Raw genomic sequence first — 62,900 nt, forward strand, 5'->3', positions numbered from 1 at the left:
AGGGATGGCCCAGGGAGTCCATACAGAGGGCATCCCCTGGCCAGGCCAGGACAAGGGCCTGGAGAGACCATCTGTTCTGCCCTCGACGGCTACGTGCCAGGGCCGAAGGCTCGGCACATCTGGGCCTGGATTCCTGTCACAGTGGGGATGCCTCCCTAATCCGTGAGGCTGGGATTCCGCAGTGGCCTGATGGGGCCCCACAGATGTGCCGGGGAGGTTATCAGGTACCCTCAGCCCAGACCCGCCTGCCCGCAGAAAGGGAAGAAGGGTGTGACTTCGGCGTATTCAGAAGTCTCGGTGGCTCCCCAGAAAAGCCAGAACGAGGGCCAGGCCTCTGGCAGTGCGCCCGACCTGTCGCTGGGAACCCGGGCTGCAGATCAGAGGAGCAGAGAGCACAGCCCAGCCTGGTGAGTGAGCAGTCGGAGACCCTGGGCCGGCCCCTCCCCCTTGGCCTCAGTTTCCCCCTGTGCACTGAGCCCGAGCAGGCAGCTCCTTCAAAACCCTAGACTTCTTGGCCCCAGGAAGGAAGGGGGCGATTCTTTGTGGGATGTCTTGGGGTAGGGGCGGCTGGTTCCTCCTCTCTCTGGCGGGCCCACCATTGGCCCTGGCACAAGGGGCATCCTGGGCTGAGGTGGGGGATTTAGAGCCAGAACTCTTGGGGCTGTGACCTGGCCACATGTCCAGCACCAGAGGTCTGTCCACCTCTCTGTCTGCTATTGAGTCACTACCCGATTTAGATGTTCCTGTCATCCTGGCTTTCCAAGTGTGTCAGGCCTCACCCAGTCCCCCAGACCAGGTCCTAATCTGGCATTGGTTGGTTCTTGGGGCCGCCTACAGGTCTGGCCTGGCTGGGGCTGGACTGACTTGGACCCAGGCATAAAGACCAGCGTATGCATATACCTCTCTTGGCCACAGGTGTGCCAGTCTATGTGGAGGGGTTTTAGCTTCCGGGACGTTCGGGTCCTTGAGGGTGGCTGGGCCAGCCCTCGGCCTTCCCCAGGTTACAGGTGGGGAGACAGAGACCCACCTGGGGTCAGGGCCCAGCGCTTGGGACTCGCCTGGGGGACACTCAGCTGAGAAGTTGATGTCACGTGTGGCTGATGGGCTGATGCTGCCCCAGGCTGGGAGGGGGCTCCACAACCGCCTCTTTGTCCCACCTGGGCCCCAGGAGAGTCCTAGGGCAAAAGTAGTCTGGTCAGCCCCAGCCAGGGGCTGGGCTCAGGTTGGGTCATTCATAACCGACCGAGGTCGGGGTGCTCGCTGGCACACGGCCCACATCCTTGTCCTCCCAGCCCTGGGAGCCCCGCTCCACCCACGTCAGCCCCTGAGTTCCAGGGTCGAAGCCCCAGACTGCAGAGCCTGAGCACTCATCCTCATAAAGGTGGCAGCCTGTGCCTGGGGAGGGCCCTGCCCAGGGTCCTTTGGCGGTGGGAGGACACCCTCGGCCCACTGAGCGCCAGCCTGGTGTCCGGCATCTCCTGGGAGGATGTGGATCTGGGTGGGGGGCTCCTGGGTGGGTGGGGAGAGACGATGAGGAAACCTCAGGCAGGGAGAGTCTGTTGTTTCCACCCTTTCTGATCGTCGGGCCCACACAGAGGAAGTGACCTCTTAGGTTCTCCTCCAAGATATTTGAGTAGAAATCCAGCATTTAAAGTCTTCATCCCCACCCATGCCGGGCAGGCCCATGTGGTCCCATGCTTGCCAGGTGGCTCCAAAGCTGGCTTTTGGTTCTGTGTAGAGGGGAGAGTGAACCCCTGCCCTCTCGATGTTCCACCTGGCCCCGAGATCCAGCCCGGGAGGCAGGAGGGGCAGCCCAGCCGGCAGCTAGCTGGCCCTGTGCGTACGGGGACTCTGCTTCCCCTCCCTATACGTGGGGGGCTGGAGGGGTGCTCCATTGATTCATGTATTCCCACATGCTCATTATGCCCCTTTACTCAGGGGGAGACAAGCTCAGAGAGGTGAGTGCCCTGCTCAAGGTCACACAACTGGGCCTGGCCAAACCAGAGTTCACAAAGGATAAGAGCGGGTGTAAGAGCCCTGGGAGGTTCCCGGGCGCAGGGACACTTTGGCTGAACCCTGAGGAATGGATGATTTTGTAAGATCCCCCGCAATCCCAGCTGTCTGCCACTGGTGACAGCAAGTGCGTGGGCAGGCACGTGAGGCCGGCCCTGGCTCCTTCCTGACCCTAGGCTGGGCTGGATGGGTGTGTTGGGCAATGGCCGCGGTTTGTGTCACTTTCCCAGGCGGGCCTTGGTGCTGGGGTGCCTCAGATGGGGTGCCCAGAGCTTCCTTCCTGGGGGGTTGGTCATGGTGCCATGTGGACACATGTGCTGCACGGGTGTCTGTCTGCTAATGCAGGCCTCTGTGTGCATCTCTACAGATGAGTCTGTTTTGGCTGGTGTGTGTGCCTGTCTGTCTACACATGTGTCTAAGGGTCAGCATGGCCTGGTGTATACTTGTGCCTCTGTGTAGGAGGTCCAGATGTCTGACTGCATGTTCACCTGATTACATATGAATGCCAGCTGTGTGCACGGCTCCATCTCTGCACGTGTCCTGTGTGTTTGTGTGGCTGAAGTGTGCATCTGTGCTTGTATGTGCACGTGAGCATTTATGGCTCCTGTTTGTGGCTGGGGCAGTTTTTGCACGTGTGTATGTGCACGCGCATCTGCGTCTTGTTTTCCTGTTCACTCGTGTGCCAATGTGTACCCTCCTGTCTGCTTTCCTTCCCTGGACACAACCCCTCGGGCTCCCTGCTTCTTCCTAGTTTCTGAAGGCCCAGCTCGCACCGGGGCAGTGGTGGGCTGTGCTGGAGCCCTCGTCCCCACCCCTCCACCCGCTGCCACAGCCTCAGCTTCCCCTGCCTGCCACCCACCTCTCCACCCACTCTCTCTCTGTCCCTCCTCTTCTGTCTGCAGCCTGAAGCAAGGCTGGCCTTGCTTTCTGCCCACTGTTCACGAGCTCCTTGGCCTGGCCCTCTGCCATGACACATGGAGATCCACCCTGGCTCCCCAGACCTATTGCCCTCCATAGGCCAACACCCCGCTTCCCAGGCCCTGATTCAACCCAAGGTTGTCCTCCCCTGTGTTGCTGCTCCAGACATCTTGCTAGACTCCCTGCCTCAGTTTCCCTCTCATCTGGCTGCACAGTGAATTTTCCCGAGCACAATCCTAGTGTGTCTCCTCCCTCCCTGATCACCAGCCTTCAGCAGCACCCCCAGGTCTGCCCTTGGTACCTCCCAGCCAGCACCAGCTCTCCTGGCCGCCCTAGACTTACTCTCTCCCAAAGCCGAGAGCCTCCCCTCCAGGCAGCTGCCAGGCCCTGTCCTGAGGTGGCATACCCTGGCCTTTTAAGTTGAGGTTAAGCCTTCTCAAAGTCAACAAACAAGCCCTGGGACCGTGCTAGCCAGGTGCCAACATAGGGGGACTGAGGGAGAGCCTCTGACGCTCTTGCCCCCTTGCAGCAGACTGCCTTTCAGCCCTTTGTTGTGTTTCCAAGCTCTGCTGTTAAAAAAATTTTTTTTCTTTAATCGAGGTGAAAGCCACATAATATGTAATTAACCATGTTTAAGTGAATAATTGAGTGGCATTTAGCACATTGACAATGTTGTGCAATTGGCAACTCTGCTGTAGTTCCAGGACATTTTCATCACCCCAGAAAGAAGCCCCATGCCCATCAACAGTCCCTCTGCCCCACCCCCCCAGCTCCTGGCCCCCACCGCTCTGCATCCTGTCTCTGCGGATTTCCCTTTTCTGGACATTTCATATAAATGGAATCATCATATGTGACTTTTGGCATCTAGCTTCTTACACTCAGCATATTTCTGAGGTGCATCCGGATGGTAGCATGTATCAGTACTTTGTTCCTTTTCATGACTAAGTAATATTCTGTCGTGTGGACAAACTGCATTTTTGTATCCATTATCCGCTGATGGACATTTGGGTTGTTCCTACCTTTTGGCTCTTAAACTTGGCCTTCTTGACTGTGGGGTGCCCAGCATTGGCATTTAATGCCATATTGTTCTGCTTCTCTTCCCTATATGCTCATTCTGTGGACAGAGTGACTGTAGCCCCAGCTGGTCACACCCTGTCACCCATTGTATGTCCACCATTTAGCCTTGGGACAGAACAAGCTTTGATAGCTTTTTCTCCTCTTGGAGCTGCAGGAATTGTGTCTTTTTTTCATATCAAGATAAGCACCCAGGGTTTCCTTGGCATCTCCCCAGGAATGAGACGGGGAAGAAGTCCAGTCTTCCACGGCCCTTGTGCCAGGTCATTTCCTCCAGGCGTTCCTACAAGTGAGTCCCGCCTCTGGGTCCCGGGCTTCTCCCTGGGATCAGGGCTCTCATTCATAGGCAGCCCCACGGGGTCCCTGGCTGTTGCCCCCAGCTTTCCCCAGTTGCTTCTCTGTTGAGCAAAACTCTTGAGCTTTTGCTGCACCTGACACCAAGAAAAAAGGCTCCAAGCCCATCCCACTTCCGGTCTCCATCCGCTCCACCATCCTGCCCCCATCCCCCTGCTTGTGCGGGACAAGGGACTCCCCGCTGCGAGTGCCAGGAAACCAGCTCAACTAGCAGAAAAGAGACTGACATCACTGTTCTGTGCAGCAGGAGCTCACCGTCTGGTCGACCCTGCCTTCGGGTGGAGACCGGGGAAGTCTCCCTGGCTGTGCCTGTCACGTTCTGACCCACTCAGCAGGACCCCACCCCCACTCTGTGCAGGCTGGGGTAGGTGGCTTTCCACAGCCGGACAGTGACATGCTGCCTCAAACCCCAGCTACTCAAGGGAGGCCTGACTCCTGGTCCTGCTCAGGATGTAGGTGCATTGCTAGACTCCAGGTATCATGAAGGCCAGGCTGGGTGGGATCCCCACCCCCACCCCACCTGCCCCCACTGTGGCCTGGGGAGAGAGATGAGCAGCCTGACAAATGGGTGTTCCAGGCCCACCGCATCCTGGATGTTGGCATGTGTGTTTATTCACCCTTCAAAACCTGGGTATAAAAAGGCATTCATGGCAAATTCACTCACCTGTAAGGCTTGTCTTTCTTGCCAGTTTATCCACACCTCGCCTGGGGTCTAACACACACAGCGAGTTACTTAAATATAGGTCGAATGAGGGGCTGAAAAGCCACTGTAATCTGTCTGTTTTTGCAAAATGCAGGATTGTCGCCTCCAGTAAGACCAGCCCCGGCCCCTTTCTATGAAGCTGTCAGGTGCTACTTCTGTGGAATTTGTTCTGAAGTGAGTTCTTTAAAGGAAGTAGGAGAAATGCTTTGGCTGTTTCTTTTTCAGTTCATTTTCCAGGAAAGTGTTGAAATCTGCAGTGGGTGAAAGAATAGATTTTGAATTCACTTTTTATAATAATAAAGGAAAAAGTCAGCGTCTTTAAAATTGAGGCTTCCTAAAAAAGAGATCACATGCTTCAGTGTACTGTTAGTGAGATAATTCTGATCTCCCGGGGGAAGGACGACCAGGAGGGGACGTGAGAAAGGCTCCCAGGGCACCTGCTCCCAGCTGGCAGCTAGGTGCATTTCTCGAGGCCTGGCACTTGGTGTGCTAGGGGGACACATCTGGGCTTTCCATTTATCCATCCACTAAGGATTTATTGCACACCTGCTACACTCCACGGTGTGTGCTGAGCTCTGGAGAGCAATGGGGAGCCATGACCACAGTGCATGCCCTCTAGGAATATACACAGTCCGGCTGGGGAGATAACACTATGTTTGTAAAAATGTACAGCTCTGAAAGGTGCTACAAAGGATACACAGTACTTTGGGAGGGTCATGGTGGGTGAGAAGCTGCCCTGGGTGGGAGAAGGTCAGGGAGGGCTTCCTGGAGGACATGAAGCTTTTACTGGACCCTGCTGTCTGGGTGGCAGTTCAGTGGATGGAGTGTCAGGCAGCGGGAACAGCATATACAAAGGCCCTGGGGTAAGAGCTCAGCTTTCCCCTGAAGGACTGGTGAAGGCCAGAGAAGGTGGTGGGCTAGAGAGGTGTGGGGAGGCAGGCAGGGCCTGGTGGCTGTGGTAATGACCTTGGCTTATCCAAATGGCAACAGGAAGCCAGGGGAGTGTTTTAAGCAGGTTGTGTTGTAAGAGTCCCTTTGGGGGGTTGCAAAGGCAACAGAGCCACACTGGGAATGGCTCAGTTTCCCCTCCTTCCTTGCCGTGCTCCCTCTCTGTTAGACTTCCAGCCACACCTGCCATTTCTTAACTGGTCCCATGTGGTTCTGCTCCCACATTTCCCCAGGCAGTTCTCCCGACATGGAATTTGTAGCATCTCTTTTCTGCACTTCTGCCAATGAAACTGGCGTTCTTTACAGACCCGCAGAAATACCAACCTTCTCCCTCATGCTCTCCCTGGGCAGCCACCCCTGTAGGAGCGGATCTCCCGTGTCCCCGCTACGAGAGCTGTTTGACTTGCCTTGCTCCTTCCTGGCTGTGTGACCTTCCGCCAGGTACCCCACCTCTCAGGCCTCAGTTTCCCCATCTACACAACCAAGACAACAATCTGCCTCATAAGGTGGTTGTGAGGATTCAGTGAGCTAGCCCATGCGAAATGCTCAGAACTGGACCTGGCACACAGGAGCTCCAGAAGTGTGCCCGATTATTACCGTTGGGCGGACAGCATCTGTCTGGGGCACCAAAACATTTTTGGCACAAATGTGATGTTTCAAAATCGGCATCATATGTTGTCATTGTGAGAAAAGTCAGGACCCCGTGGGCCTTCCTGACCCTTGTCTGATGTTGAGGCTTGTTTTATTGACAGTGGCATCTGAGTGCTGAGGGATGCTAAGAAACCCCATGGGGCTCTGGAGGGTTGTAGGCCCTTCTGTGGTCATCGCTTCTGTCCTGTCACCTCAAGAGACAGGGCCCTGGGCTCAGAGAGGGTGCCTGGGGTGGGGGTGTTCCAGGCCAGCCAGAGAGAGAACAGCAGGGCAGCCACCTTGTGTCCTGGTCGTCCGCCTCAGAGTAGGTGCACAGGCCCCCACCTGCCTTACCCCGGACCTGGGGGTGCCCTGTGGCAGGGCCTGTACCTCTGGCTGAAGGGATGCACACAGTAAGCGGTTCCTTTTCTTGCTCTCCCTACTGCACTTCCCTGCATAGATCTTTAGGCCCCCGGGAGGGGGCTCAGTTACTCAATTTGGGAGAGTCACTGGGCACAGGGGGCATGTATCCCACACCCCCGGACATGCCAGGCTCCAGAAGAACTCTGTGGCAGTCCTGGAACCCAAGGATCCCTCAGCTGGGGGTGACCTCGCTGACCTCATGGGGGTGGGGAGGGCGCTGGTTGATCCTCGCTCACCCCAGGATTTATGTAATGCTGTCTTTCCCAACTGTCCTCAAAGCCACCCGGTGACATAAGCAGATGTGCGCCTCCATCTGCCCCAGTGACTGATGGGTAATGTTTGTTGAGCACCTGCTATGAGGTAGTATTTGCCACTGTATTATAAAAAATCAAGATATAATTTGCATACCATCAATTTCTTCATTTTAAAGTGTATAATTTGGTGGTTTTTAATGCATACACAGGATTGTCCAACCATCGCCACTATGTAATTCAGAAACATTTTCATCACCCCGAAGAAACCCCACACCTATCAGCTGTCACTCCCTGTCCCCAGACCACTCCAGTGCCTGAAAATCACTTACCTGCTTTCCGACTCCAAGGATTGACCCATCCTGAGCATTTCATGTAAACGAATCATACCATATGTGGTCTCTGTAACTGGCTTCTTTCACTTAGCATTGTGTTTTCAATGCTCATCCACGTGGTACCATGTGTCCGTGTTGCACTCTTTTTTGTGGCTGAATCACGTCCCACTGTATGGATAGCTCACGTTTCTTTTTTTTTTTTTAATCCATTTTCTGTGGATGGACATTTGGGCTACTTCCACTTTTTGGCTATTGTAAAGAAATGCTGCTGTGAACATTTGTGTGCAGGTTGTGTGAACACACGTTTTCAGTCCTCTCGGGCATATATCCAGGCGTGGAACAGCTGGGTGTATGACAGCTCTGTGTTTAACCATTTCAGGAACTGCCAGACTGTCTTCCAAAGTGGCTGCTCTGTTTTAAAATCATTTGCAGCAGCAGGGGACTCGGGCTTCGATTTCTGTGCAGCGCCTCGAGCACGTGGTGGTGTCTGTCCTGGGCTGCTGCCCCCGTAGTGGGTGTGAAGAGGTATCTCAGCGTGGGGCTGGTTCTGCATTTCCCTCATGGCTGATGATGTTGACCTGCTTTCTGTGCTCATTGGCTGCTGGTCTGTCTGTTCAGGAGGAATGTCCATTCAAACCTCTGCCCCTGTTTAAACTGGGTTGTTCAGTTGTCCCAGGGCAGTCAGTCTATAGAAGGGAAACCGAAGCCAGAGGGGACGTGACTGAATCAAGAGCATGGGCCCTACAAGCCAGCTGAGACTGGAACCGGGGTTGGCCTCCACCCCCAGCAGGTGTGGGACCACCATCTCCCACCCAGTTGGTGGCCTTCAGTGTCCAGCTTGACCCGCCCCTCCCAGGCTGCCCAGGCCCTCTCCTCACATTTAAAGGGGGAGGGCCCCCCAGCCAGAGGGTGAGCCGGAAGGGCACGGAAACAGCAGTTCTGAGGAACCAAGCTCGGCCTCCCTTCCCCTCCGAATCACGCGGGCCTGGATGACGTGGCCCGAGAAGAGGGGACAGCCCGGGCCTGTGGTCGAGGAGCCTATTTATACTGGCTGGGCCATGTCGCAAGCTTTTCCTGATGGCGAGAGGGACGTCACTGGGTGCTGACCTCACCAGAAACGCTGACGCATCTGCCCTCATGCCTCACTCGGATGGGCAGCTGGGCCTCCTCACCTTGGGGACAGTCCCTGCTCCCTCCCTCCTAGCTCTGGGCTCTCTGCTAGTGTCCCCAGCTCCCTGCGGCCCTCCAACCAGGCTGACCCTTGCAAGCTGTTCTAGGCTGAATTTTGTCCCTCCAACCCATATGTTAAAGGTGTCACCCTCAGCACCTCAGAATGTGGCTGTGTTTGAAAATAGGGCCTTTAAAGAGGTAAAGCAAAATGAGGTCACATAGGTGTGCCCTAACCTAACATTGCTAGTGTCCTTGCAAGAAGAAGAGGTTAAGACTCAGGCACACCAGGTGGAGGGACGGCCATGCGAGGTGGCCACAGAAGGTGGCCATCTCTGGGCCACATAACAGAGGCCTCAGAAGAAACCAAGCCTGCTGAAGCCTTGATTTGGACTTCCAGCTCCAGGATGGTGAGAAAATACATTTCTGTTATTTAAGGCTCCTAGTATGTGATATTTTGTAACGGCAGCCTGAGGGACCTAACACCTAAGCCCTCTTTGCCTTTGGTGACCCTCACCCCTAAGACCCACACAGCTGAGAGGTTGGTCGGCTTCGTGCTCAGAAGGTGATCTTCCGGATTTGACAGCCCTGATATGAGGTCCCTGCTCCTCTTAACTGTTCCTGCGCAGAGTGACATCAGGCAGGGTGACCTCCCCTCTCTGGGTCTTGGAGGCCTCTTTAACCAAGGATACCGTATGGCCCCCCGGGGCCACAGGGAGGGGAGAACGAGGCAAAGCATGTGGCTGTCCCCCAAGGGTGGAGACTGCTCAGCCGTAGCTGAGGGGCAGGAGGCTCCCCAGCTGGGTGAAGCTCCCGAGCTTCTCCGAGCTGCAGGCTCCTCATCAAGGGAGCAGAGCCGAGCGTCCCTCCCCAGGGCTCTCCCTCGCAAGATGAGATCAGGGATGTGAAATGAATAATCTTGGGCTTGGCATGGGCCACAGGAAATGGTCTTGCGGAGGTGGGCCCAGAGATGAGGAATTCAGCAGAAGCGACATTCTCAGGAGGAGAATCCAGAACTGGTCCTTGGGTGTGGTGACGGCGGGGTGGTTGGACCTGCGGGGTGGGCATGATGCTGGGGTGCCAGGGAGGCGGGGGTGGACGAGAAGCCTCCTGCGCTCAGGGCTGGTTTTGTCCACTGCTGGATCCTCAGCACCTGGGAGTGGCTGGCACAGAGCAGAGTCAAATAAAAGCTTGTTGAATGAATAAATGAGTGGTGGTGGGCAAGTCTACGGAAGGGAGAGTGGGCAGGGATGGCCGGGATGGTCATGATGGGTACCAGGGGCAGGGATGGATGGATGGGAGGGCGTCTGGTCCTCCTCCTCCTGGGCCATCTCAGCTCCCTTGCCCAGGCTCCACAGGCCCCATGCCCTCCCCAGCTGGAGCAGCTCAGGGCTCACTGGCAGCCCCCAGGGGCCCCAGCCTGGCTCCCGAGAGCTCTGAGGCCTCCTCCCCACGGGGCTTCCGAGGCTGCAGGCCAAGGACCCTCTTCCAGACTTGGCAAATATGCTGGGCGCATTAGGCACAGCCTGCAGGCCCGGGCCAGCCCCGCCCCATCCTTGCGTGTCCTCGGCCAGTCCTCAGTTTACCCCATAGGTTGCCTGGGGAAGTGCTGTGGCCAGGGCCCCTTTGCTTTGATGTTCAGAGGTCTGCAAGGAGCAGAGGACCAGCCCATGATTACTATCTTTCACAGAAAGTGAAACCTGGTCCCCAACCGTCATGAGGCAGCTCCCCTTCCCCAGCTTTCCCTCTGTGCTTTCCTAACAGCCCCCCACCCCCTGAATCCCCTCCCCACCTTGTGCCCCCCTTCACACCTTGTAGCTAGTACTTGAAATTAGAATTTTATCTTTTCTTTTTCCCTCAAAGGACTTTTGCCTTTTATGTCCATGATGGCGACAGCCCTGTGAGGTGGGCCAGAAATGCTTTTCTAATCCTCATTTTATAGGTGGGGCCTCTGAGGCCCAGAGAGGTTAAGCAACTCACCTCTGGTCACACAGCACATCAGTGGGTTTGAACCCTGATCTCCTGCTGTTCTTGCTCCAAGTGCCTGGTTCTTCCCAGAAGACCCTGTCTGTAGGGAAAGGGATCGGCGGCGAGCAATGGTCCTGGGGTGGGGAAGGCTGGTTGTGTGAGGGGTGCATAGTGGGGGAAGGAGACAGCCAGGAACCCTGCTGGGGGATGCGGGTACTGGGGCCAAAACCACAATCTCGGGGCTGCCAGCCTGGGTCTGGCTCTGTGCCCAGAGCCCGGTGGTTTCCGCTCACAGATGTCCCAACAGCCCCGGCAGGCGGGCAGGAAGGGCACTCAAGCAGGAAGATGTCTTGCTCTCTTCAGCCCCAAACCACAGTGGCCTGTGGGGCCAAAGGCTCCAGGGCTGCAAGTGGCCTGTGGGCCCTCCGGGGGCCCGACTGGCGGGCTCCCCACTCTACCCTGGGCGCAGCTCCCTGCAGGTGGCAGAGACCCCCTCGCTCCGCACTTGCCCCAGGAAGGCTGAGGCTGTGGTTTGCATCATCCTTGGGCGTGGGGCTGACCTCGAAGAACGAATTCGAAGAAAACAGGAGGAGGAGCAGGCATGCCACCGCACTCAGCGCCCATTGGCCACCCGTGGAAACTTTGGTTTTTGGGGTCATGTTCCCAGAAGACCTGCCCTCCCCCTTCCCACCCACCTCACGAGGTGTTGGCCAATCACCCCGGCGGGCATAAAGTGGCTGCCAGCCCGCAGGGCTCCCAGGCAGGAGGTGTCACCCCCAGTGGGCACGGGCCGGAGCTCGGGCTCTCAACATGCGGGCGCAGTTTACTCGGAGGGCGCTGCTCAGTAAGTACTTCCTTCCTCCACAGAAGCACCTGCTCGCTATACGCACAGGTGCTAGCGTGGGGCGGGGGCACCTCTGTCCTCCAGGAGCTTGGAGTGGGCACCACGCAGAAGGATGCTGAGAAGGGGAGAGAGCCGGGACGTCAGGCAGAGAGGGGCCCCTAAGCACACAGCGTCTTCCCAGGGTGGAGAAGGGGTAACCCCAAAAGGCTTCCAGGGGGAGGTAGTATAGAGACAACTTTGGGTGCAAGGCAGTGAGGGAAGGGCATACATTGGAGAGGCTGGGGAAGTAGGAGGGAGGTGGGAGATGTGCTAAGCAGAGGAGGAAGTTACAGAAGCTGAGCAGGAAAATGGTGTGATGTTTGGGATGGGTATACCCAGCCGGGCCTGGGGGCGCTGGAGCCCACACAATCACACAGCACACACAGCCACACCCGTGGGGAGACATGCACACAGAGCCGCATGACTTCATCCAGAGACCTCAGTCTCACCACCCTGGAAACCCCACATGCAGCCTGGGGACCCCTCAGCAGATGAGGCACAATGCCTGTGTGAAGCCAGCTGCTCCTCACATCACACAGACCTGATGCATGTCTACGTGGACACCCTACTCCACTGCATGCCGTGCTCACATGGGTGCCTCTGCGTGGCCCAGCAGCAGATACCTGGGAAGTGGCTGGGAGCCCTGTAGTCGTTGTGCCTGGGTGGCCAGCCCTTCAACCCTCCCCAGCCGTGTCCTCCCCAAGGGGCCGACTGCTCTTAGGAAGGGAATATGGTGTCACTGCCTTCCGGGCCATTGTACCACAGGCCCCTTCCGACCACATGGCCTGGTGGGTGTGCGGGGCGGGGCAGGCGGGCCTCAGTGTGCCCGCCCCCCTGAGCCTTCCGGCTCACAGCATCCCTGGTGGGCTTGGCAGAACTGGCCACTTACAGAGAGAAGAGGGAAGCATGAGAGGTGCAGGGACAGTGTTGGCCTTATGTGACCTGGGCAAGCCCTTCTCTTTTGGGCCTTGGTTTCCTGTCAGCAAAACGGGGACATGGACTAGATGATCTGGCACATCCTTTCCAGACAACCTTTGGTGGGAAGGGCAGCCTCTCCTGATTCTGCAGATGTAGCTCAGGGTGCTGGGCTGTTCCCAGGCTGCCCACTCTGAAGCCCTCTCAAGCCCACCTTGCATGGAGGGCCGGGGTCTGCTACGGGAGTCCTGGGCTCTTAGCCCAGGGGTCATGTGGAGAGCAGCCCCAGCTGGGCTGCCCAGCATCAGCTCCTGAGCTTGGTGGGATTGGCAGGCACGGGAGCTCCAGCTGCGCCCCACAACCTCCTCTCAAAGGCCTGCTTGGTGAAGTGCAGCAATCGGCGGCTGGGCAGTGACTCCCTGGGGAGGTGGCGGTGGCCCCAGCAGGAGCTCTGGTGCACCTTGCAGGGTGGCCAGGGCAGTGCACACATAGAGCCCAGCCCAGCCCTCGACAGCACAAAGCCCGGGATGCTGGGCTGCCCCTCTGGGGTCCTCTTGAGCGCCCTCCCCTCTGAAAGCCACGAACCTGTGGCTTCTTCCGCAGGTCAGGTGACACCCTCTTCTCTGCCCCAGGTCAGGTCCTTGGGCTTCTGTTCCTGAGCACGGTGGCCATGGGCAGCTGCTCGGACAAGTACCAAGAGCTCCTCGGGCAGCTCCGGAATCAGGCGGACTTCATGCAGCACACCAGCACGCTCCTGGACCCCTATGTGAGTGCCCGCCCCTGGTGGCATCCGAGAGTCAGAGAGCCGCAGGGTCAGGGCAGCAGTGATTCCCAGAGAGGACCTGGTCCAAGCCTATTCGCCCAGCCCCCACCTGACATAGGGCAGTTGGGAAGCCGAATCCCATGTTATTCCAGGGACAATTCCACTCACATCATCCCAGGCCGCACCCTGAGGCACAAAGGAGACAGTTTGGCTGCCGCAGCTCAGCAGGCCTGGAGGGTCTTTGCCTTACTCACCCGTTGTCTAGCGTGATTATTGCACACCTACCACATGCCTTGTTCTAGGCCCTGGAGAGGTAGCAGTGAACAGAACAGAGTCCCACCCTCCTGGAGCTCACGGGTACGTCCGCACTGACACTCCCCACGCCATGGTGACTGCCTGTGTGCTCACCTCCCCAGGCCCCCAGCATCCTCCCCACTCTGCCTGCAGTGACCGGGGAGTCCCCTTCCCTTTGGGGCCTCAGTTTCTGGATCTATTCAATGGGAGGATTAGGTGGGGGTTGTACGAGGGCAAGCATTTCAAGGCCGACCTGAGCAGACTCGTCTCTGTGCGTGCCTGGTGGCGGCTGCAGCACTCACGCCCGATTCTCCTTTCCCCCCAGATCCGCATGCAAGGCCTGGATGTGAGCGGGCTGAAAGAGCACTGCAAGGGGCGCCCTGGGGCCTTCCCCAGCGAGGATGCCCTGCGGAGGCTCAGCAGGCAGGGCTTCCTGAGGACCCTCAACGTCATCCTGCGCCACGTCCTGCACAGACTGACCACGTTACAGCAGGAGCTCCCCAAAGCCCAGGACTTGGAGATGCTGGATAGGGTGAAGCTGAACATCCGCGGCTTCAGAAACAACCTCCACTGCATGGCCCAGCTGCTCCCCAGCTCCTCCGATATGGCTGAGCCCACGCAGGCAGGCCCGGGGGCCTCACCATCACCCACCCCGGCCACAGATGCCTTCCAGCGCAAGCTGGAAGGCTGCAGGTTCCTGCATGGCTACCACGGCTTCATGCACTCCGTGCAACAGGTCTTGCAAGGGTGGGAGGAGAGCCCGAACAGGAGCCGGAGACACAGCCCCCGGCGGGCTCTGTGGAAGAGGGTCCGCAGGATGCGACCTTCCAGGAGGGACAAGAGACTCATGCCCAGGGGGCAGTTGCCTCGGTAGCCTCAGGGGTGCCCCTGGCAGATGAAGGATCAGCAGGTACTCTGCAGGATGGCATCTCCCCAGGGCCACCCACTCCTAAAGAAGTGCACTTTATGGGGTGGGAGCCAGGCAGGCCCCTCTACCTCCTCTGTGCTGGGGGAATACGGTCACGCTGTTGACCCGCCCGCTCTGAGCTCCCCAGTCCTCGCGGGGTGGCCAGGTCAGGCCACGTGGGGCCACTTTCCGTTGATTCAGGGGCCTGATGACACGGGCTGACTCATGGCCAGACTGACCATCCCCCCCATGTCCGCTCCCCAGAGGCCTGCCGGCCCTTCCCTCTCATGACCCGCAGGGCCATTGCCCCCAGACTTCCTCCTTTCCGTGGTGGCACAGTTCTGAGGGCGAGGTCAGGACCTGAGCGGGCCTCTAGGCCTCATAGCCAGACTCAGGCCAGGCACCTGGACACCTGGGTGATCTCACTTTAGGCAGCTGTGACAGGGGCAGAGCGTCCTACAGGGGGCACTGATCTGGGGGCACCCAAAGAACAGAGCTCAGGTCCCAGCTTGGCTCCTAACTCCCTGTGTGGCCTCTGGCAGGCCACTATACTTCTCTGGACCCCAATTTTCTCTGTGAATCAAGGGGCTTGGGGACTGTGAAAAGCCCTCTCTGCCTGTCAGTTACTGGAACTCTGTGACATAGGATGGCTATTAAATTCTCCCCATAAATTGGGATGCCAGGTGTAAATGCACGCAGGTTCCCTAGACTTCCTAGCGCCTGAAGGGGCCAGCCTGGGCTCCGGGCTGCTGGCTGCTCCCCCTGGTGGTGCGTCGTGGAATCGTCTCACACTGAAACCGTGGCCCTCCTGGCGGGGGCCCCAAAGGCTGCTGGGCCAGTTCCTTGTAGTGACAGGACTAATTTATTGACTTTTATCAGTTTTTATCTGTTTCTTATTTATAAGGCTTATTTATGATGTGTATTTAATGTTAATATTATGCCAACATGTATTTAAAGACTGTCTGGTTTCTAAATCCCCCGTGTCTCTGTTGTCTTCTGGGAGAGGATTTGAGGGGGCCTAGCCTTTGGTGGTGGTGGTGTGGGGGGGTCCTAGGTGGCAAGGCCACAGGCGCCCACCACCAGAGGACTGGGCTGGAGGTCCTTGCCCTGCCCAGGAAGGGCTGTCACAAGCCCCAGCCAGCCTTGGGGTCTGATCTGGGGGTGTCTCAGATACAGACAAGGCATGTCTTGTGTCTGAACAGGTCTCCCCTTGAGACTCTGAGGACTGGGGTGTCAGGGCTTGGGAGCAAGAGCAGAGGAGGAAGGGAAGGCTGGAGTGTGGAACCCCCTGAGGCTGTGTGGCTGGGGGTAGGTGCGCTGACGTGTGCTGTGTGAAATGGACAAGATAGTAAGAGATCCTGCCTCAAACGTGGCCTGGGGACCTGGCATGTGCTTGAAACCATTTCCTGAAGACCCCTGGGGGGTAGAGGTTCCATCTGGCCCCCAGAAAACTGGGCTCCCTCCCGGTGCTGAGAAGAGGCACCTCAGGAAGGGCACTGACAGGCTGATGATGTGCTGAGCCGCACAAAGGCACGGCTAACAAAGGAAGATGAATTTGACCTGGACCAGTTCTGGGCCCCCCCCACTTCCTGGGACTGGGGGCCCATATGGGAATAAGACTTCACCTCAGGAGTGGAGAGCTCTGCGTGGGTCTCTCTGCAACAGCTGTGATTACTTTGCAGACCGGAAGACTGAGGCTCAGAGAGTTTGTGTGAGCTGCCCACAGTCTCAGCAGACTCACTGGGGGCAGGCGCATCTTGAATTCAGATCTGTTAGAGGCCAGGGCGCAAGCATCTTCAGCCTCCATAACTCTGCAGACAATTTCACGAATCTTCGAGGGCACTAAGCTCCCAGGCAAGGAGGCAGACAGACAGTACACAAGCTAAAGAACCAGCAGGAGCATCTGAGATGGCAGTGTGAGCTCAGCAAAAATAAAGCAGGGTGATGTAATAGAGAGTGAGAGAGTCAGGCGGCGCGGGTGGTCAGGGTGGAGTCTGGAAGAGGTGACACCCACTTTGCAGCCTGAATGACGCAAAGGAGGAGGGGAGGAGCCTATGGTGGGAACAGTTAGGACAAAGGCTCTGAGTATTCAAGGATCAGAGTATAGTGAGTGATGGCGCCGCTGATTTACCGAAAAGAGGGGACATGTCTTGCTCAAAGTCACACACTGCGTTGGGACTGGGGTTGGAACTTCAGGTGCTTGACTCCCAAACCAGTGCTCACGGGCAGTGCCCACTGTATTCCAGGCACTTTACTAAGTACCTAGTAAGGGCTTTCTGCTGCTGCCTACTAGGATAGGCTCTCCCTTGGTTTGGGGTTCCTGTCACACAGTCCATCTTTTGGCTTTTGGTACGGTCAGGGCTTCCTCCTACCGTAAGGCTTCCACCTATGCTGTTCCCTCTGCTTGGAATGCTGTTCCTTGTGCTCTTGGTCAGTGTGTCTTCAGCTATTTTTCCCCACTGCCTATGGCCTAGGTTCAGCAACTTGGTTATTTGTTCTCACAACTGTACCACTGGGGAGCCCTTACCCAATGTGGCTTTTGTATTACCTTCTGCCTCCCCACTAGCCTGGAGCTGGCAAGGATGGAGGCTGCATCTGCTTCCCTCTGCTCCATCCTGGCACCTAGCACATTGCTTGCACCCTGTAGGAGCTCAATGAGGAGCAGGGCAGACAGGTCCCTGAAGAAAGTCAAAGCTCTGAGCAGCATGCCAGGGGGCCTGGCCTAGGTGGGTGCTGCCAACAGCAGGAGCCAGCCTCGCTCTTTTCTTCTCTGCCCCAGCATGGGGGTGGGAGGCTTTCCTTGGGCTGGGCTGCTGGGAAGCTGAGGGTGGGAGGTGGCAGCCACCAAAAGCCAGGCACACCTGGATTCCCAGAGCGGAAGGTAGCTGGTGCTGCGGCGGGCACGCGGTTGCCCACAGAGTGGGCAGAGGTTGCTTTGCAGGAGAAGAACTGAGACGCCCAGGGTGGCTGCCCCCAACCCCTGCCTGGGCCCCTTGCCAGCCCCCTCCTCTGTGCCCAGGGGAGGTGTCTGAGATGACTTTGAGCTGGAGCAGCGCCCACCCTGTGGGAAGCAGGTCAGAAAGCTCCAGAGCCTGGAGAGGGAGTCTCGGAGGTCCCACCTGTGAGGACTTGTCACCTCCACGCTGTCCCCTGATGAGACAATAGCTGCAGGTGCCCCCAAACCGCTATCTCCAGCCTGGTCCTCTCCCAAGCCAGACCCACAGACCCAGCTGCCGGGAGCCCCGTGGGTCCCTGCGTTCTGCGTCCTCTCTGTCCTTGCAGAAGTCCCAGAGCTCCAGGCCGCCCCTCTCCTCTCTGAGCCTCTCTTCTCCCACTGATCCCAGTGTCCTGTAGTTTCTCCCACGCCCCCTTTCTGGCACACACCTCCTTCTTTTCCCTCGGCCACCTGGCTCCTGGTTCCCTGGATGTGGTCTAAAATCTCACCAGCACCATGTCTTCTCCTGCACAAACCTTCAACGGCCCCCGCCTGTCTTCCTGCCAGTGGCATCAGTTCCAGACTCTCATAGCACACCAGGCCCCTGCTCTGGGGCCCGGCCAGCCTGGCCAGCTCATCCGGGCATCCCGGCAGCCTGACCTCCCCATGCCTGCGTTCCCCACTCCCCACACCTCCCACCCTCGGGGAGACTCAGATGCGGCCTCCTCCTTGATTCCCCCTCCCACAGGGGCTGTGGGGCTTGCCTGGGGGCTGCAGGCAGCCTGCGGGGGGCCTGCCTCTGACAGCCAGTGTCCCTCCACGGTGCCAGCCGCTGGGAGGCCTGGCCCTCCGTGAGTACCTGCTGCGTCGGGCAGCCGGGCCGGGCCTCTGAGTGAGCTGAGCCCCTGCAGCACCTCTCCCTGGAGGGGTGATATCCCGTGAGCCTCCGTTCCCCTGTCTCCGCCCGCCCAGTGGCTGGTGTGAAGGTACAAAGTGGCCACAAGCTCGGGAATATAACGGGGTCCGGGCCCTGCTGCACGCGTTAGCACAACGCCAGGTTTTCTTCTTCCTTTTCCAGTTTTTCAGGGGCTAGTCGCAGCCCCAGGTAATGCCGCGTGAAACGCACGTGGTGGGAAGATCTCTAGGTCAGGGGGCCTGGGAAAAGGCAGGGAGGGGGCCGGCGCTGAACGTCCGTTTACGAGACAAAGTCACGGCTGCCCATGTCAAAGCCGGGTCTTCCACCTCCGTGGCTCCAGCCTCTTGACCGCCCACCAGTTTGAACATGATTTGTTTTCTGGACGAGCGAGTGCATGAGTTAAGCAACATGAGTTCAAAGCCCAGCCAGCCTGCCGTGTGACCTCCCGGGCTGAGCCTCGCCTTCCCTCTCCGTAACAGGGGGCTAGCCTGGCCTGCCTCCCGGGCCGCCGCAGATATCCCGGGAGACACACAAACACAGGGCTTCGTCGGCACTGTCGTGAGCTGTCACCGATCAGGTCCTTGAGCTATGGCCTCTTGATTCTCTCTCTTTTTCCCTTTACCTTATTAGGTTTTTTTTCTGCAGCTATTCTCTTTGTCTCTGTCACCCCGCCCTCCCTCCACGCCAGGCCTGGGACCCCTTTCGCACGCTGAGGGGAGGGTCACAGTCCACACTGAGAGCGGGGAGATCGGCAGTGCGGCCAGCCCAGCTCCCTGCTTCCTGGGCCGTCCTGAGGGCTGGGCTCCACTCGCTTGCTCCGAGGGGCGAAGGTCTCCGAGGGAGGTGGGTCGGGCAGGAGGGGCCCTGGAGCCCGTGCCGGAGGGCAGACCAGACAGGCCAGGTGACTCCCGGGCTCCGAGGTGGGTGCCAGGGCAGGGAGTGGTGGCTTGGGAGTGCGCTGTGTCCAGGGTGGCGGCTGCAGCCTGTGACTCTGCTGGGGACAAGGACAAGGAGGCAGGCATGGCCCTTGTGCACACGGCCTGTGGCAGGTCTGAGTCAAAACACCTAAGGCCGACCCTGGCTGGTCATGCGGAGGGCTGCTCAGTCATCGCCTTATGCTGGCCTGGGTCACCCAGGCAGGCTGGGCGCGGCCCAGGCAGCTGTGACTCAGGTCCCAGAGGCCTCGGCACGCAGCCCTGGACAGGGGCACGGGGCACAGGGTCACCCCTTGCCCTCCTCCAGCCTCACCTTTCCCCTCAGCCACGCCGAAGACCCTGCCCTACGTGTGTCGGCGCAGTGTGGCCAGGCTCCTGGGGTTCTCGGCCTCTGTTGCCCCCAAGCCTTCAGTGGGGGGTGTGGTGTGTGGGGTGGAAGTGGGGGGAGCCTCAGGGCCACCCGGCACTTGACGGGAAGTCAAGTGGGGGGGCAGGGTGAGGAGCCGTCTCCAGAGAGGTTTCAGCAGGAGAGGGAAGTAGCAGGGGCCTGGCCCCAAAGCCAGCCGCGTCCCGCCGAAGGCCCAGCACACACCCAGGGAGACTGCGGAGAATCCTTCACGGGCTGCAGACCACGGTAGGCTTCCCTGGGGCGCAGGGCCAGGGGCAAGTGCCAGCCCCGAATGGACCTTCAGCACGGGCAAACCGCATCCCCTTCCTTGTGTGTCCGGGGACACACCATCCTGGTGGCCTCCGACTCCCAGCCACATGGGGACTGCGCCCTGCACGTTTCTCTGAGGATGTTGAGGTAGAGAGAACACACCCAATGGGAGGGCCATGCAGACACACAAGGGGTTAAAGAGTATGGAAGGTTAAAGGGCAGAGGAGGGCCCACTGGGCAGGAGGCTGGAAGCCTGGTTTTGCGTGATGCTGGAGGAGTCACCCCTCTGGAAACCTTGATTCCTGGATTCCCAGGGGTTCCCTCAAGTTCCCTTCTCCCCCGAACAGTGGAGGGGTCCGAGGCCATGGCAACCTTGCTCTCCCTCAGATGGGGTCATGGCAAGCAGAGGGTGTCTGTCCCTGCAGAAGGGGCTGCAGGGGGTCATACGGAGGCCCTGCTTACCTCCGCTTTGGGGAGCAGCAGAGGGTCTTTGCCAAAGTGAAGTCCCTCATGGGGTCTCTGGGGTGCATGGTCAGTCAAGGTCAAGGCCCCTGCACTTCTGAGCTTGGGCAGGTGCAGGACTTGACCACTCTGGGGTTTGCTCACTCTGGAAGATGGGGTCACCCGTGGGAGCACCTGCTTGGGGAGACATGGTGAGGAGAAGGGGAAATCTCGGTGAAGTCAGCACGGAACCCGGCACCAGAGGGGGGCACCCTTGGTGCAAGCAACCCAAGAAGGGGATTGGACCCAATTTCGCCATCCAGCCGTTCCCGAGGACCGGGAAAAGGCTTTCGGCAGTCCAGCTCCCAAGGACTGTCCCCAGGGCCCGGCCGGGGTGGGACCAGGGGGTCCTGGGGGCCGAGGGGGTGGGAAGAGGCCCCTCCCTCCCTGCCCCCCCTCCGCGGACAGGCGGCCCCCAGCCCGGGCCGCGGTGTGTGGCCGCCGGCGCCCGCTCACGCTGCTCTTCCTCCCCGCCCTCGGAGGTGCCGCCGGAGCCGAGGCCCCCGGGACCCCTCAGCGCGCGTCCCTCCCGCCTCGGCCTAGAGTCCCCCGCCGCCCCCCATCCGCGCCTCAGGCGCCCCCGCCCACTTCCTCAATCCCGAATCCCGCCCTGCCCAGCCCCGGGGGAGCCGGGTCAGGATGCCTGCCGCCCGCTGAGCGGCGGGGGGCGCTGCAGCCCGCGCCTTGGGCCGACCTGGGCGGCCGGTGGTGGACGCGGGGCGCCGTGCCTCCGCAGTGGCCGCGGCCCTTCCCTTCTCTGGGCCCAGCTTTGCGAGGCACCTAGGAGGCTCCTTCATTCCGCCACGACCCACCCGATAGTCTACTGACGCTTATGCCCATTAATACTGTAATATTATAATAGTCTATTGCCTCAAAGAACCTTTCCTAGATCTTTGAAGACAGATGGCCTTTTCTAGGCCCGTTTTACAGACGTGGACACTGAGACTCCAAGAAGTTATTTATGTAGTTTTTAACAGCTGATCAGAACTAATACCCAGGGTTCCCGACTCACTGAGAGTCCAAGTGGGGCAAGCAGCCCCCGTGCTGTTGGAAATGTGCCACCAGTTTGCTGTGTGGCCTTGGAAAAATAACTTCCCTTCTCTGGGCCCCACCTGTGAAGTTTCAACAGCTAAGGTAATAATATCAGTCACTCAGGCACATCTTCAGTGCCTGCCTGGCTTTTGAGAGGGCATTGCTAACCTCGCAGGTGGCAACATCGCATCCCAATTCGTAGACATTGGAACTGAGGCCCGCCTGAGCGATGAGGTCCCCTGTCTGAGGTCACAGTTCGTAAACGCCAGATCTAGGACAGAACCTGAGGTCTGGCTGGTTGCAGACTGCCCACCTAATCCTTCCCCACCCTCCCCCCGACCCCCCACTGCAGCCTCACCTTTCCATCCTTTTCCCTTTACAAGTGGGGACCCTGAAGCCAGCAGAAGCCACGATGGTCTCTAAGTGTCCCCCTAAGGCTGAGATGTCTTGGGGAGATAAGAGGGCTCTCGGGAGTCTGAGGATGGGAAGCTATAGGCCACTGTCCTCCCTCTAGGAGGGTCCCCTACAGCCAACTCACTGCCAGAGTGGACACGGGGCATGCAATGACAACCAGCTCTCCAGACAGCCCACTGTGATCCCAGGGCAGGCGAGGTCCCACCCAGAAAGGGAGGAAGCGGAAATGGGGTTCTAGGGGTGGGGCGGGGGTGGAGGAGGCCGAGCTGGGCAGGAGATCAGAGCAGGCTTGTGTCATGGAGTCCAGTGGCTGATAAGCGGCTGAGTGGCCAGCCCCGGCAGAAGGAGGGGCTACCCAGGGGCAACTCATCCCAGGGACCCCCACGGCCCCCTGCTGCCAGGGGGCCCTGCCAGGCTGCCCAGCCACACCTGGCCTCCTGGGTCCTGTTTTAGGGATGCTGGTGGGGCATGGTGTGGAAAACTGGTTCCATCATTCTGTGTGACTTTGGGCAAATCATTCAACTCTCTGAGCCTCCGTTTCCATATCTGTAAAACCAGGATTAAGAGGTCTCCCTTGGAGATGGGAGTTAGGACCAGAGGTAATAGCAAGCCCTAGTAAGCACCTCGTACTGGTTTGCTTTGGGGGACATCGGTGGGAGAGAGGCTCTTGAGGGCCTTTGGGGTTTGCGGAATGGCAGCCATGTGCCCCAGGAAGGGCAGAGGCAGGGCTGGAGTGACCCAGGGATGCCAGGCTGGTGGGAGACAGCCATCACACCCAGGATGCCTGAAGGATGCGCGTGGAGGTCTGGCCATCTCCATGAGCTGCTCCCCTACCTGTCCTGTCCTCTCCCTGACTTCAGGGAGCCGATCCTTCCTTCTGTTCCCAGGGAAAAGGATGACCCAACCCCTACCAGGCCTCATTCCCTCCATCCTCCCCACCCATCCACTCTTTCCATCTTATCACCAGGCCTGAGGCTCACATCATCTCCCACCCACCATGCTCAGAGCATTTCCTCGGTGCTGAGGGACAGTTTGGGGAGAGGGCCCGGCTGCGTCCCTGACATCATCTCTGGGGCTGGGTCAGTACAGCTCCAGTGAGCTTGCCTCGGGTGGGGGAGGCCAGCCCCACCTCTGTGCCGGCCAGTTTCAGGCTGAGTGGGTCCACGGGCCGCTTCCTGTTCTGCTATTGCCTGAGTTCAGGAAATCATTGAGTGAAACATCCTCCCCCACCCCCTGCCAGTGATTATTTAATAGGAGCTGAGCTGTGGTCTCTCTTTTGGAAAATCCAGTGGGAGAAGGAAGCTGTCAGCTCAGCTCTGACATCAGCTTTGTCCCTGCGCCAAAAGTCAGGGTGGCCAGGGCAGGGGGAGTCTGGGGCAGGGTGGAGGAAGCCAGCTGCTGGTGGGCCTGTGACGCGGGGCTGCCACACGGTTCCCAGGGGCGGGGCCAGAGGGGGAGGGGTGGGGATCTTGGGAGACACACTCGGGGGTACACGCACACACTCACAGGACCATACTTCTCCACTCGTGCCCAGAGACCTCCTGACGTGCACAGACACACAGACACAAGGTCAGACACATTCTAGTACAGGATGCGTGCACACAGTCTCACACACATTCACACAATCATCGAGGGCTCACAGAGTCAGCCAGAGATGAGCATGCCCCAGCTCTCTCCCAACCACACGCAGCAAACAAATCAGCACAGATACACGTGCGCACACACATAGGGCCAGATGAAGACAAACACAGACATGCAGATAAAGGTCCTCACCACCCCTCCCCCCCGCCACACTCACATGCACACAAGCAAATGCCCCACTAAGACCCAGACAGACAGACAGTTAGTTCCACAGGGAGCCCAGCGGGTGCTCCCAGACACAGGCTGACCTGGAGAGGGGACAGTGGCTACTTCCTCCTCCTGCTGCCTGTGGAGAGGATGAAGGGCTCCCTGGCAGGGTAAGGAAAGGCCGGTGATTAGCCCCAGGGCCCCACTTGAGAAGGGCGGAGCAGGGCAGGGAGCCCTTGGGTCTGTGGCTGTGAAAGGAGTGGACAGTGGAAGGCTGCGCCTCGGGAGGGCCTTTGTCCCAGCACAGGGAGATACCAGGCCTCTGCCCCCCACTGTGAGCACCCCGCCCCACCTGCAGCACCTCTAATCCTGAGCTGGCAGGCATGGTGGCTGAGGTAGAAGGCATGCATTCTGTGCTGCCAACTACTAATGACCTTGGACAAGTCTCTGTTCAGCCCCTTAGGGTCTGGCTTTTATCATCGATACCAGTGGCTTACCAACGTCTTTGATGGCAACCCACAGTTAGAATACATTGTACCTTGCAGCCAGAGGACGGTGCACAGGCCGACAAATGCAGACTGTGGAAAAAAACATTCATGGAGCAGTGGTTGCCCTCTCTCTGGGAAATGCTGGGTGATTTTGCTATTCCGTTTCCTTTTTGAAAGTGCTGGAGGCAACCTTCTAAATTGTATCTGTGATCCACTAAGAGGCAGAGACCCACAGTGACAATATCTCACTCCACATCTGCCCACGATTGGCTTGGACTGGTTCAAGATTCAGGGCCCATTGGGAGGAGGTCAAGGTACTTGCACAGGTTAAAATGTCACATCTATTAGTGCTGATAAATGGAGGTGAGCAGCCAACCCACTCTAAAGGTGGAAAGGCTGAGGGCAGAGCCCGCTGTGGAATGGGCCCCATGCAATGGCTGGAGGAAGGTCCCTGGCCCTGCTGCAGGTCGAGGACGACTGGGCTTTGTGGGCTGCTCCTTCCTTTGCAATTTCTATCAGAACTGAAAAAATGCAGACACTCTAATTCACCTCCAGGGCCTGATTCCTGATGCAGACTCAGTCTGGAAATGTCAGGGTGATGCTGGGGGCAGCTGGCCAGAGGCCAGGGTGGCTTCTGGCCTCTGCTTCACCCCAAGGGGGTGTAGCTGGTTCCTACCAGAGATCTGATGGGGTGAGGGTGACAGTTGGGCCTCCAGGGGCCTAAGGCAGGAAGGATGATGGCTTATTTCCCTGCCGCAGCCTGTTCCCTAGGACGCACCCCATGCTCGGTGTGCAGAGAACCCAGGAGCCCTCCCTGGCCTAACTCTCTGACTATGGGTTGGTGCACTAACCCTTGGCCCGGGCCTTCCCCAAGCCTCTGACTCAGGCTGAGGTTCGAGCCACTTCTGCGACCACCCTAAGCTCTGGTTACGTTGGCCGCCTCGTGTCAGGCACTTTATCCGCATTTCCCACTCATCAGCCTCACGACAGTCTTATGAGGCTGACCCTACAGCATCCCACACTGGGGGGAAATTGAGGCTCAGAGAGAGGAAGCCAGCTGCCCTGTCACATGGCTGGTAAGTGGTGTGGGCAGGATTTGAATCCAGGACCTCCTGGCTCTAAGCCACGCCCTTAGCCACAGGCGCCACTGCTAGCCGAGCCCCAGACTGCCCAAAGCTGACTTGCAAAACCAAGCCAGGGCTACGGGGAGGCCTCTGAGAGCAGACGGACGGTCTCATGGTGCTGTGGGGTGCAGGCGGTGGGGGCGGGGGTGGAAGCCCAAAGTGTAGCAGCACCCTTATCTTTTAAGTGCTGAGTAAATGAGGGGCTTTGGCCTGTTTGCACAGTACATCCAACTGCCAAGCTGTGCCCGGAGTTTCTGAGCTTCTCCTGTCTCCTCTGGCTGCCCCTCACCAGTCCTGGCCCTGGGCCACACGCTGTAGACCCCCCGCTTCCCAGGCCCATCTGACTGCCCTGTGCTCGTTTTCCCAGGTGGGATCGTCATGGCCAGGGGCTGGGCACAAGCTGGTGGCTGAGAGCAGCTGCTGGCTGGGTTTCCAGAGAACTGAGATGGTAGCTGGGCACAGGGGAAGGGATGGTGGAGGAAGGAGAGGGCAGGCCTGGGTAGTGGGGGTTGCCCCGAGTGCTCAGTTTCTGGGTCACTGGCCTTGGGGAATTCCCCAATGCCCGGGGAGCTTCTTACCTGGTGAGTAACTGCTGCTGGCTGCCCACACAGGATGCTTGACTGTGAGGGTGCCTCCCTGCCAGCCCCTGGCCAGTGGCCACTGCCACACTGCCCTCTCCCCTGAGTGCCCTGGGGCCCAGGAAAGAGACAGACGGGCAGGCAGGGGGCTGGCCCCCACCCCCGCAGCCCCCCCTAGGGCTCTGCAGGGGGCGGCTGGTGATTCAAGCCCCTCTGAGCAGAACTATGTCTCCTTCCTTCTCTGATGGGGCCTGGGGGTGAATCAGCTCCTGGGGGTGGTGGGGCTGGGTCAGCTGCTCCCCTCAGCTCAGCGGGGTAGTCAGGGGCCGGGATGGGATAGGAGGAGAGGGAACCCACTGCCATGCCAGCTGCCCACAGGACCCATTTGATCTTTCTGGGGTGTCCCTGAAGCTGGAGTCAGTAAAGGGTATCCTGCTTCTAATATCCACCAGGAGAGTGCGGACAGGTCCTGCTCAGTTTTGCCCCTCAGCCCTGGAGTATGTCTGGTTTCCTCAGCTGTAGAATGGGGGCAAGAACCCCTACTTTCCCAGGAAGGTGGTGAGGATCAATGCTGATGTACAGAGGGCTTGCAGGGTGCTCAGAACTGTGCCTAACCCTGAGCCCTCACAGCAAGCCCATAGCATAGGTGCCATTATTCCCATTTTACAGATGGAGAAATTGAGGCCAGGAGGTGATCACTTTCTGAAAGTCACACAGAGCCAAACCTCCAATCTGGTTCTAACTGAGGCTGGAGTCCACGCTTCAAACCGCCAGGCTCCATGCCTTTTCTCCATGACAGATTTGGCACAGGCAGCTTTTGGAAATTGTAAAATGCTTTTGAAAAATACTTAATATCTACTCTGATGTAACCCTGAGGCAGGTGCTGTCAAGAGTATGTGTGAGTCTCAGACCCCATCCAAGCTCTCAAAGAGTGAGGGATAAGGCTTGTCTCCACTTGAAGGGAGGGCAGGCAGGACTTGGCGGGAGGCAGGGGGGCATCCTGGAAGAACCTGTCTAAGTGTACCTCCCCACCCTCCACTCCCCTTGTAGCGTGAGGTGCTGTTGGCATCCCTGTGGCCTGCAAGCCAGAGGCCTGGGTTCCAGACCTGGCTCTGGTGTCTCTGTGTGGTCTGGGGCAAGTGCCTGAACTTCTCTGAGCCTCAGTTTCCCCATCTGAAAAATAAAGCATCTGAGACTTTCCAGGAGAGGCTGTGGATGGCAGGTGAGAGTCAGCAGAGAAGGAGGGGCTGGTTGGCCACCCTGGCCAAAGCTGGTAGGAGGGAGAGAGAGAGACAGCCCCGAGGGGCCCTCGGAAGGCCCTCGGAAGGCCCCAGGCCCACACATGGGCTTCCTTCCTGCAGAGTGGAGATGCGGAAGTGGACAGCACAGCCACCTGGAGTCAGCACCCGCCTGGCCCCACGAGCCCCTGCCCAGGCGGAGGGAGGCCCCCCCTGGGCCCCAGCTGTCCCCCTCGCCCTGAGGCCAGTCGAATCCCGTGTAGGCCTAGTGTGCAGAAGCAGGACAGGCTGGGGATGAAGTCACAGCTGGAAGGGGCTGGGCTGGGGCTGCCACTCCAGGGTGGGGCCTGGGGTCATGACCCTGGGAGCAGGCAGCCAAGAAGGGAGGATGCCTTCCGTGAGGAAGCTGGGGAAACACACACGCACACACACACATGCACACGCACACACACACACAGAGCGTAGAGAGGGAGGGAAGAAAACAAACTCCAGGAGAGCAAGGCCAGCCTGGAGTGCGGCCTGGGCGGCCGATTCCCGGGGACCGAGGCCACGTTGCAGGCAGCTTACAGCCTGGCGGCTCCGAGACCCTGCCCGCCTCCCCCGCAGAAGTCCAGCGCTGGTGGTGCCTGGACATGGGCAGGAGAGGGAGGCTGGGCCTGGGGTGCCGAGGGACCCACAGCACTTGGGGCGCACAGGCCAAGTCAGGTACCGTGAGAGGGGAAACTGAGGCATGGAGGGTGCCAGTCAGGGTGGGGGTTAAGCACCTTCTAGACTCCACCCCCACTTCCTGTTTCCTATGGGGTGGGGCTGAGCATGCATGGCGACTGGGGGTGGATTATAGGGCTGATGTGGGATCTGGGGAGCCAGGGGGCAGTTTAAGGTCCTGGAAGGTCACTCGAAGGATGTAGGGAGAGACCAGTGGAACAGAGTGGCAGGAGACTCAGGGCACCCTGAACAAGAGAATCAGGTGGGGGAACAAGGCGATGCATAGACGGGGCCCTGGCCAAATGGGTCTGGGGCAGGTGACGGGTCCGGGACTGGAGGTGGGACCCGAGGGCTGATGCCCGGCTCCTCGCTCAGTGTTCACGGCAGGCCCTCGTGTGGGAGAACGGGGAGAACTGCGAGAGGGGATGAGCTGGGATGCCCTGGACTGTGGGGCTGCCTGAGCCAGGCTAGGGAGGGTGGGCCTCCTGGAGGTGTACCCCGATCCCCGAGCAGGTGAACAGAGGGGCACATGCCAGGCGGGACCTTCCATGGACCCCCAAGGAAGAGACGAGGTGTGGGGTCAGGGAGGAGGAAGAAGAGCGAGTCTGGGCTCTGCCAGCCTCCTGCCTGCTGGGAAGTGCCAGCTGGGATGGGCAGTTTTATCGCCCCACATCCCAGGCCCGCTGGGAGAACATGGGAAGTGAGCCTGGATAGGGCAGGGTGTGGGGGGGTGGGGATGGCAGCAGGAAGGAGGGCTGGTCCCGGCAAGATGAGGGAGAGGCGCGTGGCCGGGCAGGTCCGGGATGTGGCAAGAGGCAGCACCTGGGGGCACGCATGGAGGATGGATGAGGGGTTATCAGGGGCCAGGGAAAGGCTGCACGGCTCTCTGACCTTGGAGAACCACCTCTCTGGTCTTATTTCCTGGTCTGGGTCAGGTGGGAGGACTGGGATGCGGTCTCAGGGCAATGACACACCTCTGGGGACAGGGGGTGCCACTGGCAACCCACGGGACAGTGTGGGCCCAGATACGTGTTCTCTGGCCAGCACTCCCTCCCCTCATTTTTTGGAAGTGCTTTTTACTGGGCAGGAGTGCCTGCTCCTCCTTCGCCCTGCTCCTCACCATTCCTTCCTGCCCCTCCTCACTCCTTTACAAATCTAACAGGCCGCAACAGACACCATACTTTGTGATCCTGCCTTAGAGATTCTAGAAGCACCTCTTGGGGGCCACCGTCATTCTCTGAGGCTGAGCCCCAAGGGTCTTCCTAGGCAGGTCAGGGAGTGACAAGCTATTTCTGTTCTTCCCAGAAACCATCTGATTTGCTAAGCCTCCCTAGATGTCTGCTTCAGGTGGCCCTCCAGAATGGAATGCTGTACCACCTTCAGGGGAAGGTGGGGTTGCAAAGAGTTTAGGTAAACCCCAGACACACACCTTCCCAGAAGCTCCTCCCCAGGCTCTTCCCAAAGAGCAGAGTCCTCCGTCTTCCCAGCCCCCCTGCCCACAGCATCACAGGTGCATGTGGTCAGCAGTTCAGCAGTGCAGGCTTGCTGATGGCCGCCAGGAGGCCTGACCCTGTGAGACCCTGACCAGCCCATTCCCTTTGGAGCCCCACTTTGCCCGGTGGCAGTGGGCAGGCCGGCGGAGACTACCTCTGAGGTGGCTTCCAGCGCCCACGTTCAGTTCTGCTTTATGACCGTCTAAAGTCCGCTCGGGGCCCCAGCCCCTCTTCCTGGAGCCTCCTTCTCAGCCAAGCCCCAGGCTGCCTCCTCCCCACTGTCCCCCAGCCCCTCCAATCGGGGGCCTCCTGGGGCCAGCTTCCATCTGCTTGTCTAGTCTCAAGCCACCTCCCCAAACCCAGGTGAGTCAGGGCTGTCTGGAGCCCCCAATTCCCTGGGGACCCCAGTGAGTTGGCCTGGGGACCCTCCTTGCCCTCCCTAACTTCAAACAACTCCCAGAGAAAGTCACTCAGGAAAACCACGGGGTGTTTTGTCAAAGAGTTCGCTATAATTTTATCAATCAAATTCTTAGAAGAGGGGGAAAGTCTGCTCTCCCCACCCCGCCCCCCCTTCATGGCCCCCCCCTTTACTCTCACTTTCTCTCATTCATAATTTCCTATGATGCACCTCAAACAACTTCCTGGACGGGGATCCCTGCTAAATATAGCTGTTTCTCTCTCTGTCTTACAACACAGGCTCCAGTATATAAATCAGGCAAATTCCCCGTTTGAGCATGAACCTCTGAAATCTGCCGGCGTCTAAGGTCTCCTGCGAGGCCCTCCGGAGCCCAGCCCATGATGAAGGTCTTGGCGGCAGGTAAACCCCCGCCCCCGCCGGCGTCCGCGCGCTGCTGCGGCTGCCGCGCCAACGTGGGGCGCCCGGCGACCGCGAGCGGGACACCCGCCCGCCGCAGGCACGCGGACACCTGGGGCGCCCGCGCAGCGGCCGGAGGCGCGGGGTGGCGGCCGGGAGCGAGCGCAGGCACATGGTCCCGGCCCGCGCGGGCCCGCAGCCTTCCTCCCGCGCCGCCCCCTCCGCTCCCCCGCCGCGCTCCGTGCTGCTCTTCCCGTGCTGCTTCTGCCCGATTCACCCTCCCTCTTTCTTTTTTTTCGTACTTTCTTTCCGCCTTCCCGCTTTCTCTTTTCCACCCTCGTCCCGGGCTGCTCCCTGGGAGGGGCGCCCTCGCCGAGCAGCTTGCACACCCCGGCCCGGGACGGAAGCAGGTGCCGCCTCTCTCTGCTAGTACCTGGAAAGCTGTGGTCTGTGCTAGGTGAGCCGGGGTGCTGGGGGCCCCCCGGCCGTCCTGGGGCCGCGGCCCTGCCTGGGGTGGGAGGAACGGGGGACCCAGGAGAAGTGACCTGAAGCTGCTCCTGCCCCCGCGGGGGACCGGGCGGGAAGCTCCTGCGCCCGCCTTCCCCAGTCCCTCTGGTTCTCCCCCTGCCTGGTCGGCCGACCCCGGCCCGTGCTCCAGGGCAACGGGGAGAGGCCTGGGCAGTGGGGGGGGGGGCGTCCTGGGGGAGGGGCGGCCCAGGACAGGCCCAGGCAGCTCCCGGCTCCCCGGTCACCTCTGCTTTCCCTCCTCCCCCGCCCACCTGGCTGCCTTCGGCCTTTTTCCTGTTCTTTTTCCTGGTAGCGCCGTTTCTTCTCCCTCCCCAAGGCTCTGGCGGCCCGGGAGACCCCCGGACTCTCCTTTTCTAATCCACGGAGGGGTGGACAAGAGGGGGTGGCGTGGAGGCTGGGAGCTGGGGGGACAGGGAGTTTTGACTGATGATTTTGGGGATGGAGAATGGGACCAAACTGCAGACTCGGGGTGGTGTTGAGGGTCCTACATCTGGGAATGGCCACATTTGGAGGAGAGCCATGGAAGGTATGGGGGAATTAGGGGACAAATGGCCCAGGGAGCCAGCGTCAAGGGACAGGTTTGGGAGGGAGGAGAGGGTCAGCAGAGGGGCCCCCTGCGCTCCCAAGTGGTCCCCGTGGGAGATTCGGGCTTTGGAGGGGGCCGGTGAGGAATGCTCAGGAATCTGGGCCATCGGGGAGGTGGAGAGACAGGGATGTCTCTTCCTTGAGACCTGCTGGGCCGGGGGTGCCGTTCAGCTGGAGAGCTAGGAGGCCGGGGGGCCTTTGTCTTCCCCAGGGAAAGGGCTGGATGGGTTGTGTCACCCTGGACCCAGCTTCCAACTGTGGGAACAGCTCATGCACTGCCCCCTGCAGAGAGAGGGATTTGGGTAGAGGAGACAGAGAGAAACTGAGGCACTGACATCTTAAAACTAGAAAGTCAGGCAAAGATAGAGCTGGAGGGGGAGCAGGGTCCCTGGTGTCGCTGGGGAGACGGAGACCTCAGTCCTGAGCCCGTCTGCCGCCCCCACCCCCCTGCTCACGGCCTCTTCTCGCCTGTTCCCAGGAGTTGTGCCAGTGCTGCTGGTTCTGCACTGGAAACACGGGGCGGGGAGCCCCCTTCCCATCACTCCTGTCAACGTCACCTGTGCCACACGCCACCCATGTCACAGCAACCTCATGAACCAGATCAGGAACCAGCTGGCGCAGCTCAATGGCAGTGCCAATGCCCTCTTTATTCTCTATGTAAGTCACCCTGCAGGGTCCCGAGGGAGGAGGGCAGGTGGGGCTGGCAGGGGAAGGGGCCTTTCAGAGAGTGGGGAAGGGGCTGGGTTCAGTCCCACCTGGGCTCCCACAGCTTCTGCCCCACCCTCAGCCTGGCCTCCCCGGTGCCCAGTTAGGGACAGAGCTGGCAGGAGGAGGGAGAGGCCTGGTACATCTAGTATCAGGGATTCTCTGCCTTGTGGAAAGGGAGGCGTGAGAAATAGAGGAAAGAGGAAGTGAGGTGGATGGGGCCATGCAGAAGGGAGAGACAGCGGCTGTGGGTGTCTGGGCGCGCAGAGCCGCCCAGGAAGAGGGCGAGTGCGGCGAGGGAAAAGGCGGGTGTGCGTGGTACACCGCTGGAGGTGAGACACGGTGTTGCCTTTCTGTCCCCATATGGTTCCGATGATGACGATGATAATACGTTGCACGGTGTGCGCTTGATTCTTTACCATGTGCATCCACACCTGTGATTACTGTCTGCTCTCATGACAGCCCTGAAGGTTACGAGGCAGATAGTTGGGTCACCATGCCACAGGTGGGAAACTGAGGCCCAAGAGCTTACCCAGAGACTTGGTGACAGGGCTGGGACACCCTGACTCCCACATCACCTCTCTTCTGCCCCTCTGCTCCTCAGTACACTGCCCAGGGGGAGCCATTCCCCAACAACTTGGACAAGCTGTGTGGCCCCAACGTGACAGACTTCCCTGCCTTCCACGCCAATGGCACGGAGAAGGCCCGGCTGCTGGAGCTGTACCGCATTGTCGCGTACCTTGGCGCCTCCCTGGGCAATATCACGCGGGACCAGAAGGTCCTCAATCCCAACGCCCTTGGCCTCCATAGCAAGCTGAACGCCACAGCGGACATCATGCGGGGCCTCCTCAGCAATGTGCTCTGCCGTTTGTGCAGCAAGTACCACGTGGCCCATGTGGACGTGGCCTATGGCCCTGACACCTCCGGCAAGGACGTCTTCCAGAAGAAGAAGCTGGGCTGTCAGCTCCTTGGAAAGTATAAGCAGGTCATCACCGTGGTGGCCCAGGCCTTCTAGAGAGGAGGTCTGGAAGCTTGCAGTGACCAGAGACCTTAGACTCAGGTGGCTGTCAGACTGTCGGAGCCCAGAGCATTACCATACTAGTGGCAGGCCCGGGGCTCCTGGTCAGTCCATCCTCCCTAGGTGGGCTGTGATGAAGCCGAGCAGACTCAAAACTCCCGGAGGCAGGGACTATATACAGCGCCAGCTAGAAGGCGCTGCTTCTTCCGGGGAGACTGCAGCCAGCCGCCAGGGTGTCAGGCTGGCGGGGGGGCAGAGCATGGCTGGACTTCTGCCCCAGCTTGTCCCTCTAGCCAGGGGCTTTGCGAGGAGCCCTCACTAATTGCCCACAGTGACCATGACCACGGGCGAGACAGCAGGGGTTGGGTCAGTTGCCGGCCCCCGCAGGGTGACCACCATCAGTGCCTTTGCTGCCTCTCAGGCAGACGTTGGGAGGTTCAGTGGGGACCTGGGCAGGACAGAGGGGCTGGGATCCCAAAGGACCCCTTGGCCCTACAAGCATGGTGCGTGGAAGTGAGAGAAGGGAGCTCTGGTTTGAGACGCTGCCTTCTCTTGAGCATGACTGGAGAGCTAAGGCCTAGGGACTGTCAGGCAGAACATTCCAGAAGGAGGTCAGTGGTGTTCAGGCTCTTGGAAAGGCAGAGAGGCCGGGGAGGAAGATGCTGGAAGGAAGACCAGCCTTGCAGGCCTTGGCAGGCTCTCCTTCCCTTTCCCTGAAGTCTGTCCCATAGCCCAGGATGGCCAGGGTCCCGTGGCTAGACCTGGAGGTGGGATTGGTGGAGGTGGGCAGGTTGCAAAGTCAGGTGAGGCCGTTCTGAGGGGACCCAGACTCTTCCTTCTGGACAAGGGTCTGTGAGGGAGGGGCTGGGTGGGGTGGTTCAGAGCAGCAGCTCCCGTCCGAGGCCCACGCAAGCCTTGGAAGGTCACACAGAGCTGCTTGCGGGGGACCAGAGGCCTGTGTTCCCTAGAGCAGGGGGACAGCAGAACTTGAGGTCAGGGTCTCAGGGAATCCTGAGGTCCAGAGCGCTGTGTGTCTGACCCAGCGTGATTGTCTATTTATTATGATGCCCTATTTATATTAACTTATTGGTGCTTTAAATGGCAACGTCAATTCCCTTTTCTCTGCTCCCCACCCAACCGGAATAATATGATGACTCCTTCACTAGGAGCCAGGGCCAGAACTTCTCTGGGCTGGGGCTGGAAATCGAAGATGTTACGAGTGGATAAGCCTTTTGGGGGAAAGCTCAGAGAAGGCTCAGGATTTGGGAGAACTGGTCAGCCTAGGAGGGGGACAGGGGACCCGGGTCCATACTCCAACCCAACTGTGACTCACTTGAGGGGTATCAGGAGCCCGGCTTCAAGGCAGGCTGGGCTGGTTTATGGAGTGGCAGGGGGTCTTTTCTCAGGGCCACCATGGTGCCGGGCTCTAGGGGGCTCATTCAACACTGTGACCTCTGGTGGCCCCTGGAGCTGTGCTTTAAGGGGCAACAATCATGGTCAAAACAGAGCCCTGGAACAGTGGGCAGGCAGCCCTGGGGGCCTGCTCTGCTGCTGTTTTCTTGTGCCTGCGCTGCCTCCAGGCCAGCAGTCCTGGGGTTCCGGGACAGTCGTGTGCCAGCACCCGGCATGCTAGAACAGCAGAGGACACCCACACAGGGCAAGAGGGCCTGGCTGCACCTCAGGAAGCTGGGGCAGTGCTGGGAGGAGCCCCTTGCTCTGGAGGGGAAGACAGGGAGGCCCTGGGATGTGGACCAGGAAGCTGTGGTCCCTCCTCCCCCACCTCCCCCCATGCCCCCACCCATGTCTGGGCTCCCAGGCACGGAACCCAATCTTTCCTTTGTGCTGGGGCCAGGCTATTGGAGAAACGCCCTGCAGTCTGGGAGCAGGGGAGGAGGGTGCCGAGCTGGGGCAGTTGCTAAGAGCAGCGCCTGGCTTCTCAGACCCAGAGTGGGCTGCGGGCCTAGCAGTTCAGCCAACGCGGTCATGGTACTTCGTGCCCCCTTTGCACTCTGTCTTCTCTAGGCACTTTCCCCGGCCCAGCGGAGGGCAGGCGGGCAGGCAGCAGGCAGGCCCTGAGGCCTGGGGTTCAGGAGGGCAGGGTAGGAGCTGTCTGTCCCATTGGGAAGACCGTTCTGTGGCGGGTGGCCTCTGGGAGGTCAGGACGGCTGCACGGTTTCCAGTAAGTCTCAGTCTGGGTCACGCTCCCCCTCGCCCAGGATCTCAGCCTGCTGCCTGCCTGTTGCTCCACTCCTTTGGTGAAGGGGCTCAGATGGCTTGGGGCTGCCTGGGTCCCCCATCATCCCATCATCCCACGTACACAGCCTCCGTGGATCCATGCTGGACCTACCTGGGCAGGGACCAAGGGAATCTCGTCTCCCAGACCCAGTGCCGCCCCCAGCTCCACCACCTTCCTGCCACCCACACCCTCCCTTCCCCAGCCCAGCTCCCCACCCTGCCCCTCTGCACCCATCCTCAGCACTCCTTCTAGAACCATCCCGGCAGGTCACTTTGCACAGCATCCCTAGAGCATGGAGCCTTTGTGTGGAAAAAGCTTTGCAGGACAGGAAGCTGTCCTTTTCCTCATTGTTTTTATCTGCTGGTGTTGACCCACACCTGCATCCGGGGTCGCCGGCCAGCCCAGAGGAGGAGGGTAGGACAGTCATTTCACAGTTTATGGAGAGAGGAGTATTGGGAACCTCATTTATTTAAACAATTTTGAAACAAAAATGTGCCGCCAGTTTACTTACCTCTCCCCCTTGTCAGGACCTCCTGCCCCTCTCCTGCCCCCCCATCGGGGGCATCTCCCCCAACCGAAGCAGTCGGGCTCCTCAGTGGTTCTCTGGACGGACGTAGTGCGTTGAGCTGGGGGCCAGGATCAAGTGAGAAGTTAGTTTCCCTTCGGATGGTACCCTGTCCTTACCCTCAGATCATGCCCAGCCCCCCCCACCCCAGTACCTGGGCCTTGGTCCGTCCACACTGCTGGCTCCTGCGTCCCTCCACCGCGGGGGGAAAATTCCTCTTTGATGAATGTACCCTGTGGGAATGTTTCAGACTGACAGATTATTTTTATTTATTCAATGTCATATTTAAAATATTTATTTTTTATACTGAAGGAAGACTTTTTTTTTTTTAAGAAAAAAGAGAAATTAATAAAGAATCTGCTCTTGGCAAGTTCTCCGGAGTGTGTTGATGTGGGGAGACAGGGCTGGAGGGGCGGCACCGTTCCTGCCCTGAGCAGCCAGCTGAGTGGAGCTCCGCTCGGCGGAGGACAGGGGGTGGGAAGAGGGGGTGCTGCCCCCCGGGGAAGGGGGCTGGCATGGGCAGGCACGGGGTGGGCAGAATGTTGGCACAGGCCAAACAAGTTAGAGGGGGTTCCATCTCATGGGGTGTCACCAGGAAATGGAGGGGCTGCCCCCAAATTGAGGAGGCTTATTAATTGATGTCTTAGGTCCTTCGTTTCCAGCCCCTCACCTCTCTGACCCTGAGTCCCTGGAAGTCCTCATCCCCGTTTAATGGAGGTGGGAAACGGAAGCTCAGAGAGGTGAAGTTGCTGGCCCAGGGTCACGCTGGCAGAGTGCTCAGGGCCATCCTTTTAGCTCCAAATTGCATGTTCTGTCCCCTGTGTGGGACTTCAGGGACATAGAGGACACCAGCCGCTGAGGCCTCCATCCCCATGGAATGGCCCACTGACCCTCCCAGGGGAGAGAAAGCTCACGGGCGTGAATGGCTCTGGAGCAGGAAGTCCAAGGGTCCCGTCTGGAATTGCGCAGGATGCTGGGGCCAGAAGCAGGGCTCTTCCATCTCCTGGGCCAGAGCAGCTCTCCTGAAGCAGACACTCCTGTGCCCCCTGTACCCCACACCCCGGACCCTCTTTCACAGCAGCCTTCTCAGCCTTCTGGGACCTCTTTCCAGCTTGGAACCGGATGGCCACAGACACAGAAGCTCTGGAGCAGCCCCAAACATCTCCCTTAGGCTTTGCTCTGGGGTTTGGGTCTGGGACACCCCCAGCTGAGATTCCTCTGGGGTCTGGTCAGATTCTGAGAGTCGTCTGCTTGCTCGTTCAGGAGTGTTTGTGACTGTCAGGTCCTGTGTTGGGTTCCAGAGGTGAATGGGATACTACCATGCCTTCCAGGAGTTCCCGGGCTGGTGGGGACAAGTGGGCGCACCCGGGAAGGAAGGTGCGGCAGCCGAGGGGGAGGGGGCACCACCACTCTGGGTGCCAGCAGGGGACGTGGCCCTGCTCTCTGTTCTCTGTGCAACGAAGTTGCCTGAGCCATGCGTTTGGGTGGCGTTGGCCTCACCTGGGAGCTGATCAGGGGTGCATATTCCTTCTCCCCACCCCACCCCAGATCTGCTGAATCAGGATCTGCCCCGTAACAGGATCCCAGGCGACTGGTGTGCAGAGGTCCAAGCAAGGCCACCCTGCTCGCCTTCCAGCTCTCACTCCTCCACAGTCTATGAAGGTGCCAAGTGTGAATGTCCAGGGCGGCTGCTTGGGAGGGAGAGGCTGGCTGGCCTCCGTGGGCCGACCCACCGCTGCTTGGGACTCTTCCTGTCAAGCTTCTCGGCCCGCCAGGCCAGCTGAATCCCAGGCAGGCCACACCCCGTCAGCGCCCATCCCCTTTCCCCTTTGCTCGTGGGAGAAGAGGTTGAAGCTTCTCAGAAGAAACCTCTACTAGGAAACTAGAGGAAAACAAAACAAACGCCGAAGTGCAGAAATGAGGGAAGTCTGGGGACGTCAGAGCCTTACTGCCGCCCCGCAGGGCTGTCGGCCGGGCTCCCCCCTTGCCTCTGCCTGGGAAGCCCTCGGCCCCTGAGCAGAGGGCAGGTGCTCCTGCCCTGCCCTGCCCTGGCCAGAGAGAACAAAGAATGGTTAATTCGTTATTGGGTCACCTTCCCAGTAAGAGGTGAAAACGGTCACTGGGAGGAAGGCAGGCTGTCTGCCCTGCCGGGAAGGTCCCGCCCTTGAGGTCTGGGGCCTCGGTGGCTCCACCACATGCGACCTCCCGTGACCCTCCTGGGTGAGCTCAGCTCCCTTATCTGTGAAATTGTAAGAGGAATGGGTGATGAATGCTGTCCTGTCTTCTCCACAAGACTGCCAAAAAGAGCCCATGAGCAGGGAGATGGAAGTGCTGCGTGAATCAGGACCCAGCCCACCCATCTGTAGGTGGGGACGGAGAGAGCAGAATGAATCACAGACACTGGTCTCCCCTCTGCAGGGAAAGGGGTCCCCTCCCTCAGGGAATGCAGAAAAGAGGCTCGAACAGCTCCGTCCAAGGTGGGAGGCCCAGGCTGATGGGAAAGGGGTGAGTAGGGTGCGTAAACCTCCAGCCGATGGCTCCTCTGACAGTACCCTGAGCCGCGGGCCTGGAGGAGACCCGCGTGGAGACACAGCCTGACCTCCGGGACTCTGTAGAGCCGGGGGCGTTGCAGACCCCCGTCTGAGTCTTCTCCCATTCTGGCTCTTGGGAGTTCACAGCACAGGGAGAGGGACCCCCTCCCAAGAGGGTGCTTCTCAGCAGCCATCCTACTGGATGCACGGACTCTGTCACGGCCCCACGCTTTACAGTTTACAAAGTATGAACTCACCCATCGTTAGATGTTCCTAACCATTCTGAGGGTGGGACTAGATTACTGTGTCCATCTTATAGACAAGGAAACTGAGACCCCGGGAGGCTCAGGGACCATCCTGATATCACTCAGCTTGTGACGGACTCTTTATATTTGCTCATCTTTATGTTTATCTTCTGTCCACTCACCTGGTCAGGATGGGTAAGGGCCTCTCTATGCCGGGCTTTATATCAAGAAGCTCAAGGGTTAGTGGAGAGAGAATTTCTCAGGCCACCTCTGCCCTAAGTCAGATATGCAGAAGGGGAATTCACTTTATCATACCAAACAACCATATTTTCAGCAATAAAGTGAATGTCATGATGGAACCACAATATGTTTATTTCCCTATTTATAGTCCTCTTTGTTCTAAACAGCAAGCAAAGTAGCTTACAACAGAAGGCACATAATGCAAACACTGATAAAAGAGATAAGGAGAATCAGCATCTGAGAAGATATAAACAGACTGAGAAAACCAAGACCACAGGAAAAAAGAAAATAAATGTTTCAGATCACGAAGGGTCACATAATTATCATGGCTGAGCATCAGAGTTGGCTCCGAGATTCCTGGCAGCTAAAGAGAAAAGGGAAATGTGATCTGTTATGCAATTCTCATAGGCAGAAAGGAAGAGGCTTTCTCAAGCCTCAGGGAAAACACGCCAGTCCCGGGATTGGGTTCTAGAGGGGATTTCTCCCTACGGGACCCACGGCGGGTAGTGAGTGATGTGATGGGCCCCACCTGTGGCCAGTGCATTCCTCGGGGCTGTTTCTGCAGCCCATTGCAGAATATCAGATGCCCAGCAGCCCGTGCAGCCCACAAGGGAATTCTACAAGAGCCCAGAATGACACAGGCACAAATGGGGCTTTGGTCCTACCTAGGAGAGGACTCCTGAGTCCGGAGGGAGAGGCAGGGTCTACATATGCCTCAGAAGCACCTCCTGTCTCCAGAACTTTGAAAAACCTCTTTCTTGATGTATATGCACCTACAGAAGGGACCTCAGATGGCTTCTTCCCTTCTGGAAGATTCTGTGGGTCTGGGGTGACTTCAGCTGATGCCTGGCAGGAGGGGTTTGGGAAAGACAGCACCATGCCAGAGGCAGGGATTTGGGGATCAGTGGGCCTTGGGTCTCTGCCCCTGCCTCAGGCCAAGGCCACGCAGGTCCGCTGGGGCCCAGCACAGAGCCTTTTGCTGTCTGCTGGACGGAGTGTGCAGGACATGTCCGGCACCCCCTCCTGCCTGAGCAGAGTCCAGCTTGAATTCGTCCTTTGACTTGGGGGAAGCACCACCCTGCTTCGGCCTCACTTCAGGGGCCAAATATTTCAATTATGAGGACGCGGTCAAGCCCTGCCCACTCCAGCCTCAATGACGGGACAGTGAAGAGAGGGCTCCTCTGGGGGAAAGATGGGTGGGCGCAGAGGGAGCCGCAGACGGATGAGGGGATGGGGGTCTGAGCCGGCTGGGCAGAGCAGACAGACCTTCTCCGCTAGCTGAGAACAAAACCGCTGGCTGGGAGGAAAAATATGTGTGAGGCATTTTTGTAATTCCAAGAAGCTTGGTCCAGCTCTCGCCCCGACAGTCAATGAATCAAAGCCAGGAAGGGCTCTGCCTGTCAGCAGGCTTTCTCCTGGCCCTGCTCGCCCAGGCCCCACCCTCCTGGCCCCAGGGGCCAGCTGGAAGCCTCCCAGCTCCCCGGAAGGATGGTTCTTCGGAAAGTGTGTCACAGGCCAAAGCCAGACTCAGGCAGCCACGGACAGAGCTCCCGGCACCCTTCACGGCCTGCTCTCCCGGTCGGTCTCGTTTAGGGGAGAGGCGTGCCAGCTTTGCCCGCTCTGGGGGTTGAATGGTGGCCCCTGAAAAGATAGAGCAATGTCCTAGGGCCTGCAACCCGTGAACGCATCCGTATTTGGAAAAAGAGTCTTTGCAGATCTAAGTACATTAATGAGCTCCAGGTGAGATCTTCCTGGGCCATCAGAGTGAGCCCTAAATCCAAGGACAAGTGACCCTACAAGAGACACACAGGAAAGAAGAGGAGAGGGCTTGTGAAGGCGGAGGCAGAGCTTGGACGGAGGCAGCCACAAGCCAAGGAGTGCCTGGGGCCACTGGCTGGAGGAGGCAGGGAAGGAGCCCCCAGAGCTCAGGCAGAGCTCCAGACGGAGCCCAGCCTTGCCCGCCCCTCGGTTCCAGACTCAGGCCTCCAGAGCTGTGAGAGGGCAAGTGTCTGCTCTTGGAAGCCACCCAGTCTGTGGCCATGTGTGACAGCAGCCAGAGGCCTCCAACACACCCCTCTAGCCTCCTCCAAGGTGCCCTGCATTTTCATTTTGCAAATCATGTAGCTGGTCCTGCCCAGCTAGACCTTCTCATTCCCTCTGATCACAGCCACGCTGTGGGGTCTGGTAAACGTCACATCCGTCTGCCCCTCCACACCTGTGCTCTGCCTCTTCCCTATGTCTAGAATGCCCTCCCTCCTTCTCTAGGTGGGAACTCCTTTCTGGTCCTTCAAGGCCCAGCTCAAATGTCACCTCTTCTATGAAGTCCTCCTGGACTCCTTCAGTTTGACTCTCCAAAGTCCATTTTAGCTCCAGGGATATGTTTGCACAGGACTCTAGAATTTACTAAGCTCTTCCTTTCTGTGATCATGTGTCACAAAAAAATGCTACCTACTATTTATTGAGCCCCTTCTATGCACAGGGTACACTGTAGGTACTTTATACAGGTAGTAGAAATAATAGCTTTCAGGCACTTACCGTGTTACCCTATGCAAGATGAGTAGAGTATAGACCAGCCATGCTCATAGCCCTGGAAGCTAAGAAATGCAGAACCACTGCCTCAGCTCAGACAGGCTGCAGCGGAATCTGCATTTCAGTGTGATTCTCAGGGGATTCTGTTCATTTGAGTCTGAGAAGTGCTGACCTGCAACACCCAGCATAGGTCAGGGTTCTGACACACCTGGGTTTGAATCTGGTTCTGTCCTTCCCAGCTGGGGGAGCTCAGGCAAGGCTCTTAACTTCTCTGTGTCTCAGCTTCCTCATCTGTCCCATGGCCCTCCCATGGGCAAGGAGATACAGTAATGCCTGGCATGTAGGGTAAGTGGCCAGGTATCTTGCGAAAAGCCAGGTACCATCTGCCTCTCCCTACCCTGCCCATCAAGGACCATCCATTCTTGAGTCATTTCCAGAACTTTTGAAAGCCCTCCCCTTGGTGACCCTCCTAAGGGAAAATCTCAGAGCTCCGTGGGCAGCAGAGGAGGTGTTGGGGTGGATGGGGGGCCTGTCTGTCTCCCCAGTGCCCACCCCTGATCCCTGGCTGGGGACCTAGTCCCCAGTGCCCCCAACTCAGTTCAGCCCGTGGCATCCTCTCATTGCCTTCACTCCCCCCAGTGACCCCTGGGAGGTCCTGCTTCCCAGCAGCAGTGAACCCCCAAGGGAGCCACTGGAGGAGGGGGAGCCGGGTGTGAGGTCAGCCCCAAGTCAGCCCCTCTCACTTTCCCTCCTGTGGCTGGGAGGAGGCCGCTGAGCGGGTGCCAGCCACGGGGGAGGTCTGTCCCCTGCGCCCAGGCCAGACCACAAGCAGCCGTGCTGGGCTGCAGCCAGGCTGGGGGTAGGTACTCTCAGCCCCCAAGCTCCTTTCTGTCTAGCCCTTGGGACCCCTCCCCAACCCCAGACCCCAGCAACCACCAAGGGCTCTTCCAAGCAGTTGAGGTCATTCTCTCCACCAGACCAGCCTGCTGCAAAGAAGCCAGCCACCCATGTGGTAGGATTCCCGCACCTCCAAGTCCTGTGTCCAAACCTTCTCCCCTGATAGCAGCCCTGGGCCCCCTGTTCCCTCCACTTCATTCCTTCCGAGGGAGCCTTCAGGAGTTGGCCCTACACGCCTGTTGGGGAAACAGAGCTGGGGGGTGCCAAGTGGAAACACAGGTCTGGCAGACCCCCACCTACCCCGGAGTCCGAGGGAGTCGGTGCAGACAGGCCCAGAGAGGCCTCTGGACAAGCTCTGGGGTGCTCTGGGCACTGAGGCCTTCTGGGGCGTCTGTCTCCAGCATCACCTGCTGGGCTGCAGCAACAGATTTGTTCTGGGCTCACAGACTTTTATCACAGTTTAGTCAAGGCAAACCCTTTCTTCTGATTATTAGGGTTTCCCAGTGGTACCATCCAAGGTGTCCAGAATGTTTCTGACAAAGGCTTAGGGCCTCTGGCGGGCAGGTGAGCACGGGTCCCCTGGGAGGCCCTTGAGAAGTTCAAATCTCTGAGTCAGTCAAAAATCAGTATTCTCCATCAGGGGACTATTTTGCCTCAACCCTCCCCGCACTCCACCCAGGACATTTGGAAATCTCTGGAGACATTTCGGGGTATCATACACAACTGGAGGGTAAGATGCTTACTGGGAGGAGGCCAGGGATACCGCAGTGCACAGAACAAGCCTCCTGCCCAGAACCATCAGCCTGAAGGCCAGCAGTGCTGAGGCTGAGAAATGCTGGTCAAAATCAATCCATTAATCAACACGTCACTTCTCCGCACCCAATCTGCAGCCAGAGATGATCCAGCTCCCCAGAAACTGACTTGGCTTCAGGTCTTATTTGCACATGTGTGTGCGTACATGTGTACACATGTACGCACACACAGGCACACATGGGAGGGGACCCAAGGGGTCAACAATAACACAAGTTCATACATGAATTTGTGGGTGGCCCCTGGAAGGCTTGGAGGGTGGGGAGCCAGAAAGCCTTCATCCTAGTGCAGGCAGCCCTCCTCATTGCTGTGTGCCCTGCATAGCTCCTTCACCTCTCTGAGCTTTGGTTTTCACCAAATAAAATGAGACTGGTTTAAGAGAGCTCAGGCTTTTGGGCCAGGCTCACCTGGCTTTGGTTCCTGGTTCTGTCCCTGACCAGCTATAGGAAAGTGGGGTCCTTTCTTTCCTTCTTTGAGTCCCCATTTCCTTGTGTGTAAAGTGGGGACCCCACATCTTACCTCACAGGGCTGCTGGGAAGATGAAAATAGATCACACACAGAAGGTGCCCAGCCCCAGTGCCACCCACCCAGCAGGCATTCTGTGATGATTCTCTTCGCCGTCACTCCAGGAAAATGCTAACCCAGTATCTATGCTGAGATCAGCACACTACGGCCCATCAGCCTAGGGTTGTAGACTAAACACAGGACACTGAAGTTCAAATTTAACTGGATAGCCTGGATTTTTATTTGCTAAATCTGTCCTGCTGCCTGCTTTTGCAAATAAAGCTTTATTGGGCCCATCATTTACATATTGTCCCTGGCTGCTGTTTGTGCTACAAGAGTCGAGCATCTGCAGCAGAGATCTTAGGGTCTGCAAAGCCTGAAATAATACCTTACTCTTTATAGAAAAAGTTTGCTGAGCCCTGGTCCATGTCGGGACATGACTGCCTCAGGGTGGTGGAGTGTGGGGCTGGAGCCCGTGGAATAAACGCCTCTCGTGGGGCAGTGGATAGAGGAGACAGGTGCAGAAGAAAGTGGGCACCCCCAGTTATCCTGGGGAACAGCCTGGAAGAAGATAGAGCCCTGGCCTGGGGGAATGGGAGCCTGGCCCTTTGCTAATTTCTGAGTGGCTGGCAAAGTCCTCTCCCCTCTCTGGGCTCAGTCTTTACTTGCTTCATTTGTTCACCAAATTTTTATTAATTGCCTACTATGTGCTAGATGCTGCTGGGAGCGGGTCCCCGCCATCACACGGCTTCACTTCGAGGTGGACTGAGAGATGATGAAGGAGACTACAAATAAGCTGATGTCAGCAGGTGAGGAAATGCCCCGGATGGAAGGATGAGGCTGTGGCAGAGCTGGGTGGCCGGGGAGGTGACATTTGAACGGAGAACTAATTGAGAGGGAAGAACTTCAGTTTCCCCACCCACTGCCGCCTCTGGGATGCCGGGGCCGTTTAGGGCAGGCATGCATCAGCTCTGGCCAAGAGGCAATGTTTCCCCGAAACCCCTTTGCATTATGACCCCTGAGAGAGATGCGTTCATGTCACCCTCTGATCTGGAGAGGAGGGGTCACCGGCCAGCAGGGCTGCCACCTATGGGAAATGTGGGGGGGGCCTAGGGTGGAGAGAGGGGGAGCAGGAAAGCCCTGCCCCTGCCCGTGGCCAGCAGCTACCTCCCTTCCTGTTTTCCTGTATCCATTCCCAGGAGTGTCCTGTCCTGAGCCCGGAGCTGGCTGAGCTGGCCTGGGCCCAGGGGCCGGGCTGGAGGACAGGGAGGGCGGTGCCACATGGGCTTCCTGCAGAGCACAGCTCAGACCCCCTGGGCTGCCTGGCAGTCCTGGGCAAGTGCGCCAGAGGCTTACTCCAAGCCTTGGCCGTCCTCTCCGAGGACGTCCTGACTGGATGTCCCAGGGGGTAAAGAGCAGAGTGCGGGCCCGTCTGGATGGGAGCAACAGCTGAGGAGCAGGGCAACAGCAGTCCAGACTGATTTACAGCCCCCACCTTGCTCCCTGCATCCCCAGGACCCCCAGCAACCTCGATTTATGTCCCACATTCCCTCTTCTGCCTGGAAGCTTCCCAGGTCTGAGTTCTTCCACCAGGAGCGGATTAATCTGATGAACAAATTACCAACGAATGGCATCTTGTCTGGGGTGCTGGTGGCCCATACAGACAGCACTAGGTCACCTGTTTACACTGTGATCGGGGTCTTCAGCCCCCTAAGGCAAATGAGTGACTGATGGTGGAATCCCAGGTGCATGGCAAGTCGGTTGGGTGTAGGGCCCCCTGGACTGCAGTGTGTGTATGAAAAAAGTCCCTTACATGTGGACAGGGCTATACAATTAACTCACACCAAATTCATCTGGTAGATATTCATGTATTTAATTTCATAATAACCTCACTGGACTGGCAGTTGTCATTCTAGACTTTCATTCATGTTTTCACCCAAAACCTCTGTGCCAGGTGCTAGGGTGCCAGGGTGACTACCCAGCTTCCTTTTCATAGGGGCCATGCTGTCACCATCCTGCAGAAGACAGCTGCCTAAATGGGGCTGCAAGGAGGAAATGAAGGCATAGCGAAGTAGTGGGTGTTCCTACGAGGACTGACTCTACCTGGGCCACCTGACTCCTGGTCCAGTGCTTCTTCCTCTGCACCAGCATGGCCAAAGTGGGTTCCATGGTTTTCCATCCTCAAGGGAAGCTCACTGGTGTTCAGAGCATTAAAGGACTTTGTACCAAAAAAGTTTGGGAAAAACTAGACTAAACAAAATAAAAAAGATGTTTTTGTTGCAGGACTTCTCAGAGCCTTTAGGACAATCAGATGGGAGTGGAGCAGGCAGCATGTCCACAGACCTTCCAGGACTACATTCTGTGGACACTGTCTGGACAATGCTGATTTGCTTGCTTCCTTTATTGTCCTGTTAGGCATCTTTCCTAGAGGCTTTCACCTGCCTCCCCAAAATGAAGGTCTGGCACAGGACTAAATTCTGTCTGCACCCCTTTTCTCTTCCACACCCTCAGTCTTCCAGCATGATCTGGGCTCCTTGAACAGAAGGGAGAAGGAGGGCAGTCAGCTGGGCCCAGGGTCTCTTGCCCCAAATCTCAATTTCATGTCACACCTAACAAGCTAGGTACCAGAGCTGACACCACAGGTGCAGGGCACCGGTGGGTCCCTGCAGAGACGCCCCATCCACTTCCAGCCACAGTAGGCCTGGCCTGGGGCCTGAGTCAAGGCTGGGGCCCAACTAATCTTCCTAAAACACAAATCAACCAATGTAGCTCCTGCCTGAAACCCTCAGTAGCTCCCCAGTACCTTCAGAACGAAGCTCAAAGCCTCAGCCCATGCTCTGCCCACCCCTGAGCCTCACTCTCCATCCCTTCTTGTTTTATGCAAAACCAAAGTGCTTGTGGTCTCCAGGACATGCCGCACCCACTCAGCTCCCTGCTTCTGTGTGTCTAGTCCCCATGCCTAGAACATCCTTTGCATTCTTTTTCCTCTGTATAATTTCATTCCTCCTCAGAGGGCCTCCTAGTGTGGGCCGCTTTTCCTGTGAGATTTCTCCCTGCATCCCCAGGCTGGCATCTCCCCTGCATTCTAAGAAATGATCTTGAATATGCCTGTCTCCCTAGCTAGACCACACACCCATGTTCTACTCCCCCAAGGCCTCGGAGCTGCACAGAGGACCACTCCACAGCAGACACTCACAAAAGTAAACTAACCCCTACATATCAGGAGACACATGGGGTCCCAGGGGCAAGCAGAGGCCCACAGACTGGCTGTGTGGCCTTGGGCTAGTTCCTGGACCTCTCTGTGCCTCTTTCCTCTTCTGTAGAATGGGGTCACTCTGAGTTGATAGATGCAGCACACAGACAATGCCTGGCCTGTGCTTAGTGTGATGCATGTTATGCTGTGGCAGTGGTGACATCAATACCAGGGTCCCTATGTCAGCTCTGTCACTGACTGGCTAGCCGTAGGCAAGAGCCTTTTCCCAGCTAAGCCTCAGCATCTCCAAACTCAAAACAAGGCTGCAGGATGGCTGATCTCTGCAGTGTGCGGAATGCCCTGTCCCCCCATCCCCAGAAGATATGTCAACATACCAGAACATGTCGATGTGACTTAAGCTAGAAAAAATGTCTTTGTAGATTTAATTAAGTCAAGGACCTCTAGATGAGATCATCCTGGATTACCCCAGGGGCCCCAAGTCCAGTGACAAGTGTTCTGATTAAGAGAAAGGTGGGGGGAGATTGGAGACACCCAGAGAAGCCATGTGAAGGCAGCAGCAGAGGCTGGGGTGATGCAGTCACCAGCCACGGGGGCCTGGAGCCACCCTAAGGGACAGGCAAGGAGCCGCCCCAGCGCCCGCAGAGGGAGCGCAGCCCTGCCCACATCTTGCCGGATGTCTGGCCTGCAGAGTTGTGAGAGAAGGAATGCCTGTTGTTTAAAGTCCCCCCCGTTTGTGGCACTGTGTATGGCAGCCATGGGACACCGACCCTATTCTGGAAGCGCTCCCTTAGCTCCAGCAAGAACTGACTCAGAGATTCTCATGATTATCAGACACGTGCCCATGGGCAGCCCAGGGCCCCTGAAGCCTGAACATCTGACTCTGGAAGGAGGACCCCTGTTCTTTCTCTGAGGTATTGATCCTGAGATGCCTGCCCTTCCTCCCTCACGATCCCTTGATGGCCCACCTGTGGTTAGGGCTGAGGGAATCCTTCAAGACCTTCCCTCATGCCTCTGTGCCCTAGCACAGGTTGTTCCTTCTGGAGGAAATGCTGTTCCCTACCGCCTCTCTCTGCCACTTAACTACTCAGCCTCCAAGTGGGCTCAGACACGCCCGTCAATTAAACCTCCAAATGCTCACCCATCAGCTTTCGGGCAGAATTAACTCTTGGCCCCTTGGCCCACTGATGAGCCATGTCGTTATTCATTTCTCTATTATCAGCATCTAACTGGATCCCCGGCCCGGAGCAGTCACAGCCCATGCGTAGGGATGGCAAGGCATGCTCAGCCGAACACCCCCCGTTTCCAGGTTAGGAGGCCAGGCCTGGGCTGGCTCACGACCACGTGGTGGGTGGGGTGGGAGGCCCCCAACAGTGGAGCTGAGAACTCTGGCTCCAGCCCCTTGCAAGGGGCTCTACCTCTCTGAGCCTCAGTTTCCCAGTCAGAGGGAGGAGAAAGTGCTGGTGTGGCATTTCAGAGCTGCAGCATCACGAGAGCTGCTCCCCAGGGCTGTGGCTGCGGCTGTCCGGCTGGGGTCTGACCTGGTGTCTCTGTGCTGGGCTCTGTCATCCAAACACAGCCGGGCCTGCCTGGGGGTGCCCACATCCTTGGCCTCTGTTCCTTTCTGGGGTAATGAGTTCTGGAAGTTTATCTTTGGGGTACTGTGAATCCCTGTTTATCCAGGGACCCTCAGAAATAAACAGAATCCTTGGATGACCAGAATTTGCCATCTCAGCATGTTCAAGGGTAGCCCAACTCACAGCTATCCCCCAGGCCTTGCAAGATTCTGAGGGGAGCAACATAGCATTCCCCCCTTTACTCTGGTAGCACATCACTATTTGGTCGGGCCAGCTGCAGAATTGCCGGCCACGGGAGCCGGAAGGGCCTCAAAGAAATCCCTGGGGGTTTCAGACTGGGCCCTGAGGAGCCCTGTGGGGTGGGGAAGGGATGTTTTGGGGTGAGGTGGGGAATTGAACAGGCAAGAAAGGCCGAGCTCGGGGTTTTACAGGTTGGGGTATTGCCTTTAAGAAGGAGGGCTTCTTTCCCTAAAAACAAAATAAAACACCTAGAAGAGCTCAGAAGCCACCAATGTAGCTCACATCTTCCTCACTTTGCAAAAGAAATCCCTGAGGCCCTGAGCACTGGGGTGACTTAGCGGAGGTTGCCTGGACGATTGCCCATTGGGGGTCAGATTATAGGGCCCAGCCAGATCCCACTATCCGTGCCACAACTCACACTCAATCAGAGAACCCAGTTAACAGGAGTGCCCTATGCCCTGACCGTCCCTGGCTGGGGCTTGACTGGGCTTCCCTTGTTTATCCCAAAGTGGCCTCCTTCCAGCTTGGGGCAAGAAGGGACATGCTTGGGGACCTGGGGTTCGCTGAACGAGTCTGCGGTCATGCTTCCCATCCAGGTCATTTCCTCCTGCAGGGGAGGGTCCTGCCCACACAGCCTGCCCCTTGTCCTTCCTGTGGGGCTGGCTGTCTGGGCACCGGTTGGTGTCTGCTTGGGAGGAGCCAGGGAGCCGCTGGGCAGCGGGTGGCTTCCCAAGGGGACGTTTAAGGGTCGCATGAGCAGCACGGGGCGGTGGGCAGCTCCACTGGCTGGGTCAGGTCAGCAATGCCCCCAGTTGACATTCCTGCCTGGCTCCTTCGGTGCATGTTTGGAGGGCCTACTGTGTGGGGACCAGAGGTGTACCAGACCCAAGTAGCCTCCTGAGGCCCACCGTCCAGTGGGAAGACAGATATGGAGACACTCAGATGCTGTGCTATTTAGCGGAGCAATGGGGTGCTGGAATATAATAAAAAGGAGGGCATGAATGAGACAGAGGCAGGGAGGGACTCCTGGGGGTGTGACACAATCTAGGGCATCAGGAGGGACTGGAGCGGTGGGCCAGGCAGAGGAGCAGGGGCCGGTGGTGTGGGAGGCAGACCAGCCCGCAGCAGGTCATCTGAGATGATGCGTGTAAGGTGCTTGACCTCAGGCAGGCCACAAGGGGCTTGAGAAAATGACAGCGATTCTTGCAGTTCCTTGTTGAGAATGACAGAATCATGGGACCTCAGGGCATCTTCAAGGTCATCTGAAGCCAGCGGTTCTCAACTGGGAGGGGGGTGTGATTGTGCCCAGGGGACACCTGGCAATGTCTGGAGACATTTTTGATTGTCACAAAGGGTGGGGAGGATGGTGCTGCTGGCATTAGTGGGGAGAGATGCGAGGTGTCAAGGACGGCTCCCGCCTCAAAGGATGCCAGGCGCACAGTTTGGGGAGCCTGGTGCTACGCTCAGAGCCCTCAGAATGCACTCCCTGCTGAGCTCTCAGGTGCCTGGCTGGTAGGCCTGCACCTGAGCAGCCCCCACCTCTCAGGGGAGCTCACTACCCCGCGGGAAGCCAGTAAGGCCTGTGGAGAGCAGGGCCTGCTGGCGGTGGGGTCAGGGTCCACAGAGCCCAGCGTCCCTGTGTCCCCCGCCTGTCACATGGTGCTTTGCTCATGCGGCTGCTCTGAGCCTGCGTTCGGTCTGCTGCCCTGGGTAGAAGGACCCCCTGCCCTTCCTGGCTCCATGCTTCATGCCCGGAGGAGGTAGCGGATGGGCTGCTGCTCTGGAGAGGTGAAAACACTCCACGGAACAGTCCAGGAGTGACGGCCTCGCGTCCACTGCTTGCCCGTTGCCTACATCTGCATGGCCGGCCAGGTTTTGTCATGCCTATGGCTGTCTTCCTCCCTTTTGGCTGACGGTAGAGGCAGGGCAGCGATGGCGATCCCATTTTATAGATGAACAAACTGAGGGGCAGAGACCACAGTTAAGACACAGAGGGCCAGAAGCTGAACCCAGATCCTCTGGCTACAAATTCAGGGCCGTAAATGCCAGAGCCACAGCGGGTGAGGGGGTCACGACGTGGAGGAGGACCGTGTCGGGCTGAGAAGAGGGGTGCTGGCCGGCGCCGTCGGCGGGAAGCACCCCACCGTCCCAGGGCCTGCTCTTCTCCGCACAGTCTTCCTTGGCCTCTTGGACGCTGCCTGTGATTGGGCTCACCAAACCCAGCGGCGGGCCTGCGCCCGGGGCAGCTGCCTCCCGCCCTCACCTCCTCCTCTCCGGCTTCCTCTCGCGGCTCCGGTTTCCTTCCTCCCTTCAAAGCTCGTGGGTTCTGGCCCTGAGAAGCCACTTTCTTTTCTTTCTTGGAATCTGCCCAGGGAGAGACACCTGTGTTTCTGTTTCGATTTCTGCGCAGGCACCGTGCTTCCTGAGCAGGCCAAGGGGGGTTGTGACCCCTGGGCAGGAGGGTATCACCCTGCTGGGCCAGGCTGGGAAGCTCAAGTCTGAGAGGCCCTGACCCCCGAGGGCCCCTTCTCCTTCGGCCTCCCACCTGTCGTCACTTTGCCTCCTCAGTCTCAGCTTTACAGACTCTCGGCTTCAGGGCTGGGAGGGTTTTGGTGGAATCCAGGCGCAGAGAGGGGCAGGAATCTTCTCAGCCTGCCCCAGCTCCCACCCAGCCCCTCAGGACAGTCCCCAAGTGTGTCTCTGCCCCGTCTCCCTGTGACATCTTTTCTGCCCCTCACTTTCCCGCCCACCTCACCCTTCAAGACACAGCCCAGTGTCACCTACTCCAGGAAGCCTCCCTGCATTATCTCTCCCTTCACCCCAGCTTCCTAGACTGAGAGTGGTTCTCTTCTCTTCCCATAGCACTTTGCCAACATGGCCTCATATGGAAAATTCGTTACTTTCACACCAGGACTCAAACGCCTGTCCTTGGCCAGACCCACTCACCCTCACCCCAGCCTGTGCTTAGTGGTGTCATGAATGGAGTTGTTTTCTTCTCTGTTTTCCTCCTCTTGTGAGCTCTTTAAAGGCTGTACCATAAATCTTTTCTTTTTCAAACAGCTTTATAGAGATGGAATTCACACACCACACAATTCACCTATTTAAATGGTTTTCAGTGCCCTCATGGGTATGCACAACCATGACCAGGGCCAGTTTTAGAACATTTTGATCATCTCAAAAAGAAAGCCTGTGCCCCTTGTCTATGATTCTTCTCCTCCATGCCACCCTCCACCCCCGCCCACACCAACCCTGAGCAAACATTAATCTCCTTTCTGTCTGTGTGGATTTCCCTATTCTAGGCATTTCGTGTGAATGCAATCATATAACACATGGACTTTTGTGACTGGCTTCTTTCACTTAGCATAATGTTTCCAAGGTCCATCCATACTGAAGCATGTATCAGAATTTCATTCCTTTTCATAGTTGAATAATATTCCCTCGTATGGACAGAGCACATTTTGGCTGTTACGAAGAATGCAGCTATGAGTGTTCCTGCACAGACCTCTGTGTGGACGCATGTTTTCATTCCTCTTCAGCAGATCCCTAGGAGTGGAATTGCTGGGTCACTGGGAACACCACGTTTCATTGTTCAGGGAATTTCCAGACTGTTTTCCAAGTGGCTATACCATTTTGCATTCCCGCCAGCAGTGTATGAGGGTTCTGATTCTGCACACCTTGACCGGCACTTGTTATCACCTGACTTCACGATCCTGGCCGTCCTGGAGGGTGTGAAGCAGCGAGCCCTCTGTCTTCTATTGGCAGTGGAGCCCTGGAGGCAGACTTGACCCGACTCCCCCTGGGGGAGTGTGGGCAGGGTCTTCTCACCTCGCTGATCCGTGTTATTCTCTCCTGTGGAACAGGCATCGTGCATGTAAAGTACTGAGCATAGGTGCTGGCGTACAATGTGCTGTGCAATGGGAACCACAACCACAGCGACGATCTCTAATGCCCAGTGCCTCTTGGTCTCGGAGGGCCTGTGGATGTGGGGGAGCGAGCAGTGGCGATTGCGCGCCAGGCGGAGCACCAGTGCGGGCCTGGGCTGGACCTGAGGGGCCCAGGGAGGTGCTCACAGCCTCCCTTCCAGGGGCCCCTTGGCCAAAGCCCTCATCCAGGCCTGCTCTTGTCTGGCATGGGGAGCAGTTTTCTTTCTACAGGCATTTTGAGACTCAGCACATGTAAGCCTCCTCCTCATGGTTTGAGTTAGAGAGCAGCTGATGCCTTCTGGAAAACCCAGGGAAAAACATTATTGTTGGAGGCTAGTCTCCTCACTGGCATTGCTGACTGCCCTGGCCTGGCATTCCAGAGCACAGAAGCCTTCGCTGGCAAAATCAGAACCTTCCCATCGGGGCTTCCCTCCTCCCCTCCACCCTCTCACCCAGCCTCAGCTGGGCCTGGCACATGCTGGCTGCCAGATGGGAGTCGGGACAGGAATCCTCTGGGTGTCTGGGCCCATCAGCCCCGGCAGCAGGTTGATGGACTGAAGCCCGACTCAACCCCCAGTCCGGCAGAGCCTAGTGTCCGGTGCGGTGCAAAGGGGGTGCCCTCTGGGGCAAAGGGGAGGCCCCTGGACAGGGAACAGGGCTAGGAGGAAGGTGGCCACAGGCTGGCTGGACGCCGAGCTCAGGAAAGGACAGCTTCATTTGTGACTGCTTCTGCAGGACAATGAGGAAACTGAGGCCCAGAGAGGCGGTGTCCCCGTCCCAGTGTGGGGCTGACCACCAGCCCTGCTGTGCCTCCTGCTCCGTCACCGACAGTTCGAGATGCATGACCAGGGCTGTCTTATCTCCTCGAGGGCAGCAGGCCCTGCTCCGGGAAGCCTGGCCTCAGATGGGCAGCGGCGATTGTCAAGACGTGTGGCACCCTGATAAAGCCACAGCAGCACGAGATCAGATGGACAGAGGGTCCCCTTGTGCCCCTTCACCACAGGGACAGAGGGCACCCTATGTCCCCAGCATTCCACTGGAGCTCAGCGGGGTCCCGGCCCCAGGAACGGGTTCCCATTCCCGGCAGCCCCACTTCGTGGCCCCCTGGGCTCAGGACTGAACTGGTCCTAGGTCCAGACCTTGGCCAGTGAGTATGGGTGACTCCACTTCCTCACCCTAAAATGGGGTGTTGGAAAGACCAAAGGAAGTCGCACATGGTACTCATGAGAACAGAAGCTGGCACGGGAGTAGGTGCCAGGCAGCCCTATTCTTTAGCCATGTCCCAGCCCTTGGGCCTCAGCCTCGCCGGCCCCTGCCTGGAATTCCCAGTCTTTTCCCTTTCCAAACCTTGCTCCTCCTTTAAGGCTGAGTCGGAATTTCACTTTCCCTGAAAGCTGTCCCAGGTCTCCCCAGGCCCTGCGACCTCGCTGGGGTTCCCCTCACAGCCCTTGAAATCGGCCCTTTCAGGGAACAAACAGAAAAGATTGGAAAGATGCACTCTGATAAGTTAACCAGGGTGATATCTGGGGTGGGGAGGAACTAGATCTTGTGTGTGTGTGTGTGTGTTTGCATCCCATCTTTTTCCACATTGTCCACAACTTATGCATATAACTAGGAAAGAATTCCAAGTAAATGCTATTGTCGAGAAGGATCCACTCCACTTGGTTAAACTCTCTGTCAAACGAGGCAGTTGACGACTTGCGTTTGTCGTTACTGTGCTGACTGATCATCCCGGCAGTGGGTCTCCAACCTGACAGCCCACGCACTGCGGGACATGGACCTGCAATTTAAGGCCCTTTGGGTGTGCCCCTCACTAGCTCACCTGCCTCAGCTCATCTGCCCCAGAACCAGGGGCCCCCACCACTTACAGGAGTCCCCAGATCCTCCCCCACACCCCCTGCCTCAGGGCAGCTCAAACCCACCCCCTCTGGGCTTCCCCTGCTGTGCCTGCTGCGCCTGCTGTGCAGCCAGCTGCTCCCTGGGTGCTCTGACGGCTGCCTCAGGCCGCTGATTAACTGTCTCCCCTGCTAGACCGTAAGTTCCTTAGGAGCAGGGGACGCATCCAACGCCTCCCTGCCTCCCAGCACCTGGCACGGTGCCCGGCACACAGCAGAGCAGGTGTCCGGGGAGAAGCCAAGTGCGAAATCATGAGTAGTGATTATGGCTATGATGATATGATGGCAGCCACCGTTTCCTGGACACTAACTTCGAGCCTTTATCTGATCAGCTCTTTACCTGGCTTATGTCACGTAACCCTGCTTGCAACCCAGAGACTCGGGTGCCATTAAGTGCATCTTGCGAAGCAGAGAAGTGGAAGCAAGGACTGAAACGCAGACTGTGTGCCAGAGGCAGTGCACCTGGGAAGGCACACTGCTTCTTTGCTGCCTCGGTTTCCTCTGCTGTGCAGGGGCCTGGCACCTGTTCTCCTTTCCTCCCTCCAGGTGGTTGTGAGGGTCAGAGGACAGCGAGCATGCTGTCAAGTGCAAACGGCTGCACACAGCCGCGGCACTGGGGTGAATGCTTATTGGGGGACCCATCCAAGCCCAGCTAGCTGGGAAGGAACAGGACCTTCTGATGTTCCATCCCCACAGGCTTGCCAAGGTTAACAGTGAAAGTAAATGCAATTACAGTGGCCCTCATTCTGTATGGCCGGCCTCAGACGTTGGGCAGGCTGGGGCTGGCCACCTCCCCGGACACCCCAGCCCCCGACCCCTGCCCTCCAGCTCCAGCCCCACCAGCGGTCTTTCCATCCTAGTCAGAGCTGAGCCGCTGCCCAGGCTGAGCCCTCTGCTTGGGGTGCTCTCCCACTCTGCTGGCCGGGCCCTGAGCCACCCTTCGGCTTCCAGCTGAGCCGCCAGCCCTGTGGGACAGCCTCCCCAGCGCCCAGTCCCCGACTGCGCCTGTGAGCGGCTGGCAGAGCCCTAGCCCCCACTCATCTTCACACTAATGGAACAGTTAATCGCATAATTATGACATCAGCCTCTTCTGCCAGGCCAAACCCTCTGTGGGAGCAGGGAGGAGGCATCCTGTTGGGGCGCGTCCTCCGCCAGGCACACAGCAGAGCACACAGGTGGGGCTCAGCAAAGGCTCAGTGACAGAATAAAGGAGGGCACGGTGGACATTTCCATTCCAGCCCATCCCTCCCATTCCTCCCCCGCCCCGGGCTCACCCTGGCTGTGCTGGAGCACTGGGGGGTCCAGCCGAGGATACTAATTGGTCCTGAAATGTTAGTGGCATGTGGCATATGGGCCTGGAGCCAGATGGAGTCTGAATCCCGTCTCTGCCCTTCTCAGCTGTGTGATAATGAAGTTGCTCAACCTCTCTGGGTCTAACTGCAAAACTGAGGTAATAATAGTAGCTCGTTGGTGCTATTGATACAAGGCTTACGTGAGCACGACTGCAATTATTATTATTATTGCTGGTAATGACTCAAAGGACTCCTCCTCTCAATTAATACCATTGTCCTGTACCAGCAGGGCCCGGGCTTTGACCACAGAGTTGGAAAGGCCTGGGAAGGGAGCCAGAAGCCCGGGGCCCCAGCGTGGAGGCCGGCCGTGTGGCCCGAAGGAAGTCACTGCATCTCGCCCACTAGCCAGATGACTAACACCAGCAGCAATCTTACTTCCTAACTGGCTACCTCCCAAGGGTGTGGGGGAAAGATCAGACAGAGACGTGAATGAGAACTATTCTCTTTGAATATCTGCTGAACACCTACTGTGTTCTAGGGCTTGAGGAAGACCAAACGGTGCACGGACCACAGGAGCCCTCGTCCTGGGAAGCCAGAGATGAAGGAATTACTACAGGCCGGCCAGGTGCCCCGTACATGACCACCTGCTCGAGGAGCAGGGCACACGGCAGCCACGGCACCTCTGCATGTCTAGAGCTGCCACCTCACGGCTCAGCAGAGAAGCACCTTTCCGCCCACCTCCCTCTAGCCACGGGATCCGGCACCTCCCGCACTCTCAGGGCCTTTGCGTCTCCACCTACGAAACAGGCTTCGGGTTGAGCATAAAGTATACTTTTGGCACGACGGCGCCCGATGAAGTGAGCTGGTGTGTGAGGGCTGAGCGCCGAGCCTGGCCCAGCCACATTTTCTCTGGTTGCTGGTTATTGCCCTGGCTGTGACCTTGCCTCCTGGCCCTGACCTGGCACCTGGGCTTTGGGAATGAGATGTCTATGTGACATTGTCCTTCAGAGAGAGAGGCCGGAAGTGCGGCTGGCGCCTGGGGACGGTGCCCTCATCCTACCTCAGGGCTGACTTGGTACACACACGTACACGACTGGGTGGAAACATAAAAATGCTTGAAATAGTCCAAGCTGTTAATAGAGGATGGGATGAACACATCTCCCATGTACCTTTTACTTTCATGCATTACTTGACAATAGATTACCTTTGGGACTTGTGTTTCTTTCTTGTGATGAGATACCTATAATATAAAATTTGCCATTTTTACCATTTTTAAATGTACACTTCAGTAGCATTAAGTATATTCACATGGCTGTGCAGCCATCACCACCCTCCGTCTCCAGAACTTTATCGTCTTCCCACATTCAAACTCCGCACCGTTCAGCACTGGCTCCCTCCCCTCCTCCCTCTGGCCCCTGGCAGCCACCCTTCTACCTTCTGTCCCCGGGAAACACGTCCTCCTGTAAGTGGGCCCATTACAGCCTTTGTCCTTTCGTGACTGGCTTCTTTTGCAGTGTCTGCAAGCCTCGTGCATGTTGTGGCACAGGTCAGAATTTCCTTCCTTTTTAAAGCTGAATATATTCACTAGATTACTTTTGCAACTGGAGAGAATAAAAATCAGGGGGGAAAAAAAGCCAGCAAAAAGAATGTGTGAATGACTGACGGAGGTCTGAAGGTGGGTGAACGTCAGGAGCCCCCCAGGAGTGACTCCGACTCTGAGACATTCAGGGGGTGGGAAGCCAGTCACAGGGTGATAACCTGGGGCAGGCACCCCATGAATCAGCCCTGGGCTTCCTCTATCGTAAAGGAGTTGGGCCCCCCGTCAGGGCTTGGGCCACATTGTCCCACCACCGAGTGGACAATGATGACACTCAGCCTGCCAGCTGGGGGCTGTGACTCACAGGCAGTGAGGCCTGGCAAGCCCCCGGGCTCAGCCCCTGAAGCCCCGGCCATTCAACCTGGGCAGTGAGGGCGCGGGGTTCCCGGTCCCCTGTGAAATGGGCCCCGCTCCTGGGCTCTGGGGGCGACCCAGTCAGCCCGGTGAGTAAGGAGGCTCCGGACAATCCTGGCTTTCATAACCCTCCGCAGCTGACTAATGCCTCCTAGTCACGCCGGCCCCTTCCAGCCCCGGACCAGTCCCTGTCCTGGAGCTGGCTCTGTGGCACTTAAGGGGGGCCTCCTCCTTCCCCCCAGCTACTGTCATGCCCTGCCCACGCCAACCTGCAGGCCTTCCCTCTCCAGGGCCAGCTTCCCTCTTCAGTCAGCCCCAAGGCGTCCCAAGCCTCGCTCCTGGCCTTGCTGTCAGGCCTCAGGTGGGTCCTGCCACGAACAAACCTGAGCCGAGGGGCTTCTTGTATACCCTCCTCCTGCCCGTCCCTGGCTTCTCCTGTTAGAATGGAGCCCCTGGCCCCCCGGGGCTGGGGCCACCAGGAGATGACTCCAGTGGGGAGATTTCAGGCACCTGGGCAGGCCGGGGGACTATTTCTGAGCATGCATGCAGGGGCATCTCGACATGCCTCCAGCTCCTTCAAGGCTCACGGAGGGGAGCCATGCAGAGAGATGGGATTTGGAGTCAGACCTGAGTCCAAATTCTGACTCTGCCGTTCACTCGCTGGGTATCCATGGGCAGGTAACCTAACCTCCCTGACCTTAGTTTCTCCATCTGTTAAAAAAAAAAATTAGGAATGAGGTGGGAGCAATAATCCCTCCCCTCCAGAACAGATGCAAAGCACCTTCTGAGACACTCTCACCTCAGCCTGGGCAGAGGGGACAGTCCCAACAGAGGCCTCAGGAAGAGGGGTGCCCCAGGGAACACCTGCTCTCCAAGGGGTTTCGTCCCTCTGACCCTCGGCACTCATGGTGCTCGATTTCCCAGAAACGGCCTCTTGTTCTCAGTGCTGCCAGGAGGCTGAATGGCATTCTTCTATGACATTATGTGCGGCAGGGAGCTGCACCCCTGTAGGGGGGCCTGGTGATTGCAGGACACCAGAGGATGAGAAGAGCTGCTCCCCCGTGGGCCCTGGACTGGGGTCTCCTTTTCTGTGAGGTGGTGGGAAGGGAGTGAGAAAGGACCACAGCCAGCTCCTCGTACTAAGGAGGCCTAACAGAGGCCAGTGTGGAAATGACTCCGCAGGGCCCAAAAGGCAGCTTGGAAAACCGGGAAGAGCTCAGGCCTGGGAGCTGAGAGGCAGGGTACAGTCCCCAGGGGGCCCCCCACCAGCCGTGTGGCCCTGGATGAGTCACTGGCTCTTCAAGCGACACGACCCTTATCTACAAAGGGAGGAGGTGACATGTGAGGTCTTTTCAGGCCCTTTCCAGCTCTAAGATTCTCTAACTCTGCAGACATCTCTTTAAAGATGAAAAGCAAGATGCTGAGCTAAAACAGATGTGGCGGATAAAGCCAAGATAATCAGCCCAGTGGTTTCTCTCTCTCTGATGCCCTGCGTCAGCAAGGCCTTGGGTGAATTCTGGCATTTGCTCATTTTGATAGGTAATCAGAGCAGCATCTGTGGGCCTGAACTTCTGGAAGAGGGGCTGATCAAACAGTTTTACCCCCTTCCTAAACGGCGAGTGTGTGATGCGTGGCTTCTGAATCCATGGCTTCTGGTTCTGGTTTCTTTGCTCAGATTCCCACATCCTCCCCACCTTTACCAGTCAGCTGGAGTCGGGGGATGACCATTTCCCCAAGAAGTGTTATGTTTCCCTAGTGCCTGGCGCCAAAATAAAAGGTTCTGGGGCGCGTGTGTATGAGGGAAACCCCACGCAGCGCTGGCATGTGAGGTAACTGTGTGTCATGCCCCTGAGGGGGAGACGGGCCAGAGAGAGAGAGAGATGATCCATTAGACGTAGGGCGAAGCGTCAGGCGGGCGAGAAGGGCCGCAGGTGGCAGGGACGCATCCCTGCTGTTCCCTGGAAAGGCGGGAGGGAAGGGACCCTGGATGGGGACATGGCATGAGCCAAGGTGGCGAGGCGGATGACCCATGTAGGCAGCTCACACTTTGAAGGCTGGATTCCATTTTAAATGTCCTGATGTCCATTTCTATCCTAGACCTGGTCTGCTGTCCCCACCACCTTGATGAAGTTTTGTAATCACAAGCCCACTTGTTTATGACCTGAAACCCCATCTAGAAGAAAATCTCCGAAAGTGAAGCACTGTCACCTCCTTCTTCGCCTGCTTCTACCCAATGCCCAGACAGAGCCCTGCACGGAGCAGGAGCTGGAAAAGTCTGTGTGGTGGTGAATTAAAGGCATTAGAGCCAGCGAGTGACAAAATCAAAGTAATGCTTTGGGCTGGCGGACAGAGTTGCAAGGCTGAGTCAGAGCTGGGCAGAGAGGTTGCACATTCCGTCTTTTAGGAGCACAGGACGTTTGTTTCTCCTTGCTTCCTAAATCAGCGGTTTCTTGCCCTTCACAGCCCAGGGCGCAGAGCCTGCGGCCTCGGAGCGCGGACAGCGTGGGAGGGATGCGAAACTGCAGCCGCAGCCCCCGGGAAAGAATCAGCCTTTGTCTTCATCTTCGCGTGCACCTGTAGCCCCAAACCCTCAGCAAACACTGTGTCATTCACCTTCCAAACCTCTCTCGGGATCGGCAGGGCCGGAGGCGGGGGCAGGCGGAGCGCTGGCCGCAGCATTCCGCGCATTCCTGCCTCCTGACAGCTCCTGGTACCGGGGCTGAGCCCCGAGTGTCCACAGATTCCAGCTGACTCATCCGTGGGTGAGCAAGGCCAACATCAGGGAGCGGGTGGAATCTCCTGCAGCTCTGCCTCGTCCAGGTCCCCAACTCAGAGGGGAAAGGGGGGCAGGGTGGGGGGTGGGTGGCAGTCAGGATTCGGGATGGTTCTGCTTGAGTAATACTCGGATGTCACTTAAGTGCCAGGAAGCAGTGGCAGGTGCAGCCTGGTGCCGAGGGTGGGGGCCTGGGCCCGGATCTCAGATGCCTGGTTTTGAGTTCTGGCTCCAGTCCTATCCATGTGGGACCTCGTCACATCCCTCTGGGCCCCCGAGTCCCCCAGGAGGAAGGGAGCAGTAACGGGTCCAAGCCCGCAGCGGAGCAGCGAGCATGACGTAGCACGAGGGTGTGGGTGGGAGCCCAGAGCGCCGCCCTGCTGATGCAATGATGTGAGAGGCTTTGGGGCGGCAGGTGAGCGGGTAAGGGGCCCTCGCTCGGCCCACAGGGCAGAAGCCGGGAATGGCACTGCGGGAATGCCCCCACCCCGCTCTGAGACTCCGGGGGAGCTGCTGCCTCTCTGGATCGCCCCTGTCACATTGGGCCTCCCGGGAACAGGGTGACCGCACTCCGGGAACGACGCCATGCTGAACGGGCAGAGGTTTTCCTGGTCGGCGCGGGGCCTCCAGATGGCTTATAACCAGATCACGGCCAAGCGCCTCTCACCCCACCCCCCCGGGACTTGTTTGATGCCAGAGTATTTCTCAAAAGGGGGAAATACAGTCCTGTCGCCAGCACGTCACCACTGCGTCACCGGAGCCCGCCCCCTCCAGCTGTCTTCCCCTGGGATACCTCTGAACAGCTTCCCTGGCTCTGCCCAGGGGCTGTTGGGGAGAGTCAAGTCCGGGAATAAGGACGAGACCCAGGGCTCAGCGTGACCTTGGGCCAGTCGCTGGCCGCTTCGCTTTCCCGTCTGCGAACCAGCTGAGGAGGCTGGCTGAGATCATCGTTTCCGGCGGCTGGGGCCGGGGGTTCTGGCTCCTGAGTGTCAGGGGAGAGCCGGGCAGACACTTGTTCCTTTTCAGCAGGAGAACGTGGGGCTTAGGAAGCCGGTGGGCTCTGCGTTCAAATGCCCACTCTGTCCCCTCGCCTGCTCTGTGAACTTAGGCGAGGCTCTCACCCTCTCTGAACAGCTAACCTGTCTGTAAAATGGGCATTCCAACTGTCCCCTCCAGGGTCATTGCAAGGGTTAAGTGAGATGATGCGTCTCAGCACTCGGGATGGTGTCTGGCACTTGCCATATTATATTTTTAGTTTTTCCCCAGAGATATGGACTTGCACATGTTCACTGAACTGTACACCTGACAGCGTGAGAGACTGAGGCCTGTGGTGGTTGGTGGGAAGAGAATTCAGACACTTGTTTCCATGTTTGGGCTGCCACACCGGGCTGGCTTCAGAGGAAGCTGCAGTGACTCGGGAAAAGTCCCACGGCGTCGGCTCCAGCTCCCTTGGGCGGCTCCCAGAGCCAGTGCCAAGAGATGGCTTGGCAACGTGCTCCTCGCCTTCATGCCCATTAGCGTATTTCCAGATGTTTCAGGCAGCAGCCTGTGGAGTTCTTTCAGGGTCTGTTTCTTTGGGTCTCCTTTCCTGTAGCTTCTCTTTCCTCTGCTTTTCCCCAATTGGCCACTGTAGCTTTATAGACAAAAAAATGGCATCTTTCTCAGTACCTTTGAAATTGCCCAACCACAGTCCCCTTCTCAGGAGATCCCTGGAAATGCTTTGGCCAGCCGGTCACCAAGGGAGAGCCTGGATAGCTGGATACCTCATAAAACGCTCCTTTACCAGCAACAATGTGACCTGCTTTTAGTAGCCGCACTTGGATTTCATCACTCCCGTCCCAGGTCTGCCTGAGGCTCTGAGAAGCGGTGCCCTGGGAAGTTCTGGTGACCCAGAGCAGCTAAATGGAGCGAGCTCTCTCCGGAACACCTGCTCTGCATGGCGGTTTCCCTTCTGCCATGAAGGTGATGGTAGCTGCCCCTTTTTATTACAAGCAGACGACTCCGAGAGGCTATGTGACTTGTCCAAGGTCCCTGGGTTACCCAGAGGACCACATTGGTCCGACTCCAAAGCCCCAGCTGTTCCCCTACAGACAGACACTGTGCATGGCCCAGGCTCTGGGCCTTTGCTACTAGCTGTCTGCCAGCCGGGGTCCCAGGCCAGGGAGCTTCAGACTGAAATCTGGCCCAGGAGGGAAGTTGTTGGCCCTGCCTCATCACAGAGATTTGAATCCACTCCTGAAGTATCAGTAAATAAGGGTGTGTGTGTGTGTGTGTGTGTGTAAAGAGGGCTGTGTTTCACTGTGAGGGTGTATGTTTAGGTAAGGATGCGTGTATGTGTGCAAGAATGCATATACATGTGCATTTGAGAATGTGTGCGAGGACATGTTATAGTGTATCATGTCCACATGCGTATTTGTATGTGAGGTGCACTTATGTGTAAGGATGTGTGTGCTTGTATGTGTGCACAAACGTGTATGTAC

General features: G+C 58.0%; 2 protein-coding genes across 4 annotated transcripts; both read left to right on the plus strand.

The window, feature by feature from the left end:
* Positions 1-11,479: 11,479 nt before the first annotated feature.
* On the plus strand, positions 11,480-15,513 carry OSM (oncostatin M). Its single transcript, XM_036908808.2, has 3 exons — positions 11,480-11,628; positions 13,215-13,348; positions 13,965-15,513. Exons 1-3 carry the CDS (start codon positions 11,595-11,597, stop codon positions 14,511-14,513), a joined length of 717 nt encoding a protein of 238 aa, XP_036764703.2. The 5' UTR covers positions 11,480-11,594; the 3' UTR covers positions 14,514-15,513.
* A 12,117-nt stretch (positions 15,514-27,630) lies between these two features.
* Positions 27,631-36,172, plus strand: LIF (LIF interleukin 6 family cytokine). 3 transcript variants are annotated; one of them, XM_036908810.2, is made up of 4 exons: positions 27,631-27,858; positions 30,048-30,168; positions 31,757-31,935; positions 32,588-36,172. In XM_036908810.2, the coding sequence occupies exons 2-4, from the start codon at positions 30,147-30,149 to the stop codon at positions 32,996-32,998; spliced, it is 612 nt and encodes a 203-aa protein (XP_036764705.1). In that variant the 5' UTR covers positions 27,631-27,858; positions 30,048-30,146; the 3' UTR covers positions 32,999-36,172. The 3 variants fall into 3 exon arrangements, with proteins under 3 accessions (XP_036764705.1, XP_036764706.1, XP_036764704.1); XM_036908811.2 differs by lacking the exons at positions 27,631-27,858; positions 30,048-30,168 and adding an exon at positions 30,183-30,622; XM_036908809.2 differs by lacking the exons at positions 27,631-27,858; positions 30,048-30,168 and adding an exon at positions 30,654-31,219.
* Positions 36,173-62,900: the final 26,728 nt, after the last annotated feature.

Source organism: Manis pentadactyla, chromosome 14 (assembly GCF_030020395.1).
Source record: "Manis pentadactyla isolate mManPen7 chromosome 14, mManPen7.hap1, whole genome shotgun sequence".
NCBI lineage: Eukaryota > Metazoa > Chordata > Mammalia > Pholidota > Manidae > Manis > Manis pentadactyla.

Excerpts from the sequence above, each read along its gene's own strand:
- OSM (XM_036908808.2), top strand. The coding sequence starts at position 11,595 with ATGCGGGCGCAGTTTACTCGGAGGGCGCTGCTCA. Across the intron at positions 11,629-13,214 it reads TACTCGGAGGGCGCTGCTCA|GTCAGGTCCTTGGGCTTCTG; the intron begins GTAAGTACTTCC and ends TCTCTGCCCCAG. Across the intron at positions 13,349-13,964 it reads GCACGCTCCTGGACCCCTAT|ATCCGCATGCAAGGCCTGGA; the intron begins GTGAGTGCCCGC and ends CTTTCCCCCCAG.
- LIF (XM_036908809.2), top strand. The coding sequence starts at position 31,120 with ATGATTTTGGGGATGGAGAATGGGACCAAACTGCAGACTCGGGGTGGT. Across the intron at positions 31,220-31,756 it reads TTGGAGGAGAGCCATGGAAG|GAGTTGTGCCAGTGCTGCTG; the intron begins GTATGGGGGAAT and ends GCCTGTTCCCAG. Across the intron at positions 31,936-32,587 it reads ATGCCCTCTTTATTCTCTAT|TACACTGCCCAGGGGGAGCC; the intron begins GTAAGTCACCCT and ends TCTGCTCCTCAG.